At 49.8% G+C, this 68,202-nt stretch overlaps 5 protein-coding genes across 9 annotated transcripts in view; 1 reads left to right on the top strand and 4 right to left on the bottom strand.

Moving 5' to 3' along the window:
• FOXN1 (forkhead box N1) overlaps window positions 1–2,295 on the top strand; it is a 30,957-nt gene extending 28,662 nt beyond the window's left edge. For both annotated transcript variants that reach the window (XM_032163214.2, XM_058446045.1), the window contains one exon: window positions 514–2,295. In XM_032163214.2, the coding sequence (XP_032019105.1) occupies window positions 514–833 (320 nt within the window). In that variant the 3' untranslated portion in view covers window positions 834–2,295. The remainder of the gene's footprint in view (window positions 1–513) is intronic.
• Window positions 2,296–10,063: 7,768 nt separating this feature from the next.
• On the bottom strand, window positions 10,064–16,003 carry UNC119 (unc-119 lipid binding chaperone). Its single transcript, XM_032163213.2, has 5 exons — window positions 15,684–16,003; window positions 11,950–12,063; window positions 11,356–11,458; window positions 11,034–11,206; window positions 10,064–10,766 (listed from the first exon to the last, which is right to left on the bottom strand). Exons 1-5 carry the CDS (start codon window positions 15,901–15,903, stop codon window positions 10,654–10,656), a joined length of 723 nt encoding a protein of 240 aa, XP_032019104.1. The 5' UTR covers window positions 15,904–16,003; the 3' UTR covers window positions 10,064–10,653.
• Window positions 16,004–16,720: 717 nt separating this feature from the next.
• Window positions 16,721–35,633, bottom strand: PIGS (phosphatidylinositol glycan anchor biosynthesis class S). 2 transcript variants are annotated; one of them, XM_032163211.2, is made up of 12 exons: window positions 35,535–35,591; window positions 35,122–35,261; window positions 34,926–35,037; window positions 27,969–28,058; window positions 27,582–27,673; window positions 25,578–25,785; window positions 23,907–24,049; window positions 22,133–22,247; window positions 20,481–20,626; window positions 19,820–19,920; window positions 18,505–18,715; window positions 16,721–18,149 (listed from the first exon to the last, which is right to left on the bottom strand). In XM_032163211.2, exons 1-12 carry the CDS (start codon window positions 35,572–35,574, stop codon window positions 17,874–17,876), a joined length of 1,674 nt encoding a protein of 557 aa, XP_032019102.1. In that variant the 5' UTR covers window positions 35,575–35,591; the 3' UTR covers window positions 16,721–17,873. The 2 variants fall into 2 exon arrangements, with proteins under 2 accessions (XP_032019102.1, XP_032019103.1); XM_032163212.2 differs by lacking the exon at window positions 35,122–35,261 and having other exon boundaries at window positions 35,535–35,633.
• Window positions 35,634–37,181: 1,548 nt separating this feature from the next.
• ALDOC (aldolase, fructose-bisphosphate C) lies at window positions 37,182–40,957 on the bottom strand. Of its 3 annotated transcripts, none has more exons than XM_032163203.2 (10): window positions 40,849–40,938; window positions 40,036–40,091; window positions 39,482–39,605; window positions 39,187–39,398; window positions 39,016–39,070; window positions 38,760–38,920; window positions 38,558–38,641; window positions 38,131–38,305; window positions 37,799–37,998; window positions 37,182–37,686 (listed from the first exon to the last, which is right to left on the bottom strand). In XM_032163203.2, the coding sequence occupies exons 3-10, from the start codon at window positions 39,591–39,593 to the stop codon at window positions 37,591–37,593; spliced, it is 1,095 nt and encodes a 364-aa protein (XP_032019094.1). In that variant the 5' UTR covers window positions 39,594–39,605; window positions 40,036–40,091; window positions 40,849–40,938; the 3' UTR covers window positions 37,182–37,590. The 3 variants fall into 3 exon arrangements, with proteins under 3 accessions (XP_032019094.1, XP_032019095.1, XP_032019092.2); XM_032163204.2 differs by having other exon boundaries at window positions 40,036–40,088; window positions 40,849–40,902; XM_032163201.2 differs by lacking the exon at window positions 40,036–40,091 and having other exon boundaries at window positions 40,849–40,957.
• A 660-nt stretch (window positions 40,958–41,617) lies between these two features.
• SPAG5 (sperm associated antigen 5) lies at window positions 41,618–63,785 on the bottom strand. The gene is made up of 24 exons (XM_032163200.2): window positions 63,592–63,785; window positions 63,206–63,331; window positions 56,925–58,006; window positions 56,641–56,815; window positions 50,748–50,822; window positions 50,413–50,505; window positions 50,187–50,321; window positions 49,855–49,974; window positions 49,640–49,732; window positions 49,423–49,536; window positions 48,975–49,068; window positions 48,640–48,787; window positions 48,457–48,559; window positions 48,160–48,293; window positions 47,819–47,957; window positions 44,055–44,166; window positions 43,797–43,883; window positions 43,411–43,531; window positions 43,187–43,298; window positions 42,718–42,798; window positions 42,420–42,575; window positions 42,265–42,339; window positions 42,058–42,138; window positions 41,618–41,818 (listed from the first exon to the last, which is right to left on the bottom strand). The coding sequence occupies exons 1-24, from the start codon at window positions 63,640–63,642 to the stop codon at window positions 41,747–41,749; spliced, it is 3,579 nt and encodes a 1,192-aa protein (XP_032019091.1). The 5' UTR covers window positions 63,643–63,785; the 3' UTR covers window positions 41,618–41,746.
• Window positions 63,786–68,202: the final 4,417 nt, after the last annotated feature.

Raw genomic sequence — 68,202 nt, 5'->3', positions numbered from 1 at the left:
GGTCCACAGGTGGCAGCACTGTTTGCTCCTCGGACTCAGGTGTGCATCCTGGCTCTGCTCCCATTCCCTGGGCCCTGCAGTGGAGGAGACCCAGGGAGCCATGCCCATCCATCCCATTAGGTCCAGAGTACACTACCGGAAGCTCCTTGATCCGGGCTGCAAATCTACCTTCCTTGGGAGACTGGGCAGGAGCCAGCGTTCACTCCCGAGTGCACAACATTGGTATCCCCGCTGTCAGCAGGCATCAACCCCTCCCCAATGCCCACCCCCCAAAAAGAACCACAGAGGTCATCTAGATCGATGGCTTTCAGATTGTGCTACACGGGAGGAGGAATCTGAGGCTGAGAGGTTCAGCAACTGCCTGGAGTCACAAGCTAGTGCCAGGCTCTGTTCCCAGCACATGTCACCCTGACCCCTGCTCTCTGCAGCATGTGAAAGCTGACAGGGAGGAGGGGCCAGACAGGGCTCCTCCGGTGCCTCCCAGTGACACCTGTTCTCTCCTTCCCCATCTAGGAAACCTGTGGGAACAGTTGAAGGATGACAGCTTGGCCCTCGACCCCCTGGTACTGGTGACCTCATCCCCGACATCATCTTCGATGCCGCCACCCCAGCCACCACCCCACTGCTTCCCCCCTGGGCCTTGTCTGACAGAGACAGGCAGTGGGGCAGGTGACTTGGCACCCCCGGGCAGTGGGGGCTCTGGGGCACTGGGTGACCTGCACCTCACCACCCTCTACTCTGCCTTTATGGAGCTGGAGCCCACGCCCCCCACGGCCCCTGCAGGCCCCTCTGTGTACCTCAGCCCCAGCTCCAAGCCCATGGCCCTGGCATGAGCTGTGCCCAGCATCGTCGGCTCCAGCGTTTGCCTGGTCTGGAAGTCCTGGCTGGCCGCCCACATAGGGCTCATCTTAAAGGTCAAGGAAGGAAAATACTACCTGTCCCCTATGCCACTAAGCCAATGTATGTGTTAGCTGGGGTAGCTGGGGGCACAGAGGACATCACCTGGGGTGCTGCCTCTCACACATTTCTACCATGTGGTGGCCCAGCTCCTCACCCAGGGCCCCCAAAGAGCAAGTGTCTGGGCAAGAAGAAAATGCACTGTCCCTAACTCACACTCATCCACACTTAAGCCCTCGTGCACACACACGAATTATTCAGATGTACACCCACCCACATATCTTACAGCCAGAGGAACCAGCACTCCATCACTGAGAGGCCGACTTCATTTCTGGGGCAACTGAGAGCTGAGGGCTTTGCTTACCAAAAGCTCAGGGCCCTGTACCAGGCCAAAGATCCCCCCAGACCCCCATTCTGACATCCACATGCTCTGCAGGCCTGGCCCCACCGTCATTTTCTTTCCCAGAAGCTCCCTGTATTTATTCCCCCATCTTCATCTCAACAGCCCAGCAAGAAGGAGGACATAGACAGCCCCTCCCTGGGTTGTCTGTGGACCCCCCAAGGAGCTGCTAATTGGCAGCACCTGCTCAGCCAGGCTCTACCCATCCTTAGTACATGCTCTGTCCAGCTTTCCCCAGGGTGCCATACAGAAGGGGCAACATCTACCCGGGCACCAAACTGAGCCCAATTCCGAAGCAGTGTTTGGAAAAGCCCTTGCCCTCGGAAACTTGAACATGTCCTTTTGCCCGAGTCCCGGGTGCAGGAAGTGCCCCTCCAGGTCACCACAATCTCACTCCTCCTCCAGAAAGAAAAGTTCACACAGTTTAGGTCCCAGCTTAACTCTACTTATGATGGTTCAACTTACACTTTTTCAACTTTAAGATGGTGCAAAAGCAATACACATTCAGTGTGTTCCTCGACTTAGGATGCGGTTATGTCCAATAAACCCACCGTAAATTGAAACCACCGAAAGTCAAAAACCACTTTCGAATTACAATGTTTCCCACTCATGATGGGTTTCTCCGGATGTAGCCCCATGGTAAGTTGAGGAGCACCTGTTAGTTACTTCCAACTGTCTCAGGCAACCTGGGCATTCAGGAGAAAAGCCTGGCACAGGGTGGCAGGGAAGCACACATGCAAAGCACCCCCGCTTTGACTGCTTGGCAGACCTAGGGTGCCCGGGAAGCACAAGGGATACCCCTGGCCCTGCGGGGTGTGGCCCACGTGCCTGCCATGAGCCTGACCCCACCAAGGGGGAACCTCAGCCCACCCTGGGCCTGGGGGTGACGAGAACTTCCAGAGGTTGGCCCCAGGCTCATAGGAGGCATAAGCAGATCGTGCGATGGCTTGTCATTGTCCCCTGTCCTGGAACAATAAAGCAAGTGCCTTGTGGTCTCACTACCAAGCTTCCATTTCTGGCCTCCTCTCCCTAAGGAAAATGGCCAGGCCACACTGATGGCAGATGCCCTGGGCCTGTGACATCCCTGTCACCCTCACCCAGAACTGGGAAGTTTCTAATCCAAAGAGTGAGGCATCTAGGAAAACTTCTGAGGAGCAGGTGGGCAGGGCCTCTTCCCAGGAGAACTTCCAAAGAGATGCAGGGAAGCAGCTGCCCTGGCCAGAGGAATGGAGGGGATGCCCTCCCCCAGACCCCTTGCCTCTGAGGTCTGCCCACTCCCTCTTTGCACCCCCATCTCCTCACACAAGAAGGAGTCGCTGCCCTGTCCAGACTGTGCCTTTCTGCTTCCAATCTGTCCCTGGCTAAAAGAGATGCCAAGTGGTTTGGGGCCCTGAGTTCCACAGGTGACAAAATGGAGCATGCCCTGGTGCTGTGTGCACTGCTGGTCTTGGAGAGTGGTCTCTGGAGGGTCAGGGGCTCACTCAGTCCCACTTCAGACTCACCCCCTAGGTATCACCTCCAGGTGGGGTTGGTGTCACTGCAGCACTATCTCAACAGAGATGGGGCAGATGTGGGAGCCAAAAGCACACACGTGATCCCCAGGTCCCAGAGCAGCCACAAGTGGGGCTCTGCTTAGAAAGCTCTTCTTAGATGAAGGCTAGGCACGGTGGCTCACGCCTGTAATCCCAGCACTTTGGGAGGCCCAGGCAGGCAGATTACCTGAGGTCGGGAGTTCGAGACCAGCCTGGCCAAAATGGTGAAACCTCATCTCTACTAAAAATACAAAAATTAGCTGGGCGTGGTGGTGGGCACCTGTAATCCCAGGTACTCGGGAGGGAGGCTGAGGCAGGAGAATCGCTTGAACCCGGGAGGTGGAGGTTGCAGTGAGCCAAGATTGCACCACTGCACACCAGCCTAGGCAACAGAGTGAGACTCTGTCTCAAAAAAAAAAAAGAAAAAGAAAAGAAAGCTCTTCTTGGATGGCTAGGCACAGTGGCTCATGCCTGTAATCCCAGCACTTTGGGAGGCCGATATGGGTGGGTCACTTGATATCAGGAGTTCGAGACCAGCCTGGGCAACATGTGAAACCCTGCCTCTGCTAAAAATACAAAAATTAGCTGAATGTGCTGGTGGGCACCTTTAATCCCAGTTACTCAGGAGGCTGAGGCAGGAGAATCACTTGAACCTGGGAGGTGGAAGTCGCAGTGAGCTGAGATTGTGCCACTGCACTCCAGCCTGGGTGACAGAGTGAGACTCTGTCTCATAAAAAAAAAACAAAGCTCTTCTTGGGGCCAGGCCCGGGGGGCCAGCCCACACCTACCTCTGAGAGGATAGGTCTGCAAAAGACCCCATAATAGAACCCCACCTACCCCAGCACCCTCCCCAGAAGAGGCTGGAAGGCTAGACGCAGGGCTGGAGGGCTGAGGTAGGATAGGGAGTGGGGAAGGCATGGCCAGCGAGTGCACCCAAGAGGAAGGCCCACCTGCCCCAGCCTGGCCCTGGCCGTGTAGGAAGCAGGTGCAGGCTCTTTGCCAAGACCTCAGGCGATGTTGCACACCAGCTCTATCCAACCCTGGGCCTGTGTCTTGATGACATCCAGGCCCCCAAACACAGGGCAAATGTTTCCTGGGAGAATCCTATTGGGACCCATTTGCTTGCCTCGGATCCTGAGACTCTGGGAGCTCAGACAAACCTGCCTTATATACCCAGGCTAGGCCATCTCCTCCAGGGGACCCTCTGTCAAACCTCTGTCCAGTGGGCCCATTCAGCACACCTGTGTGTGAACTGGCCCCTAATACAAGAAGACAGGTAGCAAGCAGGTAGGACTTGGGTCTAGTTTTGTGTGCGTGCGAGTGTGTGTGTGTGTGTGTGTGTGTGTGTGAGAGAAAGAGAGAGAGAGAGAGTGTGTGTGGGGGGGGGAGAGAGAGAAAGAGAGAGAGAGAGAGAGAGTGTGTGTGTGTGTAACCAGGCCCTCAGACTTTTTTTAACTGGGCCTCAGTTCCACCCTGAAATGAGCCCCACACTCCCGCTCATATGCTGCCCCCTGCTGGCCACCCCATGCCAAGCATTTAGCCATTATTAGAGTGGGCAACCATCTTTTAAATTTTATTTTTCTAAGTAAATATGGGGTCTCGCCATGTTACCCAGGCTAGTTTTGAACTCCTGAGCTCAAGTAAGCCTCCCACCTCAGCCTCTGTTAGGTGCTGGGATTACAGGCGTGGGCCACCACACCCACCTAACGTTTGTATTTCTTGTAGAGATAGGGTCTCACTATGTTGCCCAGGCTGGTTTCAAATTCCTAGGCTCAAGCAACGCCACCTCCTTGGCCTCCCTAAGGGCTGGGATTACAGGCATGAGCTACCACACCTGGCCAGGGTGAGCAACAATTTGTCTGAATGGATGCAGGGTCTTCAAGTCCGCTATTTGGAGGGAATTAATCCTTTTGCTCAGGGATTCTAAATGTGAAAGATCTCAAATGATTAGAATTCCCAGGTCAGGAACTTGCATGAAAAAGTTACATCTTCATTTTCTCTCATCCTTACCTGAAATCTAGCATTTCCCTCCATTGTGAATGTCAGCAACAAATCACACTAGCATTGGCAATACCTGGGACTTTGTCAATAGAAATCACAGATATTTTGTAATTGTATTATAGATAGTACAAAATATGTATAAATATATAGACATGCACACACATATACACACACATAAAGTAATTTGTCGCTTAACAACAGACATACGTTCTGAGAAATGTGTCCTTAGGCAATTTTATCATTGTGCAAACATCATAGAGTTTACTCACACGAACCTAGATGGTACAGCCTACTGCACACCTAGAGGCTCTATGGGATAGCCTATTGCTCCTAGGCTACAAACCTATGTGGCATATTAGTGTGCTGAATACTGTAGGCAATTGTAACACAATGCCTATGTGTGTTTCTACAACACATAGAAAAGGTACAGTAAAAATACAGTATTGGCCGGGCGCGGTGGATCACACCTGTAATCCCAACACTTTGGGAGGCCAAGGCGGGGGCATCACTTGAGGTCAGGAGTTTAAGACCAGCCTGGCCACCATGGTGAAACCTCATCTCTACTAAAAATACAAAAAATTAGCCGGGCGTGGTGGCACACGCCTGTAATCCCAGCTACTTCGGAGGCCAAGACAGAAGAATCGCTTGAACCCAGGAGGCAGAGGTTGCAGTGAGCCAAGATGGCGCCACTGCACTCCAGCCTGAGAGACAGATCAAGACTCCGTCTCAAGAAACATATATATATACAGTATTATAATCTTATGTGACCGCCGACATATATGCAGTCTGTCATGACAGACACATCGATATCTAGTGCATGATTATAGATACACACACACAGTCATCTCACAGTAGTTCCAGGACCTCCCACAAATTCCAAAATCCATGAATGTGCAAGTAAGTCCCTGATACGAAATGGTGGAATATTTGCATATAACCTACACACATCCTCCCGTATACTCTAAATCATCTCTAGATTACTTATAATACCTAATACAATGTAAATGCTATGTCAATCATTGTTATACTGTATTATTTAAGGACTAATGACAAGACAAAGGTCTGCACATATTCAGTACAGACATTTTTCATGCACAGTTGGCTGAATTCACAGATGCGGAACCTATGGCCAATTGTATATAGTTTTTAATACATAAAATAAATAGAATAGGCCTGGCAGGGTGGCTTATGCCTATAATCCCAGCACTTTGGGAGGCCAAGGCAGGCGGATCATGAGGTCAAGAGATCGAGGCCATCCTGGCCAACATAGTGAAACCCCATCTCTACTAAAAATACAAAAATTAGCTGGGCGTGGTGGCACCCACCTGTAGTCCCAGCTACTCGGGAGGCTGAAGCAGGAGAATTGCTTGAACCCGGGAGGTGGAGGTTGCAGTGAGCCGAGATTATGCCACTGTACTCCAGCCTGGCAACAGAGCGAGACTCCATCCCAATAAATAAATAAATAAATAAATAAATAAATAAATAAATAGGATAACAATATATTTTATGTTCCTAAAATCCTTTTTATTGTCCATAGGCTTTAGCAGACTGACAACTAGAGAGTCTGTGACACATAGAAAAGTAAAGCAAGGGGCTGGGCCTGTAACCCCAGCAGCTTGAGAGGCAAAGGCGGGAGGATTGCTTAAGCCCAGGAGTTCGAGACCAGCCCGGGCAACATGGCAAAACCCTATCTCTACAAAAAATTAGCTGGGTGTGGTGGCACATGTAGCTTCTGTAGTCTCAGCTACTTGGGAGACGAGGTAGGAGGATTGCTTAGGCCCAGGAGTTTGAGGCTGCAGTGAGCCGTGATTGTGCCACTGGACTCCAGCCTGGACAACAGAACGAGACCCTGACTCAAAAAAAAAAGGGTAATGTCCTTGCTTTAGTTGCCAGATGGTAGGTAATGGAGGGTGACTCTTAGGGGAGGGGCCAGGCTAGGGCGGCCTGGGACAGCAGCTTTTTAACAGTTGGAAGGGAAGATCTTAATATTTTAACCACTGGTTTGGCAGTCCCAGTGAGCACCTTGCCGGCCAGCCCAGGTGGGCACGAGCTGTGGGTTTCCCTGTGGTACTTGGGGTTTCCTTCTCTACCCGGGGGCAGGATCCTCATGACACCCCTAAAGAGTCAAAGCAGGCTAGGCACGGTGGCTCAGGCCTGTAATCCCAGCACTTTGGGAGGCTGAGGCGGACGGATCACCTAGGTCAGGGGTTCAAGACCAGCCTGGCCAACATGGTGAAACTCCGTCTCTACAACAATACAAAAATTAGCCGGGCATGATGGCTGATGCCTGTAATGGGTCCAGCTACTTGGGAGGCTGGGGCAGAAGAATCACTTGAACCCGGGAGGCAGAGGTTGCAGTGAGCCGAGATCATGCCATTGCACTCCACCCTGGGCGACAGAGCGTGACTCCTTCTCAAAAAAAAGAGTCAAAGCAAAAATGACTGGTCCATTTCAGAGACAAATGGGAATTGCCCCTTCAAGGTCAACAGCTCATCAGCATCAGAGCCAAGACTAGCCCCACCTCCACCCTGTCTTCCTCCCAGGTAGCCTCTAGGTTCCTAGGGACAGTGCCAGGAACTAAATGCAGCAAGATGTACCATTTGCAATAGGACTAGTGCCAGAGGCATGAAGACTTAAAAGAAGGCCTGGGGCCAAGGCTTTTCCCAACCTAGCCTCGCCAAGCCCAAGGAACGCAGGCCTCTTTTCAAGGTGAGTGCCAACTGGGTGCCTCCTTCAGAGATGAGAACCTCAGAATAGGGACCCTCCTCTCTCTCTGAAGATGGAAGTGCAGCAGGCCCAATCTAGAACCTCAACCCAGTTCTACTTAGCAGCTGCAGTGAGTAGAACTATTATCAGGGTGTTGGGAAAAGGTCCTCTTCCTTGCTATACCTTCTCTACAGACTTGTAACCCCATAAACTACAACAGCAAAACCACCCCTATACTGTACTTTCATACCTCTACAGCCTCGTCTGCAAACAAATCCCTCCCTTCCACATTCTTGTCTTCATTCTCCTTCTTTACCTTTGTGGCAACTGATAGTTCCTGCCCACTTGCTTTGTGATGAAATTCTTTCCTCCAAAACATGGCTCTGCTGCCACCTCCCTGGAGGCTCACTCCTCCTGTCTCCATTGGTTCCTTTCCTTCCACCCTGCTCCCAAACACTGGCCTTCCCTAAGGTGATACATTCTCATTCAGGCACCCTCAATCAGGGGATGGGGACTCGTATTATAATAGCATTGTTTGGGAGAGTCCCAGTAATTGCAGGACATTTGGCATTCCTAAATACCAAGAGTGTCAGTGGAGGACCCCATGATCTCAGCCACCATCATAGCTTCAGCAATCACCTTGTGGCCAACGGCCTCAACAATCACCACCTCCAGCCCTTATTCCCCTCCTGGTCTTAGGGCCCACCTTTCCTGTCTCCTGGTAATTTCCTCCATGCCACAGCATGTCCCCGTCTGAAGTCACCCTCTCCTGCTGGCATCCATCCTGATCCAACCTGCATTCCCAAGCCCAGTGATGGCACCCCTAGCTACCCCAGCACCCAGGCCACAAACCAGGCAGTCAGCCTCACCTCCTCCCTCTGTCCAACCACTCATCCAATCAGCCACCACTCCTGAGGATCTCGCCTCTTAAAAATATCAGTTTCACCTGTTTCTCTCCATCTTTGCGGATACTGACCTAATTCAGATTCTCTTTCTCTCTCACCAGATTCCTGCAGCACCCTCCTCATCCTCACTGCCCCCTGCGTTTAGTATGGTAGTGCATGGAGCCAGACTGCCTGGATTCAAGTCCTGGCTCTGCCACTTCATAGCTGTGCAATGTTGGCTGGGTATATTAACCTCTCTGGACCTACATTTTCTGTAAAATGGGCATCATAATAGTGCCTTCCTCAGAAATGACCATGTTTATGAGTTAACACATGTAGAGCACCCAGCCTGGCACTCAGTACATCTTGGCTGTTATTGTCAGTGTCATTCTTTCCAATCCGCCATTCACTCAGCAGCCAGAGATAATCTGACCAGCTCATGCCCACTTAATCCTCCACACGGGCTCCCCACTTCTCAGAAGCCCTGCGCCTAAGGCTCTGCCCATCTGTCTTTCTTTCACATCATATTGACTCTTGAACACACCTAGGCTTATGCCCATAATCCTAGCACTTTGGGAGGCCAAGGCAGGAAAATCCCTTGAGCCCAGGAGTTTGAGAGGGAGACCCCATCTCAAATAAATAAATAAGTAAACAAACACCTGACAAATCTTGCCTCTGAGCCTTTGTTTATGCTGTTCCCTGTGCCTAAGCGCTTTTCCCGATCAATTCCCGTCACAAGCACCTGCTCCAGTGCTACCTCCTCTACAAATCCTCCCCAGAACCCTCCACATAGAACGACTCTGATTCTTGCTCTCCATGTCCCCAGTCCTTTTTTTTTCTCCCTAGGGACGAGTATGTGTTCCTTGTGTCTCACTCATTTCAGAATTCCCAGAATTCAGTGCAGATCCTAGCTCCACCCCGCTTCCCCCAGCAAGGGCTTCACAGAATCCAGGTGAATGCCAGCACTTCTGGGCCTCCTAGGGCCAGAGCTCCTCAGCCCAGAGGGTGCATCGGCTCTGGGCATATCTGAAGGAGGGCCTGAAACTGTAGGGTGTGCTCTCTGCCCACCTCAGTTCCTGAATTTCCTCCATTAAGCAGCCCCCTCCTCTGAGTCTGGGGTGGGAGTGGAGGCTGAGGGCAGTGTTACGTGCAGGGCTACCCAGGCATGGGGGCTCCCCAAGGCAGCTGAGAGCAAGGAGATGGCTCCAGGCCTTAGCCAAAGCCTGCCACCATCTATGATGAGGGCTAAAAGCACAACCCAGTGGTCCTAGTGGCCTCTGGGGTTCAGGGACGGTAGCGTGGAGGACAAGGCCACCTCCCCCACACCTTCCCCTTGCACCCTGGAGTTCAGGGCCTTTGTTTCAGCCTCTGTTCTGCCAGGGTTGGCTCTGACTTTGGACCAAAGCTTCCCCTCTCAGGGTCTGGGTCTCCTTCATCATAAGAAAGACACTCTCCAGCTCCATCATGTTCTAAATGCTGACTCTAGATAGTGTCGGGGTACAGAGAATCAGGGGACAGGAAGACTAAGGGGTGAGACTGCACTGGAATGTGGGAGGTAGGAGACATTTTTACTGCCTTAAGCACATTCCTGCCTATCCCTGCTCCTTTCTTTGCCCATACACACAGAGGCTGGCCACACTAGAGAACAGAAAAGGAAAAAGTTTATTGAAAACTATATACAGTTGGTCCAGCTCCTACCATGGGCTGCGATCTCAGCCAGTCCCTCCCACACCTCAGGCAGTGTCTTGGCCCCTCATGGGGAGGGATGGAGCCAGGCCTAGGGCCCAGACTCCCTTGGGTGGCTTGGCAGCTGGAGCCCACCATGGATCTTTGTAAATTTACAACTCTAAATGGCCTGAAGGTAGTGGGCAGGGGACAGGGAATGGATCCCTGCCTGATCTAGTCACAGCCTTGATAGGGGAACACTATTCTGAAACTTGGGCCCAAGTAGGGCCCAGCTAAGTCGTCCAGAAGTCCTGACTGCTTCTCTCACAGGCCTTCCTAGACATGGAGGCAAATAGCCTCCCTACGACCCCACCCCATGGAGCAGGCCCCATGGGCTTCATGGGCTTGACTGGGGACACCAGGTACCCTTCCTCCCAACATTGACTCAGGGTCCGGAGCTCCTGGAGAACTCCCCAAGCAGAGGACTTGGGGTTGAGGGGTGAGCGTTGGGGAGGTCACAGCTCCCGGCCCAGAACTGGAGCCTCCTAGGGTCAGGGCAGCCGTGGGGTCAGGGTGTCCCGCTGTAGGAATAGTCTGCTTTATTGTGCATCACCAGCCGGTCATCCACAAAGTAGAAGCTGTCAGACTGGGTCTCATACGGGTGACGGATCATCTCGCTGACTGCAAGAGAGGCCCAGCCAGGCCGGGCAAAGGTCAGGAGCTTGAGTCTGGCCACTGCAGGGGCTTCAGGACTGGGGTACAGGGACAGCCAAACAGCCTGAAATATCCCCAGCCTCTTTCTCTACAGATGATATGGGAATGGTGGCAGACACAGAAGAGCCCCAGGGTGGGGAGAAATGGGATCAGACCCACAAGTCCCCCTCCCTCCCACAGCTCAGTCTCCAGACGCCCCCACTTCCCCACTCCCAGAAGACCCTGCCCACGCACTCAGCTCCTCGGAGAGAGGGGGGAAGTCGTAGATGTGCTCGCAGGTGTTCTTGCTGCTGGGGATGCAGAAGCCAAAGTGGAAGTCGAAGCTTTTGAGTAGCTGGTTGCGGAAGTAGTGCCTCTCGATCATGCGGAAGTTGTTGACAGGCTTGTCTCCCACTGTGAACTCCACCCTGAGCAAGAGAAGGAGGCAGGGCTGAGTCTGTGCTTGAAGTCAGCTAGCCATCCGGGCTCAGGACAGGCCACCCCTATGAGAGGCTGAGAAGGGCCCACTCACACCCTCTCCCTCACCCCCACCACCACCCCCAGCCCAGCGACTCACGTGGCTCCCACCTGCCTCAAGCGGAGGAAGGCAGGCGTGAACTGGTAGCGGACAAAGCGCCCAGCATTGGGGTCCAGGTCCCGCCGGTTGATGGGCAACCGTTCTGCAATGTACCCCAGCTGGGGCTCAGTGGGCTTCAGGCTGGGCCCTTGTCCACCCAGGGTTCTACCCTTGGGCCCCCATCTATCTGATTTTTTTTAAACTCCCCAAGAAATTCTGGGGCACATTGAAGGCTCAGACCATTGGCCAAATAGTGCCACCTAGGGGTTCTAGGTCTGCAGGTTCCCAATTGCCACTGTGGTTCCGGGAGCCACAGGATGCTGAGGCCTGGGACCCGTAGGACTGCAGTTCCCAGAGAGCCCTGCAGAAGACAGCTTGGCAGGGACCGAAGGGGTAGGGGCTGACCTCGCAAGATGTCCAGCCTCAGAAACATATGGGAAGGAAAAGAAAGGGCCCCCCTGCCTGCAGACTCCTGAGAATGCTGGGGTCCAAGCCCCAGCTCTGTGGACTCCTCTGTGGCCCAAGGAGTCCCTGGGCAGCCCACTCCACAGCTCGTATCTGCCTCTCCATCAATGGCCCACCCAACCCACTCACCTGAGACTGGGGGCTTCTTGATTTCAAAGAGGACAGTGCCTGAGTCCATGTCCCGAATCTTAAACCTGACGAAGTCGATCTTGTAGATATTCTCCTCGGGGGAGCAGAGGTAGTCTAGGGGAAACAGGCAGCTGAGCAAGGAAGGGGCCCCAAAGCCCCTGCTGCCAGGTCAGCTTGTGTGGGACCCCAGAGTAGCTACCCTCTTCTCATCCCTGGGATCACTGCCCTCTGGAAAGAGGGACCTCAGCCCCTGCCCTTGGGGAAGGGCACAACTCCGCTATGGGGATCTAACAGGGGATAAGGAGTGCCATCCTAGTGGTCTCTGGGGGCCAGGGAAGGGCAGGGCAGAGAAGGGTAGAGGACAAGGCCACCTCCCGAACACTCTCCCTCCCACCCTGGAGTTGAGGGTCCTCATTCTGGCCTCCGCTCTGCCAAGGCTGGCGAGATGACTTTGGGAGAATTGGGTCTCCAGCCTGGTAGGAGCCTCTCCTCTCATATGGGAACAACTTCCTGCAGTCTGACCTGTCTCTTCTACTGCAACTCAGCCTATCAACTTCTCTGGTACCCTGCCTTTGAGAACCACACTGTAAAGGAGGCCACACAGCTCTGTCTTGGGAGAGTCACAGTCCTTCTCTGGAGGATATTCCTACCCTCACCCCACAGCTGCCCCTGGCATGACATCTAGATGTATCAGGTGAGGCTGATGTTGAGGGGACTTTCCCTGATACGGGTGGTGCTGGGGCAGGTGAACAACCCCTTCCCTATTCCTCCTCCCCTCCCAACCCCCTCCTCTCAGTAAGAAGCTTACACCAGCCCAGCTCCCTTAAGCAGCTTAACCAAAGCTCTGCTGACTCAAGCCCAGAGCCTGGGATATGGCAGGGGGGAGGAGGCCAACTTTGCTCTCATCCTTTGTTGATCTCCAAATGGGAGGAAGTCTTAGCAAGCAGAGGCAACCCCCTTAGAGGTCATTTACGCGGCCCTGGCTATGAGCCACCACCATGGAGAAAGTAGTCCTGGACCCCCATAGAGAAGAACACAGGCTAGGCCAGGAAGAGGGTGTGGCAGGTGCAGCAGTGGGTGTGGAAGGGGTAAGGGGAGTCCTCAGGCCCAGAAGGGGAACCAAGAACAGTGGGAGGCCCTGCCTGAGGAAGCTCAGGGAGCTACAGGGCCTGATCTAACGCTCACAGCTCTTGCAGCAGCAACTTCAAGTGCTCAGGGAGGCCCTGGCAACAAAGAGAGCAGGGAAGGACTCGTGCTGTCAGCCTGCACAGCATCACATCCTCCCCTGGTGGCCCACAGAAGCCCGGAAATCACCCTCCAGGCCCCTGGGCCACCTCCTATTCCTCTGGGGCAGGAAGAGGAAGTGAATATAAAGTCATTTTCTCTTTCCCAGTCCTGCTTCTTCCCCAAGCCTGATGCAGTCCCCTCCAGGAAGCCCTCCTGGCAGCCATCTGGTACCCTGGGGCCCAGCATGGACTTTATACAGCTTGGGGAAGAGGCAGGGCCCTGAGTCTACTACAGCCCACATGTGGGGTGGGGAGAGAATGGAAGTGGGCAACCCCTATCTCACCCCATTCACCCTATTTTCACAGCAAGTAAGCACCAGTATAAAGACATAGAAAGAAGGTACAGAGCATAGAGAACGGAGGTGGCAGAGTGGGGAGCAGGATCCCAGTGCCCAACTCCCAGATCCCTGTAAGGCCTTCTCTTCTCCCATTCTCTAACTTTTGGAGCCTCTCTCATTTGGGAACAACTTCCTGCAGTCTAAACTCAGTCTCTTCTACTGCAAACTCAATCTATCAACCTCTCTGTCCTTAGAAGAAGTGAGGAACAGGGATGTCTATGGCTCAGAACACCACGGCCACTCCTTTTCTAGGAAGGATGAGGCCTGGGACCCAGGGTCAGGTCAGAATAAGGGGCAGAGTGGCCAAGGGCTCAGAACACAACTGCTCTATTCCGCTCAGCCACAAATAGCTTCCTAAGCTGGATTCAGGGCCCAGTAATCTGGGAACAGCAAACCTCGGACCTGCATGATTAGGGTCAGAAGAGATCAGGCAAGGGGTGCCAGGGTGGAAATCCCTGGAACTCTGTTCTCAACTCCTGCACAGGAAGGGGTTCCCATGAAGCCCTTTCCTCTACTTACCCTTCACAGATTTCCCATCTCTAAGGGCTAAGAATTTCCTCCAAATTAGGAGACAAATGGTGGTACATGAGCTAGAAGCTCCCTCTAGTTGCAAAATAAACCCCCAAAGTTACTCAGGACTCAGTCAGTCTGACCTCTGGACTTCCTCTGAGAAAGTTCTGTCCCAGAGCTAAGCTGAATCCTAAATGCTGCTATTGCAAATTGTAGCCCAACTGGCTTCAACATCAGCCTGGTCCAGCCTCCCTCTCTCCATGGATGCTTGCTTGGGCAAGGGAGCTCAGTACTCTGGGGGCCCAGCCAAGAATGGCTGCTGCCTAGCTCAGTAAGGAGAGAGGAATTGGCCCCCAGGGACCCAGGAGCACAGGCTCAAGGCTGCCTCCCCTCCACAGCTCTGTCTGGGAGCCCTGTGTTCTGCTGCTTTGGAAGATCTAGGGCTCAGGTCCACTCCAATACATGCCCCCCATACCCACAGAGAAGCCCCCCAACAGTTATTCTCACAAAGGGGGCCAGGGCAGGTTGCTGGTGAATGTGGCCAAGGTGGAGAGCCACTGTCTCTCCATGCACCTTTCATCCTTTGAGGCTCATCCAAAGCCTCTGCTATGAGGTTTCCTAGCCCTCATTCCCTGCCTATGATGACCCCCTCCCCTGCCCTGAAAGCCAAGTTGTTTGACGCCAGGCAGCGCTATGAGCAGCCCTGTAGGGCCCAAAAATACTAGTGATCAAAGAGCCCAATGTACACAGCATGCACAGATGCCAGGCACTGTACAGAATCAGAGGTCTTATCTTCACAATAATCTTACGAGATAGGTATCATTATCCCCATTTTATAGATGAAAAGACATGCTCAGAGAGGTGAGGTTACTTGCCCAAGGTCACACAGCCAATTATATGGCAGAGTTGGAACTCCAACCCAGGCAGTCCAGCTCAGAAACTTTTAACCACAGTGGAGACCAAGCCTCCCTTGACGACAGAGCCCCCAGAACAGGACAGGTGCTAGTCTAGGCTTGGAGGGACGTTAAGCCACTCCCCATGAGAGGAACCACAGCCAACACACTAAAGCTGCCTGCTCAGTTTCTTTCCCAGGGAAGAAAATGGCCCAAGTCTTCCTGGAGGATCAGGGTGAGGGTATTAACGGTTGGGGAGACATGAAGAGTCTGAACGCCTCCCAAGTAACTCAGCCTCCACCTAGCCTCCCGAGTGGGGGCTGAGGACAGGCTGGCTGCACTCAGCCCCTCTCCTCATTAGTGCAGGGGCGGGCCTCAAGGCGCTCTGGAGACTCCACAGCTACAGGGCTACGGTTGCAGCTGCTGCCGCACGTACCTCCACGCTGGGAAAAGGGGACGGGCCCCTGGAAAAGGAAGGAATAAATCTCGAAAGGGAGAAGAAGGAGGCACAGAGAGAGATCAAGGGAAGGGGGTACACAGAGATCAGACCTGGCGGCAGAAGGGAGAGCAAGGCACACAGGAGAGGGGACTCGGTGGGGGAGGGGAGGCGGGAAAGGGGGCGGGGGCCAGGGCTTGGCGCGCCGGGAGGGCCCCTCGCACCCTCTCCCCTTCCCACCCGCGGGCGGCGCTCCCTCGTGGGTGCTCACCACCCGTGATCCGCTGCAGCCCCAGCACGTCCTCCGGCCCGATCGGCTGCTTCCTCTGCAGCGGCCCCGGCCTGGGCCCTGGGCCTGCGTCCGGCTCCGACTCGGACCCAGATTCGGATTCCGCCGGCGGCTGTGGTATGGGGACCACGCTCGGGCCCGAGGGCCCTGGAGCGGGCTCCGCCCCCGTCCCGGCTCCACCGCCGCCCTTCTTCACCTTCATGGCCTCGCGGGGCCGCGGCTTGCCTGCTGCCGCCGCCGCTGCCTGCGCCGGCTGGAGCCGGGGGAAGGGGGAGCGTCCGCAGCCCCGCCCCCGGCCGGGGCTTCAGGCACCGCCCCGCCCCGGCCCCGCCCCTGGGGTGGGCCCTGCGCTGATCCCGCCCGCCGCCCGGCCCAGCCCTCCCGAAATGCCGCGGACGCGGGGGATGGGAGTCGGGGAATCCTGCCCTGGGCTTCATTCTGTTTTTCTAACACTTTCTTGTACTGGTACTAGTGGGGTCCTGACTACCTCTCCGCTTACTCACTGTGTTCCAGCCTTTCTGCTCGTGAGTCCCAGGCTCAGGGTCTCTGGTTGGATGGTCTTCCCCAGATGGCCTCTTTTCTCCTAGTCACAGCTCAAATGTCATCTGCTCAAAGGGCCTCCCTCACACCCAGTCTGAAGCCCTTCCCCCTCAGTCACCATCTGACCAGCCTGTTTTTGTCTTTCTAATGCATTATGTGAAATTATTTTTATTTGTCCTATGACTCTTCCCCCTGAAAGCTCAGCTCGGTGAAAGCACCGGTCCTGCCTACTTTGTTCTCTGTAGGACCCCTGCACCTAGCAGAAGGCTCCCTGCAGCTGGTGCTCAAGATTTTTTTTTTTTTTTTTTTTGACCTGATGAATTAGTATCTCAGGTAAAAAGCAGATGCTAACAGACTTGGGCAATCCAGCTAGGAAGGGCACATGGCCACGTGGAAGCAAAGTGGACCTGTGGGCACAGGAGGACAAACACCAGGAAACTGTTACTTACACGTGAATGCAGAAAGAGTCGAGCTCAGACTTTGTATCATTCCAATTCATATTCAGCCAGTGTTTATTAAGAGCCTACTATACGCCAGACACTTTACATGCTGATCACATTTAATCCTCACAACCACCTCGTAAGGGGGACATCATCAGTGCCATTTGAACGAATGAAAAACTGAGGCTAGGCCGGGCGCGGTGGCTCACGCTTGTAATCCCAGCACTTTGGGAGGCCGAGGCGGGCGGATCACGAGGTCAGGAGATCGAGACCACGGTGAAACCCCGATTCTACTAAAAATACAAAAAATTAGCCGGGCATGGTGGCGGGCGCCTGTAGTCCCCGCTACTCGGAGAGGCTGAGGCAGGAGAATGGCGTGAACCCGGGAGGCAGAGCTTGCGGTGAGCCGAGATTGCGCCACTGCATTCCAGCCTGGGCGACAGAGCGAGACTCCGTCTCAAAAAAAAAAAAAAAAAAAAAAAAAGAAAAACTGAGGCTGGGAGAGATTCAAAAGCTTATCCAAAGCTCTCCAGACAATAAGTGCAACAACAAGGATTTGAATTCAGGACTGTTTGATTCCAAATCTGGAACTTTCTGGAACCTCTGACACACACACACAAACACACAAACACACACACAAACACACACACACAGCACCACGTCCTGAGATGCTGCCTCCTGGACTCCCGCCAGACTGTACCTGACGGACAAAGCCAGCTAGGAGGGAGGGGAGGAAGAAGGTCCCAGAGGTGACCAATGCCTGGCCCCTTCATGACGGCAGGGGCTAGGGCTCTCCCACAGGGACTAGAGAGAAGTGTGGAAGGGAGGGACTTTCCCATAATGCTCCCTCCTCTTAGTGCACAAGTGTACTATGTTGAGAAATGGGGCAAAAGAACAAACAGTCCTTGCCACAGAGGGAGACAGGCAGCAGCCTTATCAAACAAGATAAGGAGACCCGGATGATGTGCCTTTTGAGGCCCCTGGTGGTGGAGAAGGATTGAGCCAGGTGAATGGGAAAGGAAGAAAAGATGAACCCATCTTGGAGTGTTGTACTTTGGTTGCTGGAGAGCCAACAGCGGAGACTGGAGACAAATATTTAAGTCATTCCGGCAGGCCCCATGTATGTGCCTCTCAATCTAACACCGCCCACTTTGGCCAAAAAGGAAGGCTTCCTGTGGAGGTGCTGCCCTGCTCAGTCTGTCTTCTCAGGCTTTTTCCAGGACTTGCGGGTCTCCAGGAAGATCCTGACCAGGGACAGGAGGATGGGCACAGCCATAGGCAGGAAGAGTGGGATGTAGATGGCAAACTTCTGGTCATCAGGGAAATAAAGGAGGTGGAGGAGTGACGGGTCAAAAAAGGCAAGCTCAGAGGATGTCACAGCTTCCTGGCTGGCGACAAAGGCAGATGCCAGGTGCCCAGAGGCCAACTCTTCTGCTGACTTCTGGACTGCAGCTACAGCCCTGTACACCTAGGAAGGAGAAGGGACAAGAGGGTATACCAGTAAGTCCTAGGCATTGGTGGAAAGGGTGCTGGGCCTTACTGTGCCTTCCATCTACCAAGGAAGATGCCTGGAGTTCATCCAGGACCTATGGAAGTCTGTCTACAGGGATATGGTTTATTTTCCTAGGGTCAGCTTGAAACCTCGCACTCTCATCTGCACTCCTGCTTGGGGGCTGGTACTGCCGTCTAGAGGAAGGCTGGGACACTAAAGATGGCAAACCCACACATACCGTGGACCTCACAGGCTCTCTGGTCTCACCACACTCTGGCCCTCTCTGGCTACTCCAGTCCCAAGCTGCAGAATCCATCCCCTGCCCGCTTACCTCAGATGCCACGTCGTCCTTAATGACAATGTTGCTGATCTTGCCCAGAAGCTGCGCCAGGGAGGTGAGGGTGGTGGTGGCTGTGGCCAGGTTCTCCACTGACCGAGCCCAGAGCAGCCGGTCTAGCTCCCAGGTCATTAGCCCTTCACTCTTAGGCCCTGAAAGCAGGCATTTTGGAGGCACCTGGGGATGAGCAATCCCAAAGAGCAACCTGTAGGAACATTGGAGTTAAGATCAAGGTGGCTGAGACCACAAGGTGGGAGATGATGGCTAAGATTTCTCAAATATCTGTCCTAAGCCAGTGATTTTCAATCTTACCCAGAACCATAAGGGTTAAAGGGAAGTACCGCAGGGTCTTGGGGGCATAAGGGCAACACCAAGCAAGTTGGCCCCAAACACTGCTTCAACCAGTGTTTCTGCTTTTACCTGTTTCTACATTAGATTTCCAAGATCTTGTTTCTTAAAAAAAGGTTCCATGGCTAAAATACTTCTGATAACACCAACTTAGTTTAATCCTTTCACCTTCTCTACCCTCTCTTTGAACAAATGGGGCCAATGGGACTTAGCATTAAGGGATGATCCAGGACTGCCTTTGCCAAGGTACATGTGCTGTGCTTCTCTAAGCCTGCATCTGTGAGACACTGCTAGTCAATCAGAAGAATACTCTTTCCTAATGAGCCCAGACACAGCCTTAGAATCCTCAACACAGAGCCTCAGGCAGCCACTCAATCCATCAGGCAGCATAAGAATTAACAGCTATTTTCTTAAGCAGCCCTAATCACACTCCATGGACCTGACATTCATGAGTCTATTTTTCTTAAAACTGGTTTTGCTGGCTGGGCGCAGTGGCTCACGCCTGTAATCCCGGCACTTTGGGAGGCCGAGGCGGGTGGATCACGAGGGCAGGAGTTCAAGACCAGCCTGGCCAAGATGGTGAAACCCTGTCTCTACTAAAAATACAAAAAATTAGCCAGGTGTGGTGGCGGGCGCCTGTAGTCCCAGCTACTCGGGAGGCTGAGGCAGAGAATTGCTTGAACCCGGGAAGTAGAGGTTGCAGTGAGCCGAAATGGCACCACTGCACTCCAGCCTGGGCAAGAGAGCGAGACTCCATCTCAAAAAAAAAAAAAAAAAAAATGATTTTGTCACCTACTAGCCTTCTTGGAAGGATGATGGGATCCTTAGAAACTTTTCTTGGTTTCCCTGGGGCTCTAGGCACAGCCAAGATATCCCTGCCAGGTAAGACTTGATTCCACTTTGCAACTCCCCTCTACAGCCAAGGAGACTATGTCCCCAAGTGGATCATCCAGGACCTCACCGCAACTGTGCCAGGAACACCTCCATCACTCGCACCATGTCCACCTCGACTCTCACTGGCAGCACTGAGGCATTATAGGTTTTGGAGTCGACATTATATACCTGAAAGGGGGAATGAGATTGCCACAACATCATACCAGGCCCATGCACAGCTCTGCCCTAGGCACTCTGGAGAGAAAAGGAAGACATATTCTGTGCTCTTTAGAAGCGATAAACCTCATGGTATAGCTAATATTTTGTGAGTACCTACTACGGGGAGCATTAAATACATTATCCCAATTACCCCCTTGAAAGTCCTGTAGAACGTATTTTTTTCTTATCCCATTTTAGAATTCTCCCCCATGAGAAACTTCCAGTCTAACAAGGGAGACAAGGCTCCCAGCCTTGCAAGACTCCCACAAATAAGGCCAAGACGTAAGATGGACACAGAACGATCCTAGGTAAGGGCAAAGGGTCATAGTATAGAAAACACTGGCGGAAACAAAAGTGGGGCCGGCAGAAGAGGGGCATGAGCACATAGCACCCTCACCTCCCTGGTGCCTGCCCCTCCCACAGGCTGGGCCATGGAGGACACCAGAAGGAAAACAGAAGGAACACAGTTTCAGGGACACCTGCCTGTCCCAGAAGCATGGGCTCTGGGGTCTGTGTAGTCTGACTATTACCATAATGCCACCCCAGCGGGGACTGTGGAAGGCATTGGTGGCCACTGGAGCGCCATCCTTGTCCTGAATGTACAGCGGTGAGTGTGCAAGCTCAGGCACGTAGAGTAGAAAGTTGAGCACAGGGTACAAGGAGGCAGCACTGGACCCTGTGGTGTAAAGACAAGGGAAAGCAGAATGTCAAAACATGCTGGACCTGGACCTTAGTCCCAGGTCGGCCTCTAACTTGCTGGTCACTCACTCTGGGACTGATTCCCCAACTAACAATCATTAGGATATCCTCCTGCCCAGGGTGTCTCTAGTAAAGGGCTTCAGAATGTTCTCTCAAGATGTGCCACACAGATGGAAACATAATCCTTAGCTCCAAAACACCCCCAAATTCTCCCTCCTCAAAGGCCCCTTGACTGTCTACGACAGCTTTCTTGGCCACTCCCACAATGTACCCATATTACTACAGATAGTTTTATGCAAACCAGAAATCTGACCTTATGTCAGTTCCCTGCTTAATATCCTTCAATGGCTAGCCACCCCTATCAAGTTAAAGTTCAAACTCCTTAACATGGTCCTTTATGATCTGGCTTCTGCCTACCTTACCAGCTTCATCTTTGGTCACTCACTCACATTTCAGCCACACTAAACTACTCTTAGCTTCCTGAATGCCTAAGCTCTCTCACTCTTCTGCATCTAAGCTCACAGTTCCCTTTGCCTGGAATGCCCTTCTTTTCTCTACTCAGCACTGTCATAAGGTAGTCCCTCAGTCAATGTTTGTTGAATGAATAAATGAACGGAGGAATTTTCTAAGGCCTCACATGCTACCCCCTCACAATCCTCGGGCCACACTAGCCTGCCTCTGGTATCTGAGATTCCACAATTAGATATACTTACTTTGGTTTGACTGTGTTACAGTTCTTAGTCACACCTCCTCTTCCCAGTTTCCACCCGAAAAATGAAAAACTATGGTACTAGCTTCAAGGTTATTCAACCTCAATCAGCAGAACTGTCAATTCAAATTCTGCCCTCAAGTACTTTTGCTGTTGTCTTTCCTACGTGTGTGACAGCCTCTCTCCTAGATGGCTTTTAGGGAGACAGACCCAGCCTAGCCATTCATTTGTAAAAAGTGCTGGGAATCATGTTTAATAAATGCTTTTGGATATGACAGGTGAGAAGATGGAGATATCAACAGAGCATCATGAAAAAGGAAACTAGGGCTCAGGCATGGTGGCTCACGCCTATAATCCCAGCATTTTAGGGGGCTGGGGTGGGAAGATCACTTGAGGGGAGTTCAAGACCAGCATGGGCAACATAGTGAGATCCTGTCTCTAAAAAAAATTTTGAAAATTAGTCAAGTGTAGTGGCACATGCCTATAGTTTAGCTACTCGAGAGGCTGAGGTGGGAGGACCACTTGAGTCCAGGAGCTGGAGGCTGCAGTGAGCTATGACTGTGCCACTGCACTTTAGACTGGGCAACAGAGCAAGGCCTTGTCTCAAAAAAAGAAAAAACAAGCCTCAATCGCCACAGTCTCCTCACACCAACCCAACCTGGGAACCGTCACTGTATATAATCCACCTCCAATTCCCGTCCCCCACCCAGCTGAGCCGTCAGGATCCCTCCCTAGCCTGGCAGAAAAGAAAGACCCTCATCCTTAGGTGCTCACCCAGCCGGGACTCCACTGGGTTGATGACATGGGGGAGGTTGTGCATGTCCAAATAATAGCTGGAGGAAGCTGAGTCAAAGCGGGGGTTTACCCCCAACATTGCATAGTAAAGAATCTGTAGAGCAAAGAGGGAGTGGTTACTTTGTTTAGATTTATATTCTACTTTCTCCCAGAAAAGATTTGAGGTGCCCTAAAAAAGACACAATCAGGACAAGGCAACATATAAGAGACAAAATCAGGGCTAAGAGAAAATAATTGCAGAAGAAAACAGCAAAGCCAAGGGTAAAGTGAATAAACTAAATACATGTTTTAAAAACCACATATTTTTTTTTTTTTGAGACGGAGTCTTGCTCTGTCCCCCAGGCTGGAGTGCAGTGGCGCAATCTCGGCTCACTGCAAGCTCCGCCTCCCGGGTTCACGCCATTCTCCTGCCTCAGCCTCTCCGAGTAGCTGGGACTACAGGCACCCGCCACCATGCCCGGCTAATTTTTTGTATTTTTAGTAGAGACGGGGTTTCACCATGGTCTCGATCTCCTGACCTCGTGATCCGCCCGCCTCGGCCTCCCAAAATGCTGGGATTACAAGCGTGAGCCACCGCGCCCGGCCCTAAAAACCACGTATTTTACCAGGTTTCCTAACAGTCTACACAAAGAGAGAAACAAAGAACAACATAATTCAGTGTCTACAAGATCAAATCAAGCCAGTTATTCAGAAGCAATTACTCCCACTAGTAAGACCTGATAAAAATTTCTCCCACATGTTTTCCCTACAAGGAGACAGTGTGATACAGAAAGCTACAATCTTCACATCTTTTTTTTTTGCGATGGAATCTTACTCTGTTGCCAGGCTGGAGTGTAGTGGCACGATCTTGGCTCACTGCAAACTCCACCTCCCGGGTTCAAGCAATTCTCCTGCCTCAGCCTCCTGAGTAGCTGGGACTAAAGGTGCGTGCCACCATGCCCAGCTAATTTTTATGTTTGTAGAGACGGGGTTTCACCATGTTGGCCAGGATGGTCTTGATCTCCTAACCTCGTGATCCGCCTGCCTCAGCCTCCCAAAGTGGTGGGATTACAGGCGTGAGCCCCGCACCCGGCCCTTCACATCTTTATTGTTACTACAATAACAAATTTCAGGAAGCATTTTTCTAAAAGCTAAATTCCTTAAGAATGGCTCTGCTGGGCTCCATCGCTCATGCCTGTAATCCCAGCACTTTGGGAGGCCAAGGCAGGCGGATCACGAGGTCAAAAGATCGAGACCATCCTGGCCAACATGGTGAAACCCCGTCTCTACTAAAATACAAAAATCAGCTGGGCATGGTGGCGCGCACCTGTAATCCCAGCTACTCAGGAGGCTGAGTCAGGAGAATCGCTTGAACCTGGGAGGTGGAGGTTGCAGTGAGCTGAGATCACACCACTGCACTCCAGCAAAAAAAAAAAAAAAACCAAAAAGATGGGTCATGGCATTAACATCTAAGCACAACTGGTGAGTACAGGTCTAGAGGGAGCTATAGGAAGGTGGTTTGTTAATAAGCACTGACAAACTCCCTCAACTGGATGCCAAGGAAGTAAAGACACCAGAATCTGCCCTCAATGGATGGATGGACACAGACAAGGGCACACACACACCCCCAGTACCCGCCCTTATGACACTCACATACATATACACACAGGAAATTCCTAGCAAATCAGCAAGCTCTAAGAGATGGAGGAACAGACTGCACTTGTAAATATGTATAGATGTTGAAAAGGACTCCTCACCTTGTTCCCGGTCTTACCTGAGAGTCCACAGAGAAGTTGCCAGTGGCACTGAGGGCATTCAGGAAAGGTTGCACATAGCGCAGGACAGCCCCCTCAATGTCCCAGTGGACGTCATGGGACTTGGGGTCTGGGTTGAGTAAACTGAAGGTGATCTCATAGCCTACAGAAACAGGAGTCAGGGAAGTCAGAGGCTCTTGTGGATCAAAGAAGAGGGACAGCCTTTACTCCCAGCTGAGCTGAACTTGTTTCTCCTCTGGAATGGGGCTGCTTTCCATCATGGAACCAAAAGGAGGACAAAACTGGGATGAGGAACACAGTAAGAAAAAGCTGCCAGGCGCTGTGGCTCATGTCTGTAATCCCAGCACTTTGGGAGACTGAGGCAGACGGATCACTTGAGGCCAGGAGTTCAAGACCAGCCTGGCTATCATGGGGAAACCCCATCTCTACTAAAAATACAAGTATCGGCCGGGTGTGGTGGCTCACGCTGTAATCCCAGCACTTTGGGAGGCCGAGGCAGGCAGATCATTTGAGGTCGGGAGTTCAAGACCAGCCTGGTCAACATGGTGAAACCCCGTCTCTACTAAAAATACAAAAATTAGGCCGGGCGCGGTGGCTCACGCTTGTAATCCCAGCACTTTGGGAGGCTGAGGCAGGCGGATCACGAGGTCAGGAGATCGAGACCACGGTGAAACCCCGTCTCTACTAAAAATACAAAAAAAATTAGCCGGGCGTGGTGGCGGGCGCCTGTAGTCCCAGCTACTCGGAGAGGCTGAGGCAGGAGAATGGCGTGAACCCGGGAGGCAGAGCTTGCAGTGAGCCGAGACTGCGCCACTGCACTCCAGCCTGGGTGACAGAGCGAGACTCCGTCTCAAAAAAAAAAAAAAAAAAAAAAATACAAAAATTAGCTGGGCGTGGTGGTGGGTGCCTGTAATCCCAACTATTCAGGAGGCTGGGGTAGGGGAATCGCTTGAACCTGGGATGCAGAGGTTGCAGTGAGACAAGATCACGTCACTGCACTCCAGCCTGGACAACAGGAGGCTCCGTCTCAAAAAATAATAAAATTAAAATAAAAATACAAGAATTAGCCAGACGTGGTGGCATGCACCTGTAATCCTACTCAGGAAACTGAGGAGTGAGAATCGCTTGAACCTGGGAAGCAGAGGTTGTGGTGAGCCAAGATCGCGCCACTGCACCCCAGTCTGGGCAACAGAGCAAAACTCTGTCTCAAAAAATAAAAATAAAAAAATAGGCCAGGTGCGATAGCTCATGCCTGTAATGCCAGCACTTTGGGAAGCTGGGGCGGGTGGATCACGAGGTCAGGAGATCGAGACCATCCTGGCTAACACAGTGAAACCCCGTCTCTACTAAAAATACAAAAAAATTAGCCAGGAGTAGTGGCGGGCACCTGTAGTCCCAGCTACTTGGGAGGCTGAGGCAGGAGAATGGCGTGAACCTGGGAGGCAGAGATTGCAGTGAGCCGAGATCGCGCCACTGCACTCAGCCCAGGCAACAGAGCGAGACTCCATCTCAAAATAAATAACTAAATAAAATAATAATAATAACATAAAATAAATAAGAAAAAAATTGAGACTAGAGAAGAAAGGAGAAAGAAGTTGGCATGCAGATTTCCCTCCTGCCCCATGTAATTCATTTCCTCTCCCTTCATGTGGCAGAGCCTGGTGCCCTACCCAAGCTGGACTTGAGAGGCCGCCTCTTCTCAGCGCTCCACTTGTCCTCTGGAAGGTGGTCAGCCAGAGCAGCAGCAAGCACATCCTCAGTCAAAGACATGGCCTGGGCCACCTGGACTATGCGGCGGCCAATGATGTTAAAGGCCTCCCGGTGCATTATCCCCCGCACCACTGCTGTCCTCTTGGGCCCAATGTAGCTCATCATGTCCTGTGGGGGTGAGCAAGGGACAGAATGCCCACGGCTCAGAAAAGAAAGCCGAAAAGCACCCTGGCTCCTATTGTTCCGAATCTGCCCCTTTGCCAATGACCAACAGGTTTGCACCTCTCTTGATATTCATGAGCTATTAACTCAGCATTTCTGAGCTATGAGTATATATTGTTTTCATTTGTTTCCGTTCCCTTCTTTTTCCCAGCAGACATGGGTCCAGGCAGCATCTAACTCTTCAGGGGCTGGTAAAATGGTGAAATAGAAACTCAGAGATGGCATGCTGAGCAAGAAAAGCAGAATAAACTGACAACTGGAGAGTCTGATATAAAAATGGCACATGGCGAAGAAACAAGTATTCACAATAGCATTATTTCTAGCAGTAAAACCTAGAAATAATCCAAATGTCCATTAGCAATAGAATGGGTAAATTATGTTTATGTTTATACAACGATACATAGATTCAACTATATAATTATGGATGATTCTCTCACCAGACTCTGCCACATGAAGGGAATAAAATAAAAGTGGCAGAGGAACATGTGCTATATGCCACCATTTATATAAATTCAAAAATGTAAAATTAAATACATTGTTTACAGAGATACAACATATGTGACCAAACTCTAAGGAAAAGCAAGAAAATTACAAACACAAAATCTGGTTGCCTTGGGCCGAAAGGGAATGGAGTATAACCATGGAAGTACACACTGTGCTACTGCACTGCAGTTTGTGAGCTGGGGGTGGGATGGGGATGTTCATTAACATTTTCTTTAGTGTTTTTATAAAAATTAAATATTTCATTATAAGTTTTCTTTTTGAGACAGAGTCTCACTCTGTCGCCCAGGCTGGAGTGCAGTGGCACTATCTTGGCTCATTGCAACCTCCGCCTCCTGGGTTCAAGTGATTCTCCTGCCTCAGCCTCTCGAGTAGCTGGGACTACAGGCACCCACCATCACGCCCGGCTAATTTCTGTATTTTTAGTAGAAATGGGGTTTCACCGTGTTGACCAGGCTGGTCTCAAATTCCTGACCTCAAGTGATCTGCCTGCCTCGGCCTCCCGAAGTGCTGGGATTACAGGCATGCGCCACCGCACCCAGCCGATTCTTGTATTGTTAGTAGAGATGGGGAGTGCAGTGGCATGATATTAGCTCACTGCAACCTCCACCTCCCAGGCTCAAGCGCTCCCCCCGCCTCAGCCTCCAAAAGTAACTGGGACTACCCACATCCAGCTAATTTTTTTTATTTTTTGTAGAGATGGGGTTTTGCCATGTTGCCCAGGCTGGTCTTGAACCCCTGAGTTCAAGCAAACTGCCCGCCTCAGCCTCCCAAAGTGCTGGGATTACAGTGTGAGCCACCAGACCCAGCCAGTATTCTTTATGAAAAATATGTGGAGGCCGGATGTGGTGGCTCACACCTGTAATCTCAGCACTTTGGGGGGCCAAGGCAGGTAGATCACAAGGTCAGGAGTTCGAGACCAGCCTGACCAACATGGTGAAACCCCGTCTCTACTAAAAATACATTACATGGCACATGCCTGTAATCCCAGGTGCTCAGGAGGTTGAGACAGGAGAATCACTTGAACCCAGGAGGCGGAGGCTGCAGTGAGCTGAGATCCCGCCACTGTACTCCAGCCTAGGCAACAAAGCAACACTCCATCTCAAAAAAAAAAAAAATTTTTTTGGAGAGTTTTCTGTAGCAAATGGAAGAAATGGGTAGCAATGATGCAAGAAGGAGGTGACCCAGGAGTCCACGAGCTGAAGGGATAAGGCAAAGTCGCAGCCTTTCTGTTACCTTACCTGGGGAAGAAGTGAGGAGTGTTCAGAGATCACGTACACAGTCAGGGAGCCCTCCGCTTGTTCCTGAGGCTCATCTAACATGGCTTCTGCCTCTGGGGGCAAGAACAGGTGGTACACCAAGAGCAAAACACCATTCCATCTCCCCCCAGCCCCACAGAATGCCTGACCCACCCCTTCACCCACATTCAGCTGACACAGTGGTCAGGCTTGGGTAAGCCAATCAACCTCTCTGGCCCTCAGTGGACTGGGCTGAATCCCACAGTTCCTCATTCCCAGCATTCCAAGAGAGGTTTTGGAGGTAAGCCAAAGCATGGGAACTATGCACTTAGAGATCAGAAGGAAAAAGAGTGCTTCACATTAAAATGGTGTGCTCATCCCTTCCCATACCTTGCACACTGCCCAATGACAGGGCCACCTCTTCATGGTCCAAAGCCCTCCGATAGGCCTTCTGGAAACGGCATTTGATTTTCATTTTGTCTGGGAGGGATAAGAAGTAGCACGATGAAAAGAGCAAGCATCAGGCCTCTGCCCACCTTCCCAGACCTAACACGGTCCAGCATCTGAGGACAGCAAGATGGCTGTTTACAGAAAAAGACCAAGCAGCTGCAGCCAACTCTAATGATTTCTGCATAGATGATATCAAACACATGACACCCATTTCTCCCATCTGCCCCAGCTCTTGCCTTCACCTCTGCACACACTGGTCCTTCAGCTTGAAATGTCTTCCCACTGGGAAATCTATTTCAATAGTCATTACATTAATAGGCAAAAGGAGAAAAACCATATGGTCATTCCAATCACTGCCCCAAAATAATTAAATTCAGTGAACATTCCTGATAAAAAACAAAACACACAGGCTGGGCACGGTGGCTCATGCTTGTAATCCCAGCACTTTGGGAGGCCGAGGCAGGCGGATCCCTTGATCTCATGAGTTGGAGATCAGCCTGGGCAACATGATGAAACCCCATCTCTACAAAAAATACAAAAATTGGCCAGGTATGTGCCAGACACAGTGGCTCACACCTGTAATCCCAGCACTTTGGGAGGCCAAGGCGGGTGGATCACCTGAGGTCAGGAGTTCGAGACCAGCCTGGCCAACATGATGAAACCCCGTCTCTACTAAAAATACAAAAAATTAGCTGGGTGTGGTGGCAGGCGCCTGTAATCCCAGCTACTCAGGAAGCTCAGGCAAGAGAATCACTTGAACCCAGAAGGCGGAGGCTGCAGTGAGCCGAGATCACACCATTGCACTCCAGCCTGGGCAACAAGAGCGAAATTCCATCTCAAAAAAAAAAAAGCCAGGTATGGTGGTGCACACCTGTAGTCCCAACTACTTGGGAGGTTGAGATGGGAGGATGACTTGAGCCTGGGAGGCAGAGGTTGCAGTGACCTGAGATCGCACCACTGCACTCCAGCCAGGGTAGTAGAACCAGACCTTGTCTCAAAAAAATAAAAAATAAAAAACCACACACTTCATGACAAAACATTAAACATAATTCTATAAAGTTAATAATAAAACAAGGATGCCTGCTATTTCCTCTATTCTCATTGTTATTCAGTATTGTTCTTTCTGAAGTTCTTGACCAATGTAATATGTGAAGAAAGAGAAAGAAAACTTATAAGTATTGGAAAGAAACAGATAAAATGGCCACTTTGAAGTAGCATAATTATTTCTCAAGAAAATCAGAACCAACTGAAAAACTATTAGAACTAGCAACAGTTCAATAAGATGACTAGATACAAGAACATGCAAGAATCAATACCTGCATAAATACCAGCAATATCTGATTAGAAACATCTCTTAAAACCTCAATCACATTAACAATAAAGTATAAAAATACCCAGGAATAAATGTATAAAACTCTAAGAAGAAAACTTCAAAGACTTTACTGAAGGACATAAAATATCTGAATAAAATGGAAAAGCATACAAGGTCCCTAGATGAATATTATAAAGATGTCACATTATAAAGACTATTATAAAGATGTCAACTCTCCCCAAATTAATATATACATGTAAGCCAATCCTGAAGGGATTTTTTTGCCTCCTGAAACTTGACAAGCTAAACCTAAAATTTATTGAAAAAGTTCTTCTTTTCTTTATAAAAGAATTCCAGGTCATACATTTCTTCCAGGAAGAAGAAATGACAGAATTGTAAAAGTCACTAATTTGGACAGGTGTGGTGGCTGATGCCTGTAATTCCAGCACTTTAGGGTCCGAAGTGGGAAGATTGCTCAAGCCCAGGAGTTTGAGACCAGCTCGGGGAACACAGTGAGACCCCGTCTCTACAAAAAATTTAAAAATTAGCTGGGGCCAGGTGCAGTGGCTCACGCTTGTAATCCCAGCACTTCAGGAGGCCAAGACAGGTGGACTGCTTGAGGCCAGGAGTTCAAGACCAGCCTGGCCACCATGGTGAAACCCCGTTTCTACTAAAATTACAAAAATTAGCCAGGCATGGTATCTGTGTGCCTGTAATCCTAGCTACTCAGGAGGCTGAGGCAGGAGAATCGCTTGAACCCGGGAGGCAGAGGATGCAGTGAGCTGAGATTGTGCCACTGCACTCCAGCCTGGGTGACAGAGTGAGACTCTGTCTCAAAAATAAATAAATAAATTAAATTAAATTAAATAAATAAAAAATTAGCTGGGCACAGTGGCACATTCTTGTAGTCTCAGCTACTTGGGAGCTTGAGGTAAGAGGACCACTTGAACCCAGGAGTTCAAGGTTACAGTGAGCTATGATTGGGCCACTGCACTTCAGCCTGAGTGTCAGACCCTATCTCAAAAAAAAAAGGACCCCTTCTCTACTTTTTCTTTTTTTTTTGAGATGGAATCTGGCTCTGTTGCCCAGACTGGAGAACAGCAGTGGGATCCCGGCTCACTGCAACATCCGCCTCCCCATTTCAAGCAATTCTCCTACCTCAGCCTTCCAAGTAGCTGGGATTACAGGCATGTGCCACCACACCCAGCTAATTTTTATATTTTTAGTAGAGGCAGGGTTTTCCCATGTTGAGCAGGCTGGTCTTGAACTCCTGACCTCAAGTGATTTACCCGCCTCGGTCTCCCAAAGTGCTGGGATTACAGGCGTGAGCCACTGCACCTGGCCTACTTTTTTTTTTTTTTGAGACAGAGTCTCGTTCTGTCTCCCAGGCTGGAATGCAGTGGCACAATCTTGGCTCAATGAAACCTCTGCCTCCTAGGTTCAAGCAATTCTCCTGTCTTGGACTCTGGAGTAGCTGGGACTACAGGCACACACCACCACACCCAGTGAATTTGTGTATGTTTAGTGGAGAAGGGGTTTCACTACATTGCCCAGGCTGGTCTGAAACTCCTGACCTCAAATGATCCACCGCCTTGGCCTCCCAAAGTTCTGGGATTACAGGCGTGAGCCACTGTGCCTGGCCACACACCAGTAGTCCTACCTACTTGGGAGGCTGAGGTGGGAGGTCTGATTGAGCCTAGGATTTCAAGGCTGCAGTAAGCTATGATTGAGCCACTGCACTGCAGTCTGGGTGACAGAGTGAGACCCTGTCTCTAAAAAAAATAAAAATTAAAAAAAGCACTATCTTGTGACTGCTAATGAAATGGATTCCATGATCAAATAGATGCTAAAAATATCATGTAAAAGGTTGATGAGAAAGTCTAAAATATAGAGATCAGGCTGATAATACCTGAACTCACTACATAATCTTTGCATCACCCAAAATGGAACAACTAGCCATTAAGTGCTTCAGGATACAACACAATAGGAAGTACACTGCACCACCTACAATGTATTCTCATCCAAAAAATTGAACCTGGCTTTAATCAAACCACTAGATCTAACTCCCAGTTTATAAGAAATATGGATGCTAGAGGAATGAGTTAAATTAAACTGTGAGGAAGCTACTTGCCAAATCCCAAATGTGAGATGTTCTATAAAACGAATGACCTGGTTTCTCCAACAAATCAATGGTGTGAAAGAAATGTATGGGGTAGGGTGGGGGGAGCTGACATAAAATAAAAGTGACAAAAAGACAAATGCAACTTATTGATCCTGATGGAATAAACCATCTGTGAAAGGATTCCTTGGAGATAACTGGAGAGATCTAAATACAGACTGAGAATTAGGTGATATTAAGGAATCACTGCTAACTTAGTTAGGTGTGATAATGGTAGTCATGTTTAAAAAAGAAACAAAAAACCTTCAATGGCTTCCCTTCTTATCTAGAATAAAAGCCTAGAATGCAAATTCTCACAATGACCTATCAGGCCCTAAGTGATTCAGCCCCCTTCTACTGCTCTGGTTTTATTTCATTTCCTCTTTCTCTCTTCCTCATTCACCCCAGTGAAGCCACAAGGAGATTCTCACTGCTCCTGAAAGGTACAACACTTGCTCTTAACTCAGGACCTTAGACATGCTTTTCCCTCTGCCAAGATGCTCTTCCCCCAGATATCTGCACAGTCTATTCCCTCACCTTTTAGGTATTTACTTGAATGTCCTCTTTTCAATGAGACCTCCCTTGTCCACCCTATCTAAAACTGCAATCCCCTCCCATTCCTCAAGAAAATTCCCTCTCCTCCTGTCCTGCTCTATTTTTCTTCTATCACCATCTAACATACATTTGACTTACTTGTCTTTTTTTCTTTTTTTTTTTTTTTTTTTGAGATGGAGTCTCTTGTCACCCAGGCTAGAGTGCAGTGGTGGGATCTTGGCTCACTGCAACTTCCACCTTACAGGTTCAAGCGATTCTCCTGCCTCAGCCTCCCAAGTAGCTGGGATTACAGGCGCCCGCCACCACGCCCGGCTAATTTTTGTATTTTTAGTAGAGATGGGGTTTCACCATGTTAGCCGGGCTGGTCTCGAACTCCTGATCTCAAGTGATCTGCCTGCCTCGGCCTCCCAAAGTGCTGGGATTACAGGTGTGAGCTACCACGTCCAGCTTTGTCTTTTTTATTGTCTTCTTCTTGTCTGTTTTGTTCACTGCTATATCTCTAGTAACTAGAACTGTATCTGACATAGGTACACAATAAATACTTGTTGAATAAATGAACAACCCTATTACTATTTCTGTCTAACAGATGAGGAAACCAAGGTTTAGAGAAGTTAACAACCTTACTCAAATTTACACAAATAAGTGGCAGAACAAGGCTTGAATTCCAGCTCTCTGATCCCAAATTCTATACTCTTGGTCACCCTTTGTACGTGTTGCCTATAGTATACGTTTACAGTATACCCATATTACTGAACACTGTGTCATCAAGTATGAAGAAATCCATGATAAACTGAAAACAATCAAATTGCAAACTAACTTGTGAGGGATAGTCCAATTTTCGTTTAGAAAACAAGTTTGGCTGGGCATGGTGGCTCACGCCTGTAATCCCAGCACTTTGGGAGGCCGAGGCAGGTGGATCACCAGAGCTCAGCAGTTTGAGACCAGCCTAGCCAACATGGTGAAACCCCGTATCTACTAAAAATGCAAAAAATTAGCTGGGCGTGGTGGCAGGCGCCTGTAATCCCAGCTACTTCAGAGGCTGAGGCAGGAGAATCGTTTGAACCCAGGAGGCAGAGGTTGCAGTGAGCTGAAATCGTGCCATTGCGCTCCAGCCTGGGCAACAAGGGTGAAACTCCATCTCAAAAAAAAAAAAAAAAGGAAAGAAGTTTGTGTGTGTACAGAGGCTGAACCATACGAAATATTTTTTTTTTTAAATGTTTTAGCCAGCCAGGTGCGGTGGTTCACACTTGTAATCCCAGCACTTTGGGAGGCTGATCACTTGAGCCCAGGAGCTCGAGACCAGCCTGGGCAACATGGCAAAACCCTATCTCTACTAAAAATACCAAAACAAATCAGCTGGGTGTGATTGTGTGTGGCTGTAGTCCCAGCTACTGAGGCAGGTGGGCTGAGGTGGGAGGATCGCTTGAGCCCAATAGGTCAAGGCTGCAGTGGGCCCTGATCATGCCACCATACTCCAGCCTGGGCAACAAAGAGAGACCCTTACTCAAAAAAAAAAAAAAATGTTTTCACCAAGGCTAAAGAACTAAAAAAGTAAATGGCACACAGGCGCCTCATGCTCTAGACTCAGCCCAAATCTCCAGTCATTCCCAGTCTTTCACTACGCATTCCAGTAAGGCAAAACTGCTCATAGGTCCCCCAATATGCTGATTCACCCCGCCACACTTTCACACAGGAGTATAGTTTGTTGGTTAAAAGACTGAACACTGGAATCAGTCAGGCCTGGATTTAAATCCCAGTTCCATCTCTTACTAGCTGTGTGATCTTGAACAAGTTAAATTCTCTAAGCCTCAGTTTCTTCATTTATAAAATGGGGATCATATCATTAGAAAGGATTAAATGAGGCAACACATATAAAATGCTTCACCTAGTTTCTGGCACACAGTGAGCAACAACTATCAGCTATCCTTATACTGTCTCATGCTATTCACTTTGCCTGAAATTCTCTCCCTCCCTTTCCCATTTAACCTGAATTCCTACACATCCTTTAAAAATCCGACTTAAGAATTACATCTGTCAAAACTTTCTCTGCCTTTCTTTCCTCCCAGATGGTTAATACTCTTTACTAAGTGCAATCTCTGTTTCTTGTATACTTCTACTGTAATTTATTTTATCTTTCTCCCCTACCTATGAACATCTTGAAACCATTATCAATTTCTTATTCATTCCTAAATTCCTGGTACCTAAAAAAAGTACCCCAGTAAAGTGTTTAATGTTAAACTGAATAGGGGCTGGGCGCGGTGGCTCACGCCTGTAATCCCAACACTTTGGGAGGCTGAGGCGTGCGGATCACCTGAAGTCAGGAGTTCGAGAGCAGCATGGCCAACATGGTGTAACCCCGTCTCTACTAAAAATACAAAAATTAGCTGGGCGTGGTGTCGCGCGCCTGTAATCCCAGCTACTCGGGTGGCTGAGGCAGAAGAATCGCTTGAACCCAGGAGGCGGAGGTTGCAGTGAGACAAGATGGCGCCACTGCACTCCAGCCTGGGCGACAGAGCGAGGCTCCGTCTCAAAAAATAATAAATAAATAAATAAACGAACTAAATAGGGCCTATATGCAAATCCAATTTAATTTCAAACTCTGTGTTCTTTCCACTATATCCCACCTCTTCCCCTATACCCTGATGGGCATCAACTGCTTCCGATTAGGTAGCCTGTCTTATGAGTAAAATTGCTATTTAGTGACTGTGAATTTGAAAGTAGTTTTTTTCTGATCAAACACACTGTTCATTCAGAGAGGTCTTTCAACAGTAAGTTTTTAACTGCGTTTATGTTACACCCCCGCTCCTCCCACCCAGCTCAGCTCTGAACTGAGCTCAGACGCGAAAAGCAGCCCTGATCCCCAGGAACTCACATTTCAGAGGAATCTCTCTTTCATGCACAACGGTGAAGGGCAGCTTCTCCTGGTCGTCCAGGGGCACTGACTCCCGCGTAAACACGACAGTGACAGGCACCATGAGGCGGAGCTACAGGAAGGAGCATCAGGGCCGTCACTGAGTCTCCACCTTGCCGGGGGGCTGTCCCCCGACCCTCCCGCACAGCAGTCTCACCTGCAGGGCATTCAGCCCACTGATCTGGGAGTAAGGCAACGAGGCCCGGTAGGTCTCCGTGGTCTTCCACCAGAGAGGTAGCCCCAGCACGATGGCCACCGCAGCGAAGAAGAGGGCGGCGCGCTTGCCCCGGGCCACCTCTGAGGGCATGGGGAACCGACTGAGGCCCTGGAAACGGGCTAGGGTACCGGCCCCATCCCCGACGCGGAGAAGCCCCAGCCACAGGCCTCCAGGGGCCCGCGTTCATTGGGATCTCAGTGCGAAGGGACCCGGCCCAAGCCTGAAGGGAATCTCGTCTGAAGAGACCCCCGAGCCCCCCGTCCGCGGGACCTCTCGCACACCACAAGCCCCACCCCTGCTATTCCTCCCTTGCCATCAGCTAGCTGCATGCCCCCACCCGAAGCCCACCGCACCTAGGTCTGTAGCCGCATCCCCAGCCCCGGCGGCCGCCATGCTAGCTTCCGGCTGCTCCGGCCACCGTGGGGGCGGAGCTTCGTGAGCCTCACCCAATCGGAATCTCCGCAACGAGGGGGCAGGACCGCGGCAGTGATCAGGGCCAATCGCGAGCACTACTCCAGACCCGCAGGCGGGAGCAAGCGGGCGAGGGGTGGGAGGGCTCCGCTGGGAGCTTCGCTGGGGGTCTGAAAGGAAGTCACCCGAGCGCGGACGGACTGCCGAGGGGCCGTGCGGGTTTCGGCGCTGTTGGAACGAAGTCCCCTGCTTCCCTGTTGAACACACTTCTAGCCCCGCAATCAAGAGCGCAACCTCTGCAGTCCTTAAATACTAGCTGGGCAACTACAGGCAGCTCCGAGGCTCATCTGGACATGGAGATACTTACATAAATGAGGGCGTTCTTGTGAGGAGCCTGGCACACGGAAAGCCCTCAACGCCAACTGTCACGGTCTTATTATCCTTATCGTAGAGCTCCTCTTGGGGTGCCCTCTCCTCAAAGCCTCAAACACGGAGGTAGCAAGCTAGTATGTTTTAGCACAATTGGCTCTCTCGCTATTTTAAAATACGTTTTAATTCATTTCCAACTTGGAAAACTCAGGATACTGCACTTAAAAATCTTGAAAAGTCATGAGCCCAGACTCTAGATGCTGATCACTGCGGTTCAAATCCTGGCTTCATCACTTATTAGGTGAGTGATCGTGAGATCGTTCTGTGCCTGTTTTCTCTATTAAAATAGGGATGATAGTAATAGTACCTACTTTATAGAGTTGTATGAAATGTGTCAGTACATATAAAGTGATTAGAACAGGGTTGGTGCTATGTGCAAGCTATTTTTGTTATTATAAGGTCAGGCCACACAGGGTGGAGCATTTGTAGCCTCCCTAGTTGACACAGAACACACGCAGCTTGTTATCTCTTCTTTTTATCTGCTTAGACTCAGGTTCTCAGCCTACCTTACAACCCAGCCCAGTGGTCAAAGTTCAGCATCAGGCCTCACCAGAGCTGTCCTTACCCAGACCCTCAAATTGGGTCCCTTTGTGCCCACTTCTACCCCAAATGAGAATGGGCCATAGCCCTTGGCAACTTCCTAGATGCCCTGCTCAGCCCTGGCAGCCCGCAGAGCCTTGGCTTTCCTCTTTGGGCGGGAGTCCAGGTGCTCGCTCGCCCTTATTGGTGTGGCTCCCCCTAGTGGAAGGTGCCAGGTCCCAGCTGGGCTTAACACTGCGAGATGGGAGAGACTCCCACCCACTCTTATCCCAGCCTGTCCTGCTGCCTCCCTGCTTTGAGCCTTGCACAAATCTGCCTTCAGGAGTTGCCAGTCTGGCCTCACTCCATCCTTCTGTAGCTGCAGCCCAGTGCCACTGATGTGGCAGTCCCTAGAAGACTTGCAGTCTTCCTCATTGCCCCACTCCAGACTTGGACATCAAGAGAGCAAGAGCCTGAGCTGGGGATGGTGACTGCATGTGCCCTTCCTCCATAACTGGAAGCCCAGTAAGACTCAAATCCCACCCTCTCCACCTCCAGAGTCAGAGGGCCCAGAGATAGAATTAGCAGAGATCAGAAACTGGGAGGTGGGAATTTGATGTGTAAAATAGACAGGCAAAGTAGAATGTTTTGCTACCATTTATTTGCTGTATGGTATGTACTCAAGGCATGAGTCAGGGCTTCTGTATTACCCTCTGATCCCAGGAGACAGGGCAGGCAAGAAGGAGAGCCCAGGGAGAAGCTAGCTCATCATGGAAAAATTGTGGGAGCTGGCAGAGGTAGGGGGAGACCCAGCCATCCTGTTCTGACTTCTAGCAATTTCTTCTGCCCTCAGTCATGAGGGGCTCCCTATCCTCCCATCCTATGGTCCCAGGTGCAGCAATGAGAGAGGGGAAGGGAGGAGAGAAAGGAAGACAAGTTGGTGCCAGGTGAAGGCATCTCTGCTCTGCATAGCTATTTGGCCCTGGCCATGACTACAAGCAAAAGTGGGTGCAGATGGCTGGGCCAAGGGCTGTGGTATGGAGTGGATACTCAGTAGGCATGGTTGGCAATGTAGAGAGACTGTGCTGCTGCTCCACCATCTTCTCCACTGCCCTCATACTTGCCCTGGGCTGCAAGCCCATTCACCTGCAAAAGGGAGCATGGAGTAAGCAGGCTGAGCCAGCCCACAGGTGCCAAGCCCTGCCAGGCTATAGCCTCTGGGTGCTGCCCCCACCCACCACCACCTGTAGCTCCCAACCTCAGCCCGCTTGATGAACTCCTCAGTGGCAGCCCCAGCATTGTCCCGTTGCCCTCGCCAGGCATTGAGTGCAGAGGCTTGCAGGGCACGCCCATAGGAAAAGGTAAGCGCCCAGGGCCGGGGAAGGGGGCAGCGGTTGATGGCATTGAGGTTGAATGATGCCTCTTCTTCGCTCTGACCCCCAGACAGGAAGGTCACTCCTAGTGTGGAGGAGAGAAGACAAACTGACTGGTCACTCCCAATTTTTCCAGGATCGGGAACCCCTGAAGGCCACAAGAAGGACCTGAAGATGGGCCTTAGGGATAGAAGCAGGTTAGGGAGCTGGGTAGTACCTGGGACAGCTGGGGGCACAGTGCGACGCAGGGCAGTGACAGTTGCCATGGCAATCTCCTCTGGGGTATACTTGATGGGACAGGCATGGCCCGGGGTTACCATGTTGGGCTTGAGCAGGGTTCCCTCCAGGTACACATGATGGTCACTCAGGGCCTTGTACACAGCAGCCAAGACCTGGGTGGGGATTAGAGGAGGTTTACTAAGGGTCTGGGCCCCTACTGGTTACTGCTTGATGCGCCCTATCTAGGGGTACATGAGCACAGACTGTGAGGGCTCAGTACAGGCTCAGATCACAGGCCTGTGCCGGGATGAAGTGAAAAAGTGCTAGGGGAAAGTGTACCTGGATCTAAGCTGGGGGCTCTGGGGAACAGGCACTCCTGCCGAGCTGTCCCTGCAGTATGTTTGTGTGCCCAGATGTGGACTCACCTTTTCTGTAACATACTGACAACGTTTGAGGTCATGGTCTCCATCAGGCAATATTTCAGGTTCCACAATAGGCACAATGCCATTCTGCAGGCAAGAGCAGAGATGCTTGGGAGGGGCAGTAGGGGAGATGAAGAAAGCCTTGTAACTCTCTCCCCACCAGGCATACAGGGCACCTAGCTCACCACCCTCCCAACACACACACCTGCTGGCAGATACTGGCATAACGGGCCAGCACGTTGGCATTCTCCAGAATGGCAAGTGCAGAGGGTGTGCGTTCACTGATTTTCAGCACACAGCGCCACTTGGCAAAGTCAGCACCATCCTTCTTGTACTGGGCACAGCGTTCTGAGAGCCCATCCAGCCCTGCAAGCATGGTGCCAACCTCATTACTCTGCCCCTCTTTTACCAGCATCAACTATCTAACACCTCTTTGGTCCTCAAGCCCACCCATCCTATACCTTGAGTGGTGGTTTCTCCATCAGTCCCAGCTAGAGGCACCACACCCTTGTCAACCTGTAGAGGAAGCACAAGCAGAGGGTTGAATCCAGGCTGGATTCTCCTTGCTACCCCTCCTACACAAGCTTATTTTCACACCCAGCTTCCATTCAGAGCAGGGCCAGGGGCTGCACCTTGATGCCCACGACGATGCCCTTATCCTGGATGGTTCGGACGAAGGGAACACCATTATCATCTTTCTGGTAGAGGGTCTCATGGAAGAAAATGACGCCTCCAATGCACTTTTTCACACGGTCATCAGCACTGAACAGGACCTGGCGGTACAGCCGGCGGTTCTCCTCTGTGTTCTCCACCCCAATTTGGCTCAGCCGCTTGGCCATGCTGCCTAAGGGGCAAAGAAAGGCAGTGAGAACATCCCCAGGGTCCCCTAGCCACCTGTACCCTACCTGGCTACAGATGTCCACTTACCTACAGACTCATCCGCAGCCAGAATGCCTTTGCCCGGGGCTACAATCCGCAGGGCAATGTCAGACAACTCCTTCTTCTGCTCAGCAGAAAGGGCTGGGTACGAGTGAGGCATGGTGACAGCTCCCTGGAGTAGAGACAAGATAAAAAAGCCAGACCTCACCCACTACCTCCTCTGCTGCCTCTCCTGGCCAGATGGGCCAAATGGCCTCCCCCATCAAGCAATGGGCTGGGAACAGGGCAGCAGTCCTTGGCATGAGTCCTGGGCATCAAGTGGCACCAGTCCTTCTGACAGCTAGCAAGCTTAGGGCTCCAGTTCCCACATCTCCTTTTGTCCCTGGTAGGCATCCTTCCCAGCCCTGGGGAAAGATGCAGGGTGGGGGTGGGCAAGTGAGCAGCCCTGAAGCCACAGGTCTTCTGATGAATCTGCTGCCCAATCGAGGATGCCAACCCTTATTTCACTGAACTTGGCCCCTTGTTGAGGTAGGCAGAAGCCCTGGCCTTTCCAGCTTCCCTTTTCTCATCCTCCACAGGACCCCTAGGGAAAGTGTACTTACTTCCAAGGCTTCAGAATGAGGCAAAAGTACTTATTGCCACCCTCTTCTCTCAGCTTCTAGAGGAAAAGGTTGGAAGAACAGGTAGGGAATAGGAATGGCACAAATACCAGTCACAGGCTCCTACAGCTTCTCCTTTTCTGTACTCCACACCTGCCTGCCTATGCCTATTGCCTACTCCCACCCAGTACCGGAGGTTGGCCCCAGTGGAGCTGCCGTGTTGTAGGAAAGAGGGCCCAGCGGGTCAGCTGTGTCAGTGTGTGGAGACTGCGGTTAGTGACACCTCCGGGTCATCTAACCTGTGGCAGGAGGGATAGCAATAGGAAGCACTTCAATTCCCCACAACTCAGACACCCAGACGGGAGGGCAGAGGACCAAGGCTGAAAGGAGTAGAGAGCCTGAGAGAGATGACACTGAGGGGAGGTAGTGGTGACGCAGGCTAACCAGTCAGCGGGAGAGACCTAGACTAGGGGGCAGAGAAGGCGGGAGAACTGGAGAGAGGACCTAGCCTAGGAGGAGAGGGAGCAGGCTGAGAAAGAAATGCTCTGGGTAGGAGAGGCAGACTCCAAGGAAAAATCCAACAAGTAGAGGAGGATTTGGGATTGGAAAAGCTGAGGTCCAGGTGGGAGAGCTGAGGAGGGATAGAACAGAAGAGGTTGAGCCATGGGGTTTCAAGTACGCGGAAAGGAGCAAAGATGTTAGGAAAGGGTCGGAAGGGCACATCCCGGAGTCCCAGGTAGCAGGACGAGGATGGCAGGGGAAGAGCCAAGGAGACGAAGCGGAGATATTGAGGGCTCCCGCCTTGCCTGGCCTTACCTGTGCGCAGCCAGTTAGCAGCTGCAGCCACAAGCACAGCTCGGGTTCTGATCCGCAAACAGATGCGGCTGCAGCCCTGGCTCCCTCTGGTAAATGAGGCTGCGGATGTCGCAGAGCTACGTGACTCCTCCGGGGGCGTGGCCTGCATGCCCCGCCCTGACCACATCCCCTCCCCAGGACTGGTGTCCGGGACAAGACCACGCCCTCAGAGGCGGGGCGGCGAGGTGGAGTGAGCGCCCCGCCAGGCATCCGTGGCTGTTAGGGACTGCCCTCCCACCTCGGGGAGCCTGGCCATGACCTTGCGTTTATTTCTGCCACAATCCCTTTACCACGTGCCGGGCACTTGCTGGATGCTGGGGATTAAGATTGGTCTGGTGAAGAGGAGGCACCAGAACAGTAACAACAGGTTGAGTAGGTAGGGCAGAAGCATCTTCAAGGTGCCCAAGTTCAGGGCAGGAAGTAATGAACTGAGCTTCTCTGTCCTCACTCCCATATTTGCCAGGGTATACCCCCGAGGGGGCTGGGGAAAGTAAGAGAATGAAGCCTTTCTGTTTCCTCCAGGCGGTGAGCCAGGGAACAAGCAGTCCACTGCCCAGAGTTTTGGTGAAAGGAGGGGAAGGGAGGAAGGGCAGGCAGCCTTGGCTTTGGATGCAGCAGGAGGTGGAGAGGGATCTATGAAGGGTGCCCAGGCAGGAGGCCCAAGCTGCCTCTTCTCTGACTTCATCATCCACCCCCTCTCACCCAAAAAGTAAGATTCCGTAAGCTTGGAGAAATTCATTAAATACACTTTATTTAAATAGCATTTATCTCAGTTGGCTCTATGCCAGTTGGTCGTGGTATTGGGGTAAGGGGGTATTGCAGGTAAAAAGGGGTGAAGCAGATTCTGGCTTTCAGTTTCTTAGCTTAGAAATTCCAGCAATCCCTGTAGCTCTTTGCATCCCCTCACCACCTCTGGAATAGAGAGCAGGGTCTGGGAAGAGAGGCAGAAAACGCAGCTCAGGACCACAGAGCTAAGGCCCAGGGCTCCCAGCCCCAGGAGGCAGCCGCTGAATTAGAGGGGAGAAAACAGACACCACGGAGAAGCCTGCAATAGTGATTCAGGCCCAGCTCTCAGCATAGGCTGGGAACCAGAGCTGTGCTCATTAGTACCTCCTGGGGCCAGGCCTTGTACCAGGTGCATTAGTGATATCACCTCCCTCCTGCCTATACCTTATAAATATGCTGAACAATGTCATCTAGTTTTTCTAATTCCTTGTCAGAGCGCCGAAGGTTCTCCTCTAGGATATTTCTCTAGAAAGCAAACAGATTTTATAAGTCCTATGCATAAAAGAGCAAGCTTGGTAGGACAGGGGAAACATGGCGGGGCATTTGCTAACGATGGTAGGAATGGCCCTGGAATGGCATGGACATTCTTACATGGCTCTGGAACTTGATCATGAGTTTTTCCTTCTCATTTTTCATCTCCAGGAACATCACTCTCAGTTTGTCCACCTAGAAATATGTCCAGTTCAACAGGGGTACAGCCTGGGGCCCCCACCTGCTGTCCAGCTCCTCTGTTAACTCTGAGTCACCTCCTGAGAGAGCCACACTTTCTCCTGGATCCAATTGGTGGCCACAGGCTGGCAGTTGGAGTCCAGCTGGCCTGCCAGGGCCTCCTGGAGCACTTTGGTCTCTGTCTCTGCACGCCGAAGTGAGCGGTTAAGGTGGGTCACCTCCTCTCTAAGGCTCTGGGAATGAGAATGGAGAGGTGTCCAATAGGACATAAGGATAGACAATATGTGGTGAACAAAAGCAAACCTTTCTCATATTTGGGATCCTGGCTGACCAGTAACACAGAAGGCAAAGGCCTGGGCATGATGGTGAACATACTATGAGCTCGCCACTCTTGTCTATCTGTTCTAGGATCTTCTCATTCTGCTGCTGTATCACTTCCTGGAGCTCCTTTTCATTCTGTGAGGGAAAGGGAGGTGAGAAGACACATGGAGAGCTGGTCTCTTCACAGCCCTTGCCAGGAGGTAGGAGAGAGTGCTTGACCCATGCTTAGCCCACATGGGACCAATTGATATCACGCCAATTCTTCCCCCAGGACCAAGCCAGGCAAGGCACATTTCAGTGTTGGGAGAGCTCTGCTAGAGTTCCTGACTTCTCTCCTAGGTAGGCCTGGGAAGACAGGTCAGCCCATAGCTGATATGTGAAATGTCTGACCCCAGGAAGGGCAAAACTAGGGCAGTGGTTGGAAAATCCCCACCACCCAGATTCCTGGAGAGATAATGGCTCCCAGTGGGCCAGTAGAGCTGCCCCAGTTCTTCATCGCCCCACTTCTAGGTCCCTCCTTCACCTTGTAGCGCAAGCACAAGGCCTGGTTCAGCTTCTCTATGTCTGCTTCCTTTGCCTTCTGGGCTTCCTGATGCTGTTCTTCCTGGGCCTGCAGCCTAGCTTGCAGCTCACAACTGAAGGAAGGAAGAATTCAGCAACATTCCTGTCCTCTCAGGGGCCAGTTGGACCCTTGGCATAAGAGGCTGTCTCACTGTCCCTCTGTCACCAAAACTGCATCCCACTCACATTTTTCGCTGCAGAGTCCTGATGGCTTCTTCTTTAGACTCTTGTAGCAGGGAACAAAGACTCTGAAGCTCAATAGTCATAATACTCATTTCTGCCAGGCTCTCCTCCATGCCTGGGGTCTCTGAAAGAGAAAGTCCCAGATAGAGGTCTAGCCTTCCAGCCCTGGAAGGAAGGAGTGTATAGCCATCATTTCCACAACTCTTATCCGTGTTCCCCACCCACAGGATTTGAATGTCTGGAACATTACAGATCCCAGAAGGCAGAAATAAAATGAGCCCAAGTAGAATTGAGGTTTTTAGAGCAAAGCACTTCTCACTGCTTTTGTCTTTACTCATCACCACCAGATTTTCTAGAAATGAGGCAGGATCCCTGGAGCCTCTCCTAACCTGCGGGCTGAAGGGAAACCATTGATGCTACTCGGGTGAAAGCACTCTTGTCACTTCCAAGCAAGGGCACAGGAGTTGATTCTGGCTCTAAGAGAAAAACCAATAATGGGAGAGGGCCCCTCTGATGATCCAGGCAGGGGTCTATCATAATGGAAGCCAGGGTAAGATAGACAAGCCCGCTGGTGGACATCTTCAACAGCTGAAGATATCAGGAGCAGTGTCACAACTTTCCCACCCCCAAATCCCAGGGCCTTTAACCTTCATCTGCCACTGCTGTCAAGATGCTTCCCAGGAAGGTGCTGTCATTAGGCAGAGGGTGTTCCTGGGTGGGAGCAAAGGCTGTACTCAGCAGAAGGGTCTCTTGTTCAGTCTAAGGGCAAAGAAGAAAAAATAGCTGCTGTTCAGGTCTAGTGAACTCCTGGGCTTCCAGGTAGCTCCCAGCCATCTCCTCCAAAATGCTGTTCCACCTGTTATCTCAATTCTCTATCTTCAACTTCTCCATTAGTGCCTTTCTCTGAACATGTTTATATTCTTAAGCCTCTCCCACAAAAACAGCAGTATTTTAAAAACAAACCTAAACAAAACAAAGCCCTTCTTCTTACCTTAAATCCCCTTTTAGCTACTGCCTTTTCTAGAAAGAAAAGAAGGAAGGAAAGAAAGAAAAAGAAAGAAAGAGCCTATACTTCTTGTTTATAACTCTCACCATCTATTGACTCCCCAGCCCACTACACTCAGGCTTCTCCCCTGTCATTCCACCTAAATTCTTGTCATTTGGTTCACCAATGGCAGCCTTACTTTCAAATGCAATGCATATATTTCAGCTCTTGTTTTACTTGACCTATTTGATATTGATGACCAGATTGTTCTTTTAGAAACTTCCTTTTCTTAGCTTCCAGGACATGAGTCTCTCTCCTTTAAAGGCAGGCCCCACACCTTTCTGGTTATTTCTTGTCTATTCACAGATCCTTCCTTAACTGCTGGATCCTCTGGGTTAAGTCCTTGGCCCTAAATTTACTCTAATTCATTCCCAGGGTGGCCTTGCCTTGGGAGCATCACAAAAGCATCTACTTCAAACTTCCCTTCCACATGAATGACTCTTCCATCCCTCTCTCAACTGGATTTTTTCCCAGTCTGCAGACTTAAAGGCTAACTGCCTGTGAAGAATCTACCAGAAGGTTCCACGGTCAATCTGTCAACTTAGTATGTATGAAACTGAGTTCACCATTTTCCCTGTGCCACCCTATCAGAAGTCTGTTCCTACTCCTGTATTTACTATTCTAGAGCAGGGAGAGGGAAGGCTAGCAAATTGTGGCCTACAGGTCAAATCTAGCCTGCCAATTATTTTTGTAAATAAAGTTTTATTGGAACGCAGCCAGACCCATTAATTTACGTATCATCTATGGCTGCTCTTGAACAACAAAGGCAGAATTGAGTAGTTGAGACAGAGACCATATGGCCCAAAAAGCCAAAAATACTTATTATATGGCCATTTATAGGAAAAGCTTGCTGGCCTCAGTTCTGAAGTAGCTGTGCTTGTGGCTGCAGCTGCTAACTGGCTGCGCACAGGTAAGGCCAGGCAAGGCGGGAGCCCTCAATATCTCCGCTTCGTCTCCTTGGCTCTTCCCCTGCCATCCTCGTCCTGCTACCTGGGACTCCGGGATGTGCCCTTCCGACCCTTTCCTAACATCTTTGCTCCTTTCCACATACTTGAAACCCCATGGCTCAACCTATTCTTTTCTATCCCTCCTCAGCTCTCCCACCTGGATCTCAGCTTTTCCAATCCCAAATCCTCCTCAACTTGTTGGATTTTTCCTTGGAGTCTGCCTCTCCTACCCAGAGCATTTCCTTCTCAGCCTGCTCCCTCTCCTCCTAGGCTAGGTCCTCTCTCCAGTTCTCCCGCCTTCTCTGCCCCCAGTCTAGGTCTCTCCCGCTGACTGGTTAGCCTGCGTCACCACTACCTCCCCTCAGTGTCGTCTCTCTCAGGCTCTCTACTCCTTTCAGCCTTGGTCCTCTGCCCTCTCGTCTGGGTGTCTGAGTTGTGGGGAATTGAAGTGCTTCCTATTGCTATCCCTCCTGCCACACAGGTGAAGTGCTCCCTGGGCACAGAGATGACCCGGAGGTGTCACTAACCGCAGTCTCCACACACTAACACAGCTGACCCACTGGGCCTTCTTTCCTAGCAATCTAAGGATCATCATTCACTCTTCTGACTTACTCTTACATCAAATTAGTTCTACTGCGTCTGCTTCCTAAATATCTATTGAATTCATTCACTCCATCCTCTCCTTTCTACCGCCTATAAAACTGCCATTATTTCAAGCCTTCAAAATCTGGCCTCCTGCCTACTTCTCCAGTGTTCTCTCCTGCCTTGCCCCACATAGCTCTCACACTGCAGCCATGAAGAGCTGCTTCCCATTCCTCAGACTTGCTGCATTCCATATGAGCAGCATCTTGCCTTGTTCATCCTCTAGTCCCAGCACCTAACCCAGGTTTTATAAGGTAGACACTATAAAAAAGAACACATCATGTACTATGTGCATGACTTTCTATGTACGACTCTCATATGTAGTCAGATGAAACTTGCATACACCGTTCCCCCTGCCTAGTGGGACTTCCTAAATACCCTCCCCTGCCCCACAAACTTCTAAACCTCAAGACTGTACCCAAGGTCAGCTGCTTTGAGAAGGCATCCTAATTCTCGAAGGCTGAAGTGGTGCTCCCCTCTCTATCTCTCACAGTGGTCCATGCAGACCTCTACCATGATCATAAGTCAAGATGACAAGTTTACATCTGTTTGTCTTCCATGCTAAACTGTAGATTTGTTGGCATTTCCTGTGCTCGGTGCCCAGTTGGGGAAGAGGATCAGGTCATAAGCAATTGTCAGATTTTAGGATATTTGTTGTGCCGTTATCTGCTGAATAAGCTAATTACCTTTGTATTCTGAATGATGTCAACCATTTATTGTTTAGTGCACACTGCGGGGAGGCCAAAGAAGGCTATATTTCTGCTTTCTTGAAACATAGTCTGGTTGAAGAGACCAGGTATCCAAGGAAAATTAATACAAATACAAAAGGAGAGTAAGTTCATGAGAAATATGGCAGAAGAAAAGATCACCGGGTCCACATGATTTGATTTGGGAACATTTCTTTTTTTTTTTTTTTTTTTTTTTGAGACGGAGTCTTGCTCTGTCGCCCAGGCTGGAGTGCAGTGGCGCGATCTCGGCTCACTGCAAGCTCCGCCTCCCGGGTTCACGCCATTCTCCTGCCTCAGCCTCTCCGAGTAGCTGGGACTACAGGCGCCCGCCACCGCGCCCGGCTAATTTTTTGTATTTTTTTAGTAGAGACGGGGTTTCACCGTGGTCTTGATCTCCTGACCTCGTGATCCGCCTGCCTCGGCCTCCCAAAGTGCTGGGATTACAAGCGTGAGCCACCGCGCCCGGCGGGAACATTTCAAAGAAGGTAAACCAGGGAAGATTTCTTTTTTTGGGGGGGAAAGGGTTTCACTCTCACCCAGTTTGGAGTGCAGTGATACAAAAAAATTAGCCAGGTATGATCATGGCTCACTGCAGCCTCAACTTCCCAGGCTCAGGTGATCCTCCCACCTCAGCCTCCCAGATAGCTGGGACTACAGGTGCACAACACTACACCTGGGCTAATTTCTGTTTTTTTTTGTCCAGATGGTTTTCACCATGTTGCCCAGGTCAGAAGGGAGGATTTTAATAGAAAAGGCATTTCCAGTTTGAACAAAGAAGAGAATGAATGTGGGAACAGCCAGAGTCTGGGTTCTGGGGATAAAAATGGGGACATGTGTGTAGCATACAGGCAATCTAGCTGGGGCAAAGTGTTCATAATAGGGAGGTAGGAGACAGGGGAAGAAAGGTTTGAGCAACAGGCTAATGAGGTCCTGTAGGTAACTGAAAGTCATATAAGGTCACAGTCAGAAAAACAGTAATGTTTTAGGAAGACTATTCTGTAAAATAAAGATATAGTTGGAAGAGAAGAGAAGGAACCCCAGGATCCTACCTTCTCCTTTAGTTTTGTCTGTAGGAAGAGAGTCAGGCTCTGTAGTTGCTCAGTCAGCACCCCTAGCTTTTGAGAGTACTGCCGTGTTTTCTCCAGGTCTTGCTCCTGGTTATCTGCTATGGTGCTGGCCAGTTTAGCCCTGAAATAAGGAACAGGGAAGATGGCCAAAGACCAAATTACCTTCTCTGAACGCCTCTCCCAAATCCCCACAGAGCTGCGTTAAAGGAGAGAAACAAGAGGCTCAACACTCACAGTTCTCTTCTTGGAGATTTTGGCTTCTAGAAGTGTTCCTAAGAAAAAATAAGCACTTAGGGGGAAGTACAGAAAGTTAGAGAACTTACGTTAGGTTCTCTACAGTGTCCTTGAGGTTCTCACACTGCAAGCTGCGCTCCCGGAGCACTTCCAGTGTGGTTTTCAATTGACACTCAACCTGACCCAGCTCCAGGTGAGCAACGTGATTCTCCTGGTCTGCAAACTGGGAAGACAAGAGAAGGAGCAAGACAGGCAGGGAGAATTTTAGTGCCCTGGGCACAGAGGCTTTTTCTAGTTCACAGTCTCAAACCTTACCTCAACACTATCAGGCAAGAATCACACTCCTGAAGCTTACCAGCTCCCTTGGCCCAAGCCATATTCCTTACCTCTAAGGTCTCTTTCAGGTCCCGCACCTCTTTGGCCAGGACAGCTTGTTGCTGCTGCAGTTCTGCCTGCATGTGTTTTAGTGCCATCTCTTCCTTTTGCCATCTGCCAGAGACCACATATTAGATCCCATTTGGTCCTAAATCCTGGATGCCTACTGCCACAGTACCCTGTTAGGAACTCACTGAGCAGCCTGCTCCTCATTGCTCTGGGTAAGCTGGCAGAGTAACTCATCCTTCACAGCCAGGTCCTGGGCACAATGGGCATGCTGACTCTGTAGCTCTTTTAGCTGGCTGTCCATGTTGGCCAGAATCTGCAACTGAGCCCGGAGATCTAGAACAAAAGTATCCTAATGACACCATGCGGTCACTAGGATAGAAACTCCCCAAACTTGTGCTCCAAAGCAAGTGCTCCTGAGTACTTCCTTGCTCTAGTGCCACACTCCAAGCCTTAACAGGGCTCAAATGCTTACATGCGTGCATACACACACACACACACACACACACACACACACAAACACCTGTTGTTAGACGACTGTTTTCCAATTCCAGTTGTTCTGTTTGGCCTTTGCACTCCTCTAACTGGGCAGAGACTTGTTCCAGCACCCTAGAAACCTAGGAAGAAAAGATGGTTTTCCTCCTATAGTTCTTCCTGAATCAAATCCCAGGACTTGGTCCAGCTTCTCTTTCTGGACAAGACAGAAAACTACCTTGCTCCTGGGCATCAACATTGCAGAAAATAAGGTTGATCCTCAGGAAAAAGTAGAGACAGGAGAAAAGTTGCTGAAGTAAAGATGCTGAAGGGCAAAGGAAAAAACTGGGCTTAAGGCCATCTTACAGCTAAGAGACCTTACTGGCTGGCCTCCAAACCCACAGGGTGAAAAGAAAACAGATCCAGGGTAAGAGGCTAATGGTATCACACATTAGGAAGGAAACCAAGCCTAAGCAGTCCCCACTCTTGGTTTGTACCTCCTGCTTTTCCTCAATTGCCGCATCACGTTCCTGCAGGGCCTGCTGGCTCTTGACTGTGAGTTTCTCTGTGAGTTGTCGAGACCGATTCAGTAAAGCTGTCCATGTTGTATACTACCAGGGGAAGCAAGCAGGTCAGTAGAGCACACTTGAGGCAAAGCTCCTAATAGGACTTGATGTGAGTAAGGAATTAGTTATGATGGCCCCAAATACTCACATCCAGTTGCATGGACCTCCAGTCTTGTTGCAAGGTAGAAGTAAGACTCACTGTCTGCTGAACCAGCTCTTCTTGCTCGGCATGAAGCCCTACCTACAAAAGAAAGACTGCCTAGGCGGGAGCCCCTTCCCTTTGGATACAGCAAAGTGGGAGTATGCAACCACCCTCCCAGTCTGTCAGCACAGACCCCAGGAAAGAAAATGTCCTTAAATTACCAGTTGGGTCTGGGCGTCCTTCAGAAGGCCTCTGAATTCCCGCATGGATGCTAGGTCCTGTTCCAGCTGGCTGATGCGCTGGCTGGCATGTGCACAGAAAGCCTCCAGCACTATCTCTGCCTATTGAGGGAAGAGGTTGCAAGGACACAGTGGGCAACAGGGGAGCCAGCACAAAAAGCTGTAACCATCTGACACCTCAGTAGATCAGTTCTTTACTGCCCAGGGCAGGCAGTTCTTAGGCCACCCATCTGTGTCTAAAGTGCATTTGTGTTCCTGCAGGAACCTTGAGGTGGAAACCTCCCACATCCAAGAACAAATGCCTGGCACCTTACCGCATCCTTGCCTCTGAGAGCCATTTCCTCTCTGTGCCTTGCCTCCTCCCTTTCTGCTTTGAGGCTCTGGAGCTTTGCCCTCAATTTCTTCAGCAGATCAAAACAGCAAGAGACCAAGGTTTCTGCACACCGAGACTATATGATAAGAATCAGTTGATGTGTCTGGTTCCTCTTTATGGCTTTTAGTCCCACCACAGGCCTCCACCTCCATCTTCATGCTGCTTACCTCCTGACTCACAGTAGTCTTATCTTCTTCTAAATGCAACAGGGATAGGTGAAGCAAGGATATCAGCTCTTTAGAGACAAGCACCCATGATTGCTGTAGAGAAAAAAATGAGTAGGTGAGATCAAATAAAGTCACTAAGCAGGAAACAGGGGCACTGGGGAGGAAAACCGCTAACCCCAATTCCAAGCTCCGCATAAGGAGATGTACTTTACAAAGGTTTGGAAACCTCCCTTCACCACCACAGCTTAGTATCACCATCTACTAACCACCCAGGATCCTCCATTCTTGATCTTCACAGGAGGCCCAGTGGTGGTGTAAGGTCAATCAACACTTACCATGATATTTCTGGCCTGCTGTAGGGCCTGTCCCATCTCATGGCTCTCCTTAAGATGCTGAAGTTTATTAGTTATCTAGCCAGAAAAACAGAGTTGTTCCTTGTTTTGTTTGTTTGTTTTTGAGACAGTCTTGTTCTATCATCCAGACTGGAGGGCAGTGGCACAATCTCGGCTCACTGCAACCTCCACCTCCCAGGTTCAAGCAATTCTCATGCCTCAGCCTCCCAAGTAGCTGGGATTACAGGCATGCACTACCACACCCAGCTAATTTGTATGTTTTTCGTAGAGTTGGGGTTTCACCATGTTGGCCAGGCTGGTCTTGAACTCCTGGCCTCAAGTGATCCACCGACCTCAGCCTCCCAAAGTGCTAGGATTACAGGGGTGAGCCACCATGACCAGCCAAGTTGCTCCTTTTGAGTAGGCAACATGTACCACCAGCACCTCATTCTTCCTCCCACCCAGTGAGTTATAGGAGCCTTTCCTATTTTATTTATTTTTTATTTTCTGTAGAGATGAGGTCTTGCTATGTTGCCCAGGCTGGTCTCAAACTCCTGGCCTCAAACAGTCCTCCTGCCTTGGACTTCCAAAGTGCTCCTGCCACACCCAGCCACCTTTCCTATTAAAAGCAGAAGCAAAGTTCTCAATTCAATGAAGCCACGTCAGAAAGAAAAATCCACAGGTAGGTAAAAAATTTCTTTGTTTAGCCAGGCACAGTGACTCATGCCTGTAATCCCAGCACCTTCAGAGGCTGAGGCAGGAGGATCACTTGGGTCCAGGAGTTCAAGACCAGCCTAGGCAACACAGTGAAACCCCATCTCTAAAAAAAAAAAAAAAAAAAAAGCTGGGCGTGGTGGCGCACGCCTGTAATCCCAGCACTTTGGGAGGCCGAGGCAGGCAGATCACCTGAGGTCAGGAGTTCGAGACCAGCCTGACCAACATGGAGAAACCCCATGTCTACTAAAACTACAAAATTAGCCAGGCGTGGTGGCACATGCCTGTAATCCCAGCTACTCCGGAGGCTGAGGCAGGAGAATTGCTTGAACCCAGGAGGCAAGGTTGCAGTGAGCCGAGATCACGCCATTGCACTCCAGCCTGGGCAACAAGAGTGAAACTCCATCTCAAAAAAAAAAAATTTTTTTTCATTAGCCAGGCATGGTGGCACATGCCTATATTCCCAGCTACTCAGCTAGACTGAGGTGGGAGGATCCCTTGAGCCTAGGAGGTGGAGGCTGCAGTGAGCCATGTTCGTGCCACTGCACTCCAGTATGGGTAACAAAGTGAGACCCTGTGTCAAAAAAAAAAACCAAAAACAAAAAAGGATGAACAAATGAACCAATTTATATCCTACAGATAAACAGAGTATGCTTACCAGCATTACCTATTTTATTCTTTGCTATTGAGTCACAAGAAAATGGCATCTCACTGTTCAATTTGCATTTTTTATTGACAATAATGCTAACCTTCTTAGGTATTTATTCATCATTTTTACTTTCTTGTCTGCTCATTATGCTGGGTCAGATAGATAAAACTCATAGTATGCATAGAGTAAGTAGGTATGTTCTCAAAGGCAGTAGAACCCTAGAAGACAAGTTCTAAGAGAAAAGTGGGAGTCTTCATTACTGAGGCAAGGCAGCCATCATCTGGGGAAAAAATTACTACTGGAGCAGCACTGCTGATTTCTTGGAGTTCATGGCTCCCTTCCCCAGCAAAGCAGTTATCATTCACTGCTGCATCGTGAAATAAGGCACAGAGTAGCACATGAGCTTGGATAGGGCTCACATAGTGCTCAGCTGGACAGTCAGGCAGGTGATGAGATTAATGTGAAGGAGGCAGCCAGGCAGCGAGGACATGGCATGCTGATGGAGAATGGCTAAAGGTATGTCATTTCCCCTCTTTGGTTCTGCTTCAGTGGCCTACAAAGGGACCTGGCAAGCTTCAGGGGAAGAGGATGCATGGCAGATTCAGGGATGGGAAACAAGGTCAAGAACAAGAGGAAAGGACACAAAGATAAGAAAACAAGAGGGAAATTGAACAGCTGGAGGAACACAGAGCTTATGGTTTCCAGGATTTTTGGCAAATGGTAAGGTCATTACTTTGAGGATATTTTCAACTCAAAGGAGGTCTCTGCACATTTGGGGACCATCTCTTCTTAGCAGCAGCCACCTATTATCTCAACAGCCACAATGGTGAGGTGCTATCAATTCCTTCACCTGCCACCATTCCCTTCCTTCCTAGGCCTGTGTTGTAACAGAATCCTCTAGAACATTGTTGTTGTTGTTGTTTGAGACAGCCTCACTCTGTTGCCCAGGCTGGAGTACACTGGCGCGATCTCGGCTCACTGCAACCTCTGCCTCCTGGGTTCAAGCAATTCTCATGCCTCAGCCACCCAAGTAGCTGGGATTACAGGAGTGCACTACCATACCCAGCTAACTTTTGTATTTTTAATAGAGATGGGGGGGCCGGGCGCGGTGGCTCACGCCTGTAATCCCAGCACTTTGGGAGGCCGAGGTGGGCGGATCACGAGGTCAGGAGATCGAGACCATCCTGGCTAACACGGTGAAACCCCGTCTCTACTAAAAATACAAAAAATTAGCCGGGCGTGGTGGCAGGCGCCTGTTGTCCCAGCTACTCGGGAGGCTGAGGCAGGAGAATGGCGGGAACCCGGGAGGCGGAGCTTGCAGTGAGCCGAGATCGCGCCACTGCACTCCAGCCTGGGCGACAGAGCAAGACTCTGTCTCAAAAAAAAAAAAAAAAAAATAGAGATGGGGTTTCACTATGTTAGCCAGGCTGGTCTCAAACTCCTGGCCTCAAGTGATCTGCCAGCCTCAGCCTCCCAAAGTGCTGGGATTACAAGCATGAGCCACCACATTGGGCCAACAGTGGTCTTTTAGCTACTTTCCTCTAATATTTCCCACAAAAACTAAGTACCCTTAAGTTTAAATTGTTGCAAAGGCTGTAATGTCCAGCATATTACCAATATTGACAATTTAAAATTTTTTTTTTTTTTTTGAGACAGAGTCTTACTCTATCCCCCAGGCTGGAGTGCAGTGGCACGATCTTGGCTCACTGTAACCTCTGCCTCCCGGGTTCAAGCAATTCTCATGCCTCAGCCTCCTAAGTAGCTGGAATTACAGGTGCCCTCCACCACACCCGGCTAATTTTTGTATTTTTAGTAGAGACGGGGTTTCGCCATGTCGGCCAGGCTGGTCTTGAACTCCTGACCTCAGGTGATCCGCCCGCCTCGGCCTTCCAAAGTGCTGGGATTACAGGTGTGAGCCACCGTGCCCAGCTTAAAATAAAATTATTAGATTATTCTTAAATATATCCAGTGGCATAAATACCACATACACCAAAATGATGAGATACCTAGTTGCTATCTTTTAAAAATACAAGAAAAAGCTCTTCTTAGCAGTCAGAAATTTTATTATGTCGTGCCTTTTTCTCTTTGAACATATATTTTTTATTTTTCTCAGAATTTCATCCTAATGTAATATATTTGTATGCTTTAAAGTCTGTTATTAGCTGGGCACAGTGGCTCACAGCTGTAATCTCAGTGCTTTGGGAGGCAAAGGCTAGCAGATCACTTGAGCCCAGGAGTTTGAGAACAGCCTGGCCAACATAGCAAAACCCCATCTCTACTAAAAATACAAAAAAATTAGGTAGGTGTGGTTGCATACACCTACAGTCCTAGCTACCCAGGAGGCTGAGGTGGGGGGATCACCTGAGCCAAGGAAGCTGAGGCTTCAGTGAGCCCTGATCACAACATGGTACTCTAGCCTGGGTGACAGACCGAGACACTATCTCAAAAAATAAAAATAAAATCTGTTATTAACCATCATCTCTGCAACAACAACAAAAGGTCATCTAAATTTAAATTAAAATTTCCTTTAAATTCCTTTGACCAGAAGGCTTTAAAGTGAAAAAGCTTTCTTTTGGATAGAGAAATCTTTTAATCAGTTGTATATTAGTCACTGTAATATAATTTCTAATAAAATAAACATGCTTAGCAAAATTTAATTGGGAATCACCTATTAATGAAATCGATGCAGCTTCCTTCCCCTTATTAGTTCATATATCTGTGGATTACTATAATTCCAGCAATAAGAAATGGTTCAGCAACAATTCATGACTCTTTGTTTTTTGAGGCAGGGTCTGGCTCTGTCACCCAGGCTGGAGTGCAGTGGCAAGATCTCAGTTCACTGCAGCCTTGAACTCCTGGCCTCAAGTGATCCTCCACCTCAGCCTTCCAAGTAGCTGGGACTATAGGCACACCCCACCACACCCAGCTAATTTTTGTATTTTTTTGTAGAGATGAGGTTTCACCATATTTCTCAGGCTGGTCTTGAACTCCTGAGCTCAAGCGATCCTCCCACCTCACCCTCCCAAAGTACTGAGATTACAGGGGTGAGCCACCATGCCAGCTGACTCCTTTCCATTCTGACAGATGTAAACACTGAGAAATCTTCTTCACATAAACAATAGGGGCCGGGCGCAGTGCTCATGCCTGTAATCCCAGCACTTTGGGAGGCTGAGGCAGGTGGATCCTGAGGTCAGAAGTTCGAGACCAGCCTGGCCAAGATAGTGAAACCCTGTCTCTACTAAAAATACAAAAATTAGCCGGGTGGGGTGGTATGCGCCTGTAGTCCCAGCTACTTAGGAGGCTGAGGCAGGAGAATCGCTTGAACTCGGGAGGCGGAGGTTGCAGTGAGCCAAGACCACGCCATTGCACTCCAGCCTGGGTGACAGAGTGAGACTCCGTCTCAAAAAAAAAAAACTAAAAGAGTATAATTGGATTGCTTGTAACACGAAGGATAAATGCTTGAGGGGACAGACACAGATATTCCATTTTCCATTTTCCATGATGTGATTATTGACCATCACATGCCTATATCAAAACATCTCATGGACTCCATGAATATATTTACCTACTCTGTAACCACAAAAATTAAAAATTATTTTAAAAAATGTTTTAGGCTTATTCATAATTTTTCTTAAAATATTAAATATAGTCTACCAATGCAAAAAACGAAGAAAAAGAATACATGTGGAAGATGATGATCTAAAAACCAATTCCTTTAAAAGTTTCCTTGCTTGCACTCCTTTGGAAAGTTTTGATGTACCCCAGGGGTATAGTGACTACCCGCAGCTTTAAGGGGATTTTCCAGATCCTCAGCTTTTTTGTTTTAAGAGACAGAGTTTCACTCTCTTGCCCATGATCATAGCTCACTGCAGCCTCAGCCTCCTGGGCTCAAACCATCCTCCTGCCTCAGCCTCCTGAGTAGTGAGGCATGCAAAACCATATCCAGCTGATTTTTTAAAAATCTTTTGTAGGGATGGGATCTCGCTATGTTGCCCAAGCTGGTTTCAAATGCCTGGCCTCAAGCAGTCCTCCCACCTTGGCCTCCCAAAGCAGTGGGATTGGCCGGGCGCGGTGGCTCACGCTTGTAATCCCAGCACTTTGGGAGGCCGAGGCGGGCGGATCACGAGGTCAGGAGATCGAGACCACAGTGAAACCCCGTCTCTACTAAAAATACAAAAAATTAGCCGGGCGTGGTGGCAGGTGCCTGTAGTCCCAGCTACTCGGAGAGGCTGAGGCAGGAGAATGGCGTGAACCTGGGAGGCAGAGCTTGCAGCAAGCCGAGATCGCGCCACTGCACTCCAGCCTGGGTGAGAGAGCGAGACTCCGTCTCAAAAAAAAAAAAAAAAAAAAAACAACAAAGCAGTGGGATTACAGGCATCAGCCATTGTGCCTGCCCAGATTCTCAGCTTTTACAAATGTTCTAAGTATAAGCCTGTGATAGGAGTCCCCTTTGCCCTCTGGCAGCTTCTCAGCTTAAATTCCAAGAAAGAGAGCCCACTGGGATCCTTCAAGCTTTGAGAGGAACCTTCTTACCCCACTGTGAGATGTGTCAGTCTGTGTGCTACTGTCCTTGGTTTCTGGGTGAGGGACAGCCAGCTGGCTCTTCCAGTCCCGAAGCTGGCGGGAGAGAACCTCCAGAATGACCAGAGAGCTCAGCAGGTTATCTTCCAAGTCATGTCGAGACAAGGCAGTCAGATCTGGAGGCCGGCTGCAGCAGAAAGAGAAGAACATGACGAAAAGAAAGGGAGGGGAAGGGATGGGAGGGGAAGGTCCAGGGTAATGGAACTCACGAGGCGCAGGGACATAGGGGCACTTACCCACACAGGAGCTGCTCTGTCTCAGAAGTGCTGTCCTTGGTGCCAACCAGGCCTGTCTGGGATGTGTTTGTACTCTTTTCCTGTGGTGCTGAAGGAGTAAACCAAGTCCCCACCGAGCAAGCAGAGAAAGGGGTAGTGCCAATTGCAACATCCCGAAGCATCGAGGGAAGGGATAAGCTTTGGCGGAGATTTTCCAGCATGACGGAGGTATTTACACCTTTTTCCAGCCAGGCCAGTGGGGACATCCAAGACTCTGTATCAGAGCCAAGAATCCTACTAACATCTTCTACTGCTGGGCCTGGAGCTGCTTGGGATTCCATTTCTACTAGATTTGGTGTCAGGCATGTGGACAGAATATCTTCCACATTTAAGACAAGTGCTTGATCTTCTGATTCGAACTCCTTAGAGTGTGTGGGAAACCTCATTTCTCTTTCCTCCGTAGCTCCATGCTCTACAATTTCCTCCTCTGGGTCCACATGATTGACAGGGAAATCTGCTGCCAAGGCAGTTGAAGGGGAAGGCCAGAGAACAGAGGAAGGCAAGAAGGCGTTACTTTCAGAAGGTACTAAGTCCTCAGGCACAGCCTCAGTCCTACTGTCCCTCAGGCTTTCCTTGGAGCAATGTTCAGAACAGGGATTTGGTGGAGACTCCTCTAAGAGATGGGACGGAGATTCCTGAAAGACAGGTTTCTCAGATACAGCAGCAACTTCTGAAAACCTGTCTCCCATGCAGGGTGCCACCTCCTCTCTCACCAGATCGTCTGTTCTCAGAGGTTCATTTAAAGATATGCTGTTTGTCTCTGCCATGGTATCTAAATGGGCCTCAAATGTCATGTCTTGCTGCTGCCCCAGTGGAGACGGTACAAGGACGATGGTTTTAACCATATAGTTGTCCAGTGGGTCTACTGCTTCCTCAGACATTTTAGGAGTAGAGCTAATTTGGGGAATTGGATCTAGAGGCTGTTCATCTGATTCATGCTGACAAGCTTCTAGCCACTTTGAGGAATGACTAAAATGTTCTGAAGGGAAGTCTGTCCTCTTGGTATTTACAAAATCCACTGGAGATGAGTTGTTGCTGCCTTCCTGCCAAAGGAAACAAAAGTAGTTGTCTAAGGCAGTCAATTCAGTTCCCAACATACAATTACGGGTGCAAGATAGTGCCCTCAAAAAAGAAAAGAATTCTTACTACCTCTGCTTAGGTAAGAAATTGGCTAATCTTTGTTGCTCATATAGAGACCCAATAGTAGGGAAAGAAAAGCTGCTAAGCCATTTTGGGTCCTTCCAAGTGAACCAGCCTACATTATAAACAGGCTGAGAATATAGATCCATATCATGGGCAGATGGTAGCTTGAACGTGACCCCACTCATCTCCATTCTGAACTCTAACGCACTTCTAGATGAACAGGTAGGAGGGGTCCATAGGGTGTGAGTGAAGGCTTAAGCTCTGTCAGAATCTAGAGTTGGTACAAGATCTTCTCCCTCTTGGCTGGGCACAGTGGCTCACGCCTGTAATCCCAGCACTTTGGGAGGCTGAGGCAGGCGGATCACGAGGTCAGGAGATCGAGACCATCCTGGCTAACACGATGAAACCCCATCTCTACTAAAAATACAAAAAATTAGCTGGCTGTGGTGGCAGGCACCTGTAGTCCCAGCTACTTGGGAGGCTGAGGCAAGAGAATGGCATGAACCCGGGAGGCAGAGCTTGCAGTGAGCCAAGATCACGCCACTGCACTCCAGCCTGGGCAAGCAGCAAGACTCCGTCTCAAAAAAAAAATAGTAATAATAATCAAACATATGAAATTTCTCATTTATATCAGTGGATGAAACAAAACCAAGGTTAGGTTAAAAGGGACTTCTGATATTCTGGCACTGTCCTACTTACTGACCTGGGTATTAGTTACATGGATGTGTACTTTATAGTAATTTGTTATGCTGTTATGTTTTATTGTAATTTCATGTATCTTACTTTAATTTTGAAATTATTAAAAGGTATGGTGGGCCGGGCGCGGTGGCTCACGCTTGTAATCCCAGCACTTTGGGAGGCCGAGGCGGGCGGATCACGAGGTCAGGAGATCGAGACCACGGTGAAACCCCGTCTCTACTAAAAATACAAAAAATTAGCCGGGCGTGGTGGCGGGCGCCTGTAGTCCCAGCTACTCGGAGAGGCTGAGGCAGGAGAATGGCGTGAACCCGGGAGGCGGAGCTTGCAGTGAGCCAAGACTGCGCCACTGCACTCCAGCCTGGGCGACAGAGCGAGACTCTGTCTCAAAAAAAAAAAAAAAAAAAGGTATGGTGGCTCACACCTGTAGTCCCAGCTATTCAGGAGGCTGAGGTGGGAGGATTGCTAGAGCTCAGGAGTTCAAGGTTGCAGTGAGCCAAGATCACACCACTGCACTCTAGCCTGGGTAACAGAGCAAGACCCTGTCTCAAAAAAAAAATACAAAAGACAGGGCGTGGTGGCTTACACCTGTAATCCCAGCACTTTGGGAAGCTGAGGCAGTAGGATCACAAGGTCAGGAGTTCAAGTCCAGCTGGGCCAACATAGTGAAACCCCATCTCTACTCAAAATACAAAAATTAGCCGGGCATGGTGGCGGGCACCTGTAGTCTCAGCTACTCGGGAGGCTGAGGCAGGAGAATCGCTTGAACCTGGGAAGCAGAGGTTGCAGTGAGCCAAGATCGCACCACTGCACTCTAATCTGGGTGATACAACGAGACTCCTTCTCAAAAAAAAAAAAAAAAAAGGCAATATAAAGATGAGTGTGTGTGCATATATACAAAATAGACACACATAAAGAGATGCATGAAAGAACTGTCAAATATGACAGTTATCTAAGATAGCAGAAATATTTCTTCCTTATACATTTATATATTCAAATGCTTCAAACAATTAATATCTATTAGTAATCAAAAATTTACAGAACAGGCCAGGTGCAGTGGCCCACGCCTGTAATCCCAGCACTTTGGGAGGCCAAGGAGGGCGGATCACTTGAGGTCAAGAGTTTGTGACCAGCCTAGCCAACATGGTGAAACCCCGCCTCTACTAAAAATACAAAAAATTAGCCAGGCATGGTGGCATGAGCCTGTAATTCCAGCTACTGGGGAGGCTGAAGCAGGGGAACTGCTTGAACCCGGGAAGCAGAGGTTGCAGTGAGCCGAGATCACGCCACTGCACTCTAGCCTGGAACGAGTGAGAACCTGTCTCAAAAAAAAAAAAATTAGGGCCGGGCGCGGTGGCTCACGCCTGTAATCCCAGCACTTTAGGAGGCCGAGGTGGGCGGATCACGAGGTCAGGAGATCAAGACCATCCTGGCTAACATGGTGAAACCCCGTCTCTACTAAAAATACAAAATATTAGCCAGGCGTGGTGGTGGGCGCCTGTAGTCCCAGCTACTCAGGAGGCTGAGGCAGGAGAATGGTATGAACCTGGGAGGTGGAGCTTGCAGTGAGCCAAGATTGCGCCACGGCACTCCAGCCTGGGTGACTGAGCGAGACTCTGTCTCAAAAAAAAAAAAAAAATCTCTACTAAAAATACAAAAATTAGGCTGGGCGCGGTGGCTCACGCCCGTAATCCCAGCACTTTGGGAGGCTGAGGCGGGCAGATCACGAGGTCAGGAGTTCGAGACCAGCCTGACCAACATGGTGAAACCCTGTCTCTACTAAAAATACAAAAATTACCTGGGCGTAGTGATACATGCCTGCAATCCCAGCTACTCAGGAGGCTGAGGCAAGAGAATCGCATGAACCTGGGAGGCGGAGGTTGCAGTGAGCCTAGATGGCACCACTGCACTCCAGCCTGGGTGACAGAGCGAGACTCCATCTCAAAAAAAAAATTTGCCAGGCATGGTGGCACGCACCTGTAATCCCAGCTACTTGGGAGGGTGAGGCAGGAAAATTGCTTGAACCCAGGAGGCAGAGGTTGCAGTGAGCCAAGATTGTGCCACTACACTCCAGCCTGGGCGACAGAGTGAGGCTCTCAAAAAAAAAAAAAAAATTTTACAAAACAAAAATAACAGCTATTTTATTGGGGAAAAACCCTTTTCATTGTGTAGCTGACTGCATCTGGAGGTAGTAAGCCCAGCAGTTAAGAGGGAAGGAGAATTCGATTTCAATCTAGTATTCTGCTATTGTGATTAAATAATTATGGTTAAATTCTATAAACTCAGGCTGGGCGCCGTAGCTCACACCTGTAATCCCAGCACTTTGGGAGGCTGAGGCAGGCGGATCATCTGAGGTCAGGAATTCGAGACAAGCCTGGCCAATATGGTGAAACCCCGTCTCTACTAAAAATACAAAAATTAGCCAGGCATGGTGGCATGTGCCTATAATCCCAGCTACTAGGGAGGCTGAGGCAGGAGGATCACTTGAACCCAGGAGGCAGAGGTTGCAGTGAGCCAAGATTGTGCCATTGCACTCCAGCCTAGGGAACAAGAGCAAAACTGCATCTCAAAATTAATTAATTAATTAATAATCATAATAACTTCTATAAGCTCTATAGAGCTAATTTCCACCTAGTACTTATTTTCCACCTTAAGCTGTACTGTCTAATATGATAGCCACTAGCCACATGTAGCTATTTAAATTAAAATCAAAAATTCAGGCTGGGCACGGTGGCTCACGCCTATAATCCCAGCACTTTGGAAGGCGGAGGCGGGCAGATCACCTGAGGTCAGGAGTTCGAGACCAGCCTGACCAACATGGAGAAACCCGTCTTTACTGAAAATACAAAAATTAGCTGGGCGTGGTGGCACATGCTGGAGGCTGAGACAGGAGAATTGCTTGAACCCGGGAGGCGGAGGTTGCAGTTAGCTGAGATCGTGCCATTGCACTCCAACCTGGGCAACAAGAGCGAAACTCCATCTCAAAAAAAAAAAATTAATTAAATTAAATTAAATATTCAATTCTTCAGGCCATGCACAGTGGCTCACACCTGTAATCCCAGCACTTTGGGAGGCCGAGGCAGGCGGACCACTTGAGGTCAGGAGTCTGAGACCAGCCTGGCCAACATTGTGAAACCCTGTCTCTACTAAAAATACAAAAAATTAGCCAGGTGTGGTGGCGTGCACCTGTAATCCCAGTTACTCAGGAGCCTGAGGCAGGAGAATCGCTTGAGCCCTGGAGGCGAAGATTGCGGTGAGCCAAGATCGCGCCACTGCACTCCAGCCTGGGTGACAGAGCAAGACTCCATCTCAAAAACAAAAAAATTCAATTCTTCAGTCACCTCAGCCACGTATTAAGTGCTCAATAACCATGTGACTAGTAGTTACCATGATGGACAGCACAGATTATCAAATAAATATTTCCCTCATCCCAGAAAGTTCTATTGGACAGTAGGTATTTTGCAACTCTTTCAAGAAAGACTGCTATCATCATACTTCTATTACTCAGGATGTCATCTGTCTACACACTCTTCTTTCCTCCTCATATCTATTTTATTGATATCCCATCTCCTTCCAAAAAGAATTCATACGCATGAAAATGAATAGATGGATATGATTAATGAAATAACAAAGTCATGGTCAAAAAAGAGGAAGCAAAACTTCCTATACAGCTATAACAGTAGATGTATGTGATGATCCAGTTTGGCCTTGAGCTTTCTAGAAGGCAGAGGAGGGAAAATATGGTAAACTACGTAGTTCTCATTATCAGAAAGAAAAGGATAGCAATTTCTTCAGGAAGACAATTTTTCCAGGCAGTTAGTCCTAAAGCCTTTCTTGGAGGAATCTTATACAGGAGTCAAGCTGCTTCCTTGACAAGTTTTGACAGCAACTGAAATGCAGTTTCTACATGGCTACGTCTCTCAAGACGTTTAACAAAAGTACAAATCAGTGAGGGCAATTCTGCAAGGAGCTAGTTTAAACTAAGGTGATCCAAGTACCCTACCTTCCAGTGGTGTAACTTGATCCCAGGAGAGTTCTGACTACCTCCTAGAGTAAATGGATATTGCCTCAATCTTGCAGCTGACTGACCTTTCCATAAGTGACCCCATGTTGGAGGAAGAGCACTAATCAGGGTGGTAGGATTTCTCAATAGTTTGATAAAGGTCGAAGGGAGGAGGAGGAGGTAATAAAAACTAACAGCTAAACAGAGATTCAGGTTCTCACTGGATTTCCTTTAACCACCCTAGGGCACCTCTCTGTTGGCCTGAATAGCTGTAAATAGATGTCACTGACGTAGAAGACTTCATTATCGTTATTAATTATTCTAGCCCTGGCCCTCTGTTCCCCTGAGCTCTCACCCTGGGCAAACAGCCCAGTCGAGAAGCTGTCCAGGCGAATCTCACCTGCAGCCCCAGCTTGCACAGTGATGGGGTCAGCGAGGAGCAAGCGGGGGGCCTTTTTCCAGAGTTGGTGAGGGCACCGGGTTGCAGGATAAGTTCGCGGAGAGGAGTTCTCATAGCTGGTTTTCCCTGAGAAAGGAACCAAGAAAGAGGGCGAGTGTGAGGAAGCCTGGGCTCTGCCAGTCCGCCCCTCCTCCCTCCCTAAGAAGCCCAAAATGCGATTAGAAGAGTAGGCTCGCACCCTAGTCACGCAGGAGCGGCAAGGCGAACAAAGACTCCACAAGCCCCCAACCCCGGGCTCGACCCAACTTTCCAGGACAGTCGACACGGCCAGTGCCCCCGCGCCAGCAGCCCTGCCCAGTTCTCTCCGCCACAGCTCTCCCGCTCACCGTCTGGGGCGAAGGCGACAGGCTGAGGCTCAGTTTTTTCACTCGCCACATCTTCAACCAGAAGGCAGGCCGATCACGTCTCAGACCAAGTCGAGGACGCCATGTTCACCCGCCGTCTGTGTTTGAACCTGCTCTGCGCTTCCCGATTGGCTGCTTCAGGCGGGCGCGTCCGCTCGGGGGTAGAGCCCGGAGGGCGGGTCCCGCGTGGACCACGCCCCCGGCCCTGCCTGCCTCTCGGTTGTCGAGCGCTTTCCACTGACGCAGCCCTCACCGCAGACACCGGCGGTAGGGTTGGATGCGGGCCCGGCCCAGGACCTGTCTTGTGTCCTCACACCGGGGAGGACCACACAGGTAGCTGGAGAGTCCAGGAGCCCATCCCTCCTGCTTCCAGCGGACCCCCTCACATCCATGGCGTTCATATCCAAGTTGTCTCCGTGGATGGAGAAGAGAAATCCTCTCCCTAGGTCTCCCTCAGTCCTCTCCAGCCGCAGCCTTGACGGGAAAGAGCCGGCCACGGAGTCTAGAAGCCGAAGCGGTGCCGAGCGGCTTTCCTAGGCTTGGTGGGCCCGCGTCCGGGACGGCCTGGGCCGTGGTTCTCGACCTGGGCTGTAACGTCTCCAGAGTTTCTGGGCTTTTCCTGGGACTTGCTCAGGCCGGCTACCAGTTTACTGGGCTAACCCCTACACATATTGAACATTGTGTGCCTGGCGCTGTGCCGAATGCCGTGTAGTAGCTCATTTAATGCGCATAAGGACCTACGTAGTGAGAAATACTATAAATATCCCCATTTGTGACAGGAAGGAGCTGAGTCAGAGAGACCGTGTGTAATCTGCTCAGCGTCACACAGATAGTAAACGGCACAGCCGCCCTTCCTCCCCGCCCCGCCAGCTCCTGCCTTCTGCTGTCTCGGATCTCCTATGCACGAGAAACCTGTTGAAGGTAGGACAGCCGAAAGGTAAGTATTCAGAGTGAGCCCTTTGAGAAGGTGTGTCTGCTTTGCACACTCACGGCGCCCTGTTTACACTCTGCAAGTCTTAATACATTGGGGGAAAGCAGCAGTCCAAAGAGGAGGAACTATGATGTTATAAACTGCAGCGTCCTCAGGGACGGGCTCCTCTAAACACTGTGTTGTCCAATACGTTAGCCCTGGCCATAGTGGCTTTTGAGCACTTCAGATGTGACTAGTCCCAGTGGGAATGTGCTATAAATGTAAAACACTGTACAAACTGGATTTCAAACACGTCGTGTGAAAAAAAGAATGCAAAATATCGCCAGGTGCGGTGGCTCATGCCTGTAATCCCAGCACGGAGGAGACAGAGGCAGGAGGATCCTTTAAGCCCAGGAGTTCAAGACCTGCCTAGGCAATATAGTGAGACCTATGTCTACAAAAAAAAAAAAAAATTTAGGCCGGGCACAGTGGCTCACGCCTATAATCCCACACTTTGGGAGGCCGAAACAGGCGGATCACCTGAGGTCAGGGGTTCGAGACCAGTCTGCCCAACACGGCAAAACCCCGTTTCTACTAAAAATACAAAAATTAGCCAGGTGTGGTGGCACACGCCTGTAATCCCAGCTACTTGGAAGGCCAAGGCAGGAAGAATCACTTGCACCTGGGAGGCAGAGGTTGCAGTGAGCTGAAATGGCACCACTACACTCCAGCCTGGGTGATGGCTAGACTCTGTCTCAAAAAAAAAAAAGTTAAGCCACGGGTGGCAGGGGTGGGGGAACACACCTATAATCCCAGCTTGGGAGGATCACTTGAACCTAGTTCAAGGCTGCTGTGAGCTATGATCATCCCACTGCACTCTTGCTTTGTTGCCCAGGCTTGAGTGCAGTGGGATGATCATAGCTCACAGCAAAAAAAAAAAAAAAATATATATATATATATATATATGTATATCTTTTAAATACCGTTTACATATTGAAATATTTTAGGAATATTGGGTTAAATAAAATACATTAAAATTAAATTTTTTTTTTGAGACAGGGTCTTGCTTTATCACCCAGGCAGGAGTGCAGTGGTGCAATCATGGCTCACTGCAGCCTTGATTTCAAGCAATCCTCCTGCCTCAGCCTCCTGAGTAGCTGGGACTACCGGCATGTGCCACCACACCTGGCTAATTTTTTATAAAGACAGTCTCTTGCCATATTGCCCAGGCTGGTATTGAATTCCTAGGCTCAAGCGATCCTCCCATCTCAGCCTCCCAAAGTGTTAGGAGTACAGTCATGAACCACCCCACCCAGCCTTTTAAACTTTTTTTTTTAATCTTTTTTTTTTTTTTGAAACATGGTCTGGTGCTGTTGCCCAGGCTGGAGTGCAGTGGCACGATCTCACCTCCCTGCAACCTCCACCTCCTAGGCTCAAGCAATCCTCCTGCCTCAGCCTCCCAAGGAGCTGGGATTACAGGAGTGTGCCACCACGCCTGGCTAATTTTTGTATTTTTAGTAGAGACGGGGTTTCACCATGTTAGCCAGGCCAGTCTTGAACTCGAGCTCAGGAGATCCACCCGCCTCAGCCTCCCAAAGTGCTGGGATTACAGACATGAGCCACTCTACCTGGCCCCTCTTTTTACTTTATGAATGTGGATACTAGCAAATTAAAAATTACTTATGTGGGCCGGGCACAGTGGTTTGGCTGATCTTGGCTCACTGAAACCTCTGCCTCCCAGGCTTAAGCGATCCTCCCACCTCAGCCTCTTGAGTAGCTGAGACCATAGGTGCATGCCACCATGCCCAGCTAACTTTTTGTGTTTTTGGTAGAGACAGGGTTTCACCATGTTTCCCAAGCTGGTCTCCAACTCCTGAGCTCAAGCTGCCTGCCCGCCTCGGCCTCTGAAAGTGCTGGGATTACAGACATGAGCCACTGCACCTGGCCTATTTAATTTTTTTAAAAAAAGCTTTGACAAGATTTCTACATTGAAGACTCTATCAAACAAGTAACCAATAAATTGAGATTACTAATTTATTACATCAATGAGCAAGTGAACAAATGAACAGAATATGTAATAAAGTAACTTAGGTTAGAGGTAAGAAATAATGAGTAGAGCTACAAAGATACTTTTCTAGAGGAGTATAGGATTGGTGTTGACTAATCTTAAATTCTTATAAAAGATAATATGAAATATAGAATTAAATATCCATTATTACAAGTGAAGTCTACCGGATTTCTTTTTTTTGAGACAGTCTCGCCTCGCTTTGTCACCCAGGCTGGGATTAAAGGCACGTGCCACCACACCTGGCTAATTTTTATATTTCTTTAGTAGAAACAGGGTTTTACCACATTGGCCAGGCTGGTCTCAAACTCCTGACCTCAAGTAATCAACCTGCCTTGGCCTCCCAAAGTGCTGGGATTAAAGGCGTGGGCCACCACACCTGACCTCTTTCTTTTTTTGAAGCAAGGTCTCTGTCACCCAAGCTGGAGTGCAGTGGCATGATCATAACTGTTTCAATTGGCAATAATCAGTAATAATTGTGCCTCAGATAAACCTTATTGGCTATGATACTGTCACTGCCCAAAGCTGATTATAGGTCACTGTAGCCTCGACCTCCTGGGATCAAGTAATCCTCCTCAGCCTCCCAAAGTGTAGGGATTATAGGCATAAGCCACTGCACCTGGTCCTGATTTTAGATTAAAAAAAAAAATCAGAGCATATAAGCTTAAAAGATCGTTTCAGATTGTATATTGAAAAAAATGAAAAAAAACTTTTTTTTTTTTTTTTTTGAGACAGTCTCACTCTGTCACCCAGGCTGGAGTGCAGTGGCACAATCTCGGCTCACTTCAACCTCTGCCTCCCGGGCCCAAGCTATTCTTGGGCCTCAGCCTCCTGAGTACTGGGATTACAGGCACACACCATCATGCCCAGCTAATTTTTATATTTTTAGTAGAGACAGGGTTTCACCATGTTGGCCAGGGTGGTCTCAAACTCTTGGCCTCAAGTGATCCACCCACCTTGGCCTCCCAAAGTGCTGGGATTACAGGCATGAGCCACCGTGCCGGGCCTAAGGGAATTTTTTTTTTTTCTTTTTGAGATGGACTCTGTCACCCAGGCTGCTGGAGTGCAATGGTGCGGTCTCGGCTCACTGCAACCTCTGCCTCCCGGGTTTAAGCGATTCTCCCACCTCCACCTCCCTGGGGCTACAGGCACGTGCCACCACACCTGGCTAATTTTTGTATTTTTAGTAGAGACGGAGTTTCACTATGTTGGCCAGGCTGGTCTTCATCTCCTGACCTTGTGATCCGCCCACTTCGGCCTCCCAAAGTGCTAGGATTTACAGGCGTGAGCCACTGCGCCAGGCCAGGAATTTTTTTTTTTTTTTTAATTTTTAATTTTTGTGGGTATATAGGTGTATATATTAAGTGAATTTCATGTGAATATGTAAAAGGTATAAGTCAGTGACTCTGAATGGAGGTGGAGGGAAGAGGAGGAGAGAATGCCTTCCAGAGATAATCACATAAGAACTAGATGAAAGAGTCAGTGCTTTTTCAAATTATAAAAATTATACTTTCTGAAACTTTTTTTTTTTTTTGAGATGGAGTTTCACTCTTGTTGCCCAGGCTGCTGGAGTACAATGGCGTGATCTTGGCTCACTGCAACCTCTGCCTCCTGGGTT

The sequence above is a fragment of the Hylobates moloch genome, unplaced genomic scaffold (genome assembly GCF_009828535.3).
Source record: "Hylobates moloch isolate HMO894 unplaced genomic scaffold, HMol_V3 SCAFFOLD_10, whole genome shotgun sequence".
Taxonomy (NCBI): Eukaryota; Metazoa; Chordata; class Mammalia; order Primates; family Hylobatidae; genus Hylobates; species Hylobates moloch.
This window is presented reverse-complemented; position numbering and strand designations above follow the sequence as displayed.

Coding starts and splice junctions, on each gene's coding strand:
- UNC119 (XM_032163213.2), bottom strand. CDS start 15,903: ATGAAGGTGAAGAAGGGCGGCGGTGGAGCCGGGACGGGGGCGGAGCCC. Junction 11,459..11,949: donor CAAGAAGCCCCCAGTCTCAG/GTGAGTGGGTTG, acceptor GGTACATTGCAG/AACGGTTGCCCATCAACCGG. Junction 11,207..11,355: donor TTGAGGCAGGTGGGAGCCAC/GTGAGTCGCTGG, acceptor TCTCTTGCTCAG/GGTGGAGTTCACAGTGGGAG.
- SPAG5 (XM_032163200.2), bottom strand. CDS start 63,642: ATGTGGCGAGTGAAAAAACTGAGCCTCAGCCTGTCGCCTTCGCCCCAG. Junction 50,506..50,747: donor AGCAGGCCAGAAATATCATG/GTAAGTGTTGAT, acceptor TTTTCTCTACAG/CAATCATGGGTGCTTGTCTC. Junction 47,958..48,159: donor GACACTGTAGAGAACCTAAC/GTAAGTTCTCTA, acceptor TCCTTATTTCAG/GGCTAAACTGGCCAGCACCA.
- PIGS (XM_032163211.2), bottom strand. CDS start 35,574: ATGGCGGCCGCCGGGGCTGGGGATGCGGCTACAGACCTAG. Junction 24,050..25,577: donor GCCTCTCAAGTCCAGCTTGG/GTAGGGCACCAG, acceptor CTGTTTCTGTAG/GCTATGAGATCACCTTCAGT. Junction 22,248..23,906: donor ACTTCTCTGTGGACTCTCAG/GTAAGACCGGGA, acceptor TTTGCTCTACAG/ATTCTTTACTATGCAATGTT.
- ALDOC (XM_032163201.2), bottom strand. CDS start 39,593: ATGCCTCACTCGTACCCAGCCCTTTCTGCTGAGCAGAAGAAGGAGTTG. Junction 38,306..38,557: donor GTCAGTATGTTACAGAAAAG/GTGAGTCCACAT, acceptor ATCCCCACCCAG/GTCTTGGCTGCTGTGTACAA. Junction 37,687..37,798: donor AGTTCATCAAGCGGGCTGAG/GTTGGGAGCTAC, acceptor TCCCTTTTGCAG/GTGAATGGGCTTGCAGCCCA.